This window comes from Nelumbo nucifera, chromosome 8 (genome assembly GCF_055504915.1).
Source record: "Nelumbo nucifera cultivar China Antique chromosome 8, China Antique-T2T, whole genome shotgun sequence".
In the NCBI taxonomy this organism is placed as follows: Eukaryota; Viridiplantae; Streptophyta; class Magnoliopsida; order Proteales; family Nelumbonaceae; genus Nelumbo; species Nelumbo nucifera.
This window is the reverse complement of record NC_142656.1, coordinates 20,872,974-20,945,062: the sequence shown is the minus strand read 5'-3', so window position 1 is coordinate 20,945,062 and position 72,089 is coordinate 20,872,974. Positions and strand designations below refer to the sequence as shown.

The following is a 72,089-nucleotide window of genomic DNA, read 5'->3' as shown; positions in this document are numbered from 1 at the left end:
GAAAACAAGAAGAAAACTACCCACCTCCATAAAGTAGATATACACTGAAACATCAACATCGGAGCACCAACCTGGCGAAGTTCTTGATGTTGAGGACAGAGAAACGAGCTATAACCATACACCTTACAGTTCTTGATATATCCCAGATGTACAGAATCATCTGTTTATTATGAATATATTCATTCATTTTAACTTCAAGGTTCAAAAACTTTTCAGAGTCCGCCCACCCTCTGATCCGGTCAACACCCCGAAATACCTTTATAGGGTCAATATGATACGTATCGATACAACTTGAAAGATCCCCTAACAAGAATTTTACACTACTGAAGATATGCCAGATCAACCTCTCCAATATAGCAATTTGTAAAGAAAGAGAGAGAACATTTTTGAATTAACATCATAGATTCGGAATATATAATTAGTCTGATCAGTTTTGGATGGCTATAATATGTACACGCGCGGCATTAGACACTATTTTATTTAATTTCCACCCGAATTAGAAATATGAATGCTCTTTAAAAGAGTTGGACCCAAATCTGGTTTTGGGTTGGATAAGATCCAGCTAGAACCTCTAGATCCGACTTGCACCATGTGGGAATATTGTGATGTGACCATGAGATATACACGCATACTTGAATTGTGCAAACTGCCAACATTAAGAAGATCTTTTAATAAAATAAAGATCCAGCAGCAGAGAAAAGAAATAGCAATTCATAAGACTGAAAATACTTATTCCACCAAACACCAAAGGTCCAAAGTTCATAGTTAAGCCTGAATGATTTTTAGTTCCCACATTAAGACATCATCTTTCTACATATGATCAACTTCTCAGATGTAAATATTTACTGATCAATATATATACACGCAGAAACATCATCTTCGCCGGCCATGGTTTTACTGTTGTGGCTCTAGAGGAACACCACCATTATTGTATTGGTTGGGTGGTAGCAATGTTGGAGGAGCATCAACCTGCTGGCTTGGCAATGGAGGAACACCCAAATGGTTTTCATTCAGTAGTTGCACCAGAGGATCACCCACAAGGTTGTGATTGAATTGTTGCAGTGGCAACGGGGGAACATCAACAAAGTTGTAATTCAATGGTGACGGAGAAGCATCAATGCGCCTCCGTCTGAGTGGTGGCACTGGTGGAACAACTCTTGAATCGTCACCCTGCTCTGGTGGTACAACTGAAGCTTCAGCAGTACACGGAGACAACGTATCATGCAAGAAATCACTTAACTGCCCAAAGAGATCGTTACAGCTTCCGTGCACTGATTTGCAAGGGTTATCTGCACCATTATTAGTAGTGTGCAGATTCGAGTTGGAGTTCCAGTAGTCAGCAGATCCATGATATAACCCCATATTTGCGAACCTCTGCTCCTTGTTAGGAAAGTTCTACCGGTACTCTAAATTGCTACACTGCAGAGGTTGATCTTCCTTATGCATGTTAATACATTCATCATAAAATGATGATTGTGTGTGTGGGATATCAAGATCACAGTCGTTATAGCTTGTTTCTCTGTCCTCACCATCAACCTTGGCCTTCTCTCGATCTCCCGCCACCCGAGTCGTTGCCGATGATTTTCCTGGCCTCTTATAAATCTTGCAGAGAACAAACTCGTCCAACTGCATCAAAAACGAAAAGAAAAAGATAGGGTTTAAAGGAAGAAGAACGATTAATTTAGTACTTAAAACGAAAGAGTACATGCTCAAAATTAAAGATGAAACTCGATATGAAAGACATAAAAGAAAACGAAAGGTTGCTCAAAATTAACGAAGAATGCAAGAGAGCCGGTGCAAGGAAAGAACAAGAGAGTCGGATCAGATAAGAAAAAGATAAGAAGGCTGAAAATCTTGCTCAAAGCAAATTGGAATAAACAACTTACTCTCATATCATCGCGTTTCTCGTTAGGACGAGGATTAATGTATTCAGCGACCCCGTTCTCGTGCATGATCCAGTTCGTTTTCTCACCATTCCGAGGCTTTCCCCTGTAGAATAGCAATGGCTTCTTATACCCGACAAGCACACCGCCGCTGTAAATCGATTTAACAGCTCCGGTGACCTTCCAATACCCATCTCCGGTAGCCCGGTTCGGCCGAGATCCATTTCGGTACTTCCGATCTCTATGGGTATGGGTAAAGAAATACCACTCCTTCTGACCCACGTACGTTTCATGTTTCTCTGTGTATCAATGGATACATTAGATACACAGCAGAGAGAAAGAACAAGAAATCGAGAAAGAAAAAAAAAAAAAAGATTACATCCACCACCACCCCAGCAGAAAGAAAGAACAAGAAATCAAGGAAGAAAAAAAAGATGACATCCACCACCACCCATGTCGAGAAGAAGCAAACCTGTTAGTGCTTCTGGACTGTAATCGTAAAGAGAAACCACATTAATCTTGTTCGCAGGCAACCGTTCATTTAAAAGCATTTTCTGCAAGTAAAAAACGACGAGTTCTTCGTCGGTTGGAGTGAATCTGAAGCCAGGTGGAATGTCGGAGAAATCAACGTCACCTCTGGAGTCGCTGGTCTTACTCGGACACTTCACCGAAGTTGGACTGCTGCTACTAACGTCCTCCATGGTTTTAGGTGGGTAGAGACTTTTACGAAAACCAACTCTTCTATTTATATCAAAATTTCAAACAATTTAACAATTTCCCCTCTGTCCCATATTAGATCTCAACGGGTGGTGTCTGGTTCTAGACCGATCCGACCCGTCAAACCGTCACAGTTATGAGGTAGGATAAATTCAAAATCATACTGAACCATTCTGATTAAAGGCCCGTTTGGCAAGTCTTTTTGACAACATCTTTTTGGGTTTTCATCCCGACTATCATTCTTTAATTTTATCATCTAACAAAATAAAATTCTATCATTCTTCAAGAATGGTGGTTCAGGGGTTGAATTAATAGTATTGACTGACTATGGATAGAATTTCCACAACTTTTTATTTATGTTTACATAGTTTGATGCAATTTTTGTTTTCTTTTGTTTTATGTTTTTTTGAAAAGAGAAGAATGTACTACACACAACGATTGGTACTACTACGTCCCAAAAATCCGCAAAATAAATAAGAAGGGAATTTGATGGAGTTTTTGGGTGGGCTATGTTGGAGCGGAAAAAAAAAAAGCTTGGGTGGGCCATACCGGGTTTAGAACCAATAGGCCCAGACATAAAGACTAGGCCCCAACTTAAGGTTAGACCAGCCCGATACAAACCCAACACAACATGTTTTATTGGGTGTGACAGATAGGTTCACTTAATCCTAACTTTCTAGAGCTGGGTCAGCCCAAAACAGAAATCGAAGCCCAATAATTGTAAAAGTTGAGTCGGGTTCATAATGGGCCTTACGAAAATATAATGATGCACCTATGGCTAATTTACACCCTTAGGGCCTATTTGGCACCCAAGAGCCGTTTCAGAATGACTTGGGCTGGTTTGGCAAGTCTTTTTGAGAAGATCTTTTTGTAGTTCTGACAGTCAAAAGATACATTGAGCTTTTGACATAAGATTTGGGCAGCCCAAAGACCGTTTGGCAGATGCACGTCTTTCTGTGCAACATTCTGCGTCTTTCCGCGAGAGATTAAAATGCGAAAGATGCGAGAAACTTCATTTGGAGCTTCCCGAAATTAGCTCAAAATGGGCTTTTCGCATCTTTTCAGCGTCCCGTCTATTGGCAGAAAGATCTTCCACGTGCCAAATGGAAATATACATATTTTTAGTCTTCCCGATTTGTAAACAACCGAAAGACCGTGTGGAAAGATGCACCAAACGGGCCCTTAGATAGCAGACTATATTTTGGTGAATAAGCTATTAAGTGGGTTGTGTGATCCTTTATGGTTGAAAAGGTATTCTGGGTTGCTTACTATGTCGTTAAATATTTTCCCTTTGGGCTTTGTTTGATTTGCGGAAAGAGTTGGATGGGCTGGGATGAGAGAGTGTGAAAATTTCATTGGTTATACAAGGGAAAAACGTGGGAAATTTGTTTTTCCCATATTTGTTTTGTGGGAAAATCATGCAAGGAAAAAGCACCGCTACAGCTCCAAATATTAACAAATGATATGTAGCATCATGCTCTGCTAGATGGCAACCATTGCAAAGTGCACCTAATGCTCCCTCTCACTCATTTCTCTTTCTTTACTTCTTTTTTTTAAGCCAATTTCTCTTCTCCTACTGATTCATTTGTTTGAATCTTGTATTTCACATTTGTTTGAAATGTGTTATATGCCCCTGTCCAAATTCAAAAATGTCCAGGTAAAATGAATCTCATGGACAATAAATATAATTTTTATACGCATTAACCACGTAAAACAGAGCACATGATTGGGTATTATGACAATCAAATTATAGGTTTGAGGCTTAACATCTTCAAAAATACATCCCAAAATGAGAAATTTTGATTTCAAGATACCAATGCATAGTCTATGAGTTTGTCATAAATTTCTATAATTTTGCATCCTCCACATGCCAAGTGTTCCTGTAACACAAGAAACATAGCAAACTTATAAAAAAGTGATAATATTTGCCAAAATAATAAAATAAAAATAAAAGAAAGTGGTAAACTGAATTAAATTTTATCTTAAATACAAAGTGGGTTGACACAGAAATCATCCAACTATTTGTTCTTTTGTGCCACAAGGTGAGCAGGCCTAGAACAAAAATTTAATAGATAAGAAGGAAGCTAGAATTTTGAATTTTTCATGAAGCATTACTAGCATGGGCTGGGATTCTGGGTTTTCTGAGCCTATAAACTAGCTAGGTGAGGTGAAGAAAAACAATTAGGCATTCAGTCGTCTACCGTCCACTGATCTAAGTATATTTTACGGCCCAACCTAGCCCAATGCTTGGCCCCAGGGCCATTCCGGCCCGCGGCGTGGCACGGACCTGGGCCTGCACCATGGGCCATGCCAGGCCGACCCCCAAATTTTTCACCAGGGAGGGTGGCATGGCCCGCACTTTGAATGGGCCATGTCGTGCCGGCCCGGCCCGGCCCACTTTACACCTCTATGTGGATATATTGCATATTCTAGTTTCTGAGAGAAAAATTGAAGGATCAAAAACAAAAGAGATGCTGCATCTATATTCTTGGAGAATACAGGTGTCAATGGACCAATCTTGGGTTTGAACCAATCTAAACTAAAACCATTTTGATCAGATTGGGCGGTCCAGACATTCAATTGGACTGGTCCAAAATGGTCAAGTGTATTGTTCATCTGATTGGGTTGGACCTACCTGTAAACTGTAATGGACTAGTACCGGACCTGATAGGATTGAACCAAATCCAGTTCAATTGACACCCCTAACTGTACTGCGATGCCATTGAAAGACCATTTATGTGATGAATTAGACATGTTTCATTAGTAGATGGGATCTTAATTATAAGCTGTTTTTTTTTTTTTTGCAAGAACTTAAAAGTTTTCCTTTATTATAAAAAAATATATGTACAGAGATTCACAAAATGTATGGAAAGACGAATAATTAGGTAGATTGATTTATGGATAAACATTATATTATCAGCATTCAGCCTTCATTATCCTTAATTAGAATCAAATCTTTCATTAGTAAATGAAGCCTCTCTACATATCTATTGGATATCTCAGAACTCAATTGAACTCAATTAAAACTAGCTAATGTAGGGTGATTTGGCCCGACCTTGTAGCATGGGGACCCGTGGACATGACCTGGCATAAGTGACAACTCAGCGTGACAGTCTGGCCACTACTCGGCGCCTCGGTGCAAGGCACTCTGAGCTCTCCCTTCCTAAGAAGGAAGCACCCCAACTTTTGGCTAAGTGTCCTGTGGGAGAAACACCTCGGGTACCTCGGCGCCTCGGTGCAAGGCAAACCTGCCCCAGGTGGTTCGATGCACGGTAGCTCGACAGACTCTAGGGAGATCTGCCTGACATCCGTACCTACCGGATCCGGTGGCAGTACTCAGATCCCTTGCCAGGCGGCGTTCTACCTGTCGTCTCTGAAAGGCATGGCCCGCCTGACGTCCGTGCCCTACAGTAGCAGCTTGTGGCGGCAGCCTGCACCTGCCACCTCTGCCCAGTCAGTAGCGGCTAGGGCAATGACGGTTATGCCTGATGTGACTGAGCTCCGATATAAAAGGACCCCGACCCTCACAAAGCAAATGTATTGAAGCTTAAGCACTTTCAGCACTCTTACTCTCTGTTCTTCCTTTCAGATTTCTCCAGTTCTAAATTAGCCATCGAAGTGTTCCCACCGGGAGAGCTCCCCGGGAATCCTTCACCTTCTTCTTCCTCTCAGGTGCCGCCCGTCCGAGCTAGAAGCCAAGTCACGGCTAGCTAGGAGTGCCCAGATTGTGCAACATCATTTGGCGTCGTCTGTGGGAAACGCTTCAAAAAGCCTCCCTCTAACTTCTGTGAACCTTCCCTCTCTTTAACTCATCAGCATCACCGATACCCATGGCTTCTTCCAGAAACTCCGAACGTCGGAACACCCCAGAGGAGCAACTCCAACTGCCCACCGTCTGCATCGGGCAGTTCACCGTCCCCCTCTCTGTGGACGGGGTTCCTAGCCTGAACGTGCCTACGACGGTGACACCCGTGACTGTTCTGCTGCCCCCTGCAGTCAGGACGACCTTCGCAGAACCCACCATCCTCCCTCTAGTGGCCGGCCAATGTCAACTTGAAGACCTGACACAATGCATGCAGGCCATGCAGGCCCAGATGCAACAGTTTCAACAACTTCAATTCCACCAGCAGCAAGTGTTGCACCAAGTGTCCCAGTATCAGTACCAACAACAATTCCCATCACTTCTTCCCCGGCATCGGGCTGCACAGCCAACTAAGCCTCATCGCCGCAGTGAACTCCCTTCCCGTCGGGGAGAGACTTCGGCATCATCTCATGGAAGGAAGGGAAGACTCCCTACCCCCGCCTCGCGGCTCGCAATCAGGTCGGGGGCTTCCCCGTCGGTTAGGCCGGCGTCACTTTAGCATCCGTAGTTCGAGCCTCTGCTTGCGGAGAACAGGTTCGAAGTGCTAGCCGACGACCTAGAACAAGGTCCTTCTGTCCGCAGCTACCAACAGTCATCCCTGCCTCCCCCTGGGCCCATCGAGCTCAGCAATACTGAGGCCAGCAGCACCAACGCCGAGCTGGCCAAGAAGAAGCGGAGACGCCGCCGGGCTCGCCGAACTTCCACCACCCACAATCTGCCCGAGCTCAAGGGCAAAACAAAAATAAGTTCGGGAGAGGTAAGAGCTGCACCACTTCTCTCAGTCCCCTCTCCTCTGTCTTCGGAGCTCCTCGCTGTCCCCATGCCTAGGGACTTCAAGCTCCCCCCATTGGACAAGTACGACGGGTCCTTCGACCATGTCAACGCCTTCCAGTCCCAGATGCATCTGGCCAGGGCAAGTGAATCTTGCATGTGCGTGGCCTTCTCCACTACATTCAAGGGAGTAGCCCACACTTGGTACCGAAACCTCGCATCGGGGTCAATAGGGAGCTGGGCGCAATTCGTGCAGGTCTTCACCTGCCCCAAAGACAGCTTTCCTTTGCCGAGGATAGACCACCTCGTTGACGCCACTGCAGGGTATGAGCTACTTAGCTTCATGGATGCCTTCTTCGGATATAATCAGATAAAGATGCACATAGAGGATGAAGAAAATACCTCATTCATCACCGAACATGGCACATACTTCTACCGTGTGATGTCTTTCGGCCTCAAGAATGCTGGGGCCACCTACCAATGCCTTGTTAACAAGGTGTTCAAAGAACAGAGGGGGAGGAACGGCGAAGCCTATGTGGTTTACATGGTAGTAAAGAGCCTGAAAGCTAAGACCCATGCCTCGGACCTAGCTGAGACCTTCAACACCTTACGGAGGTACAATATAAAGCTCAACCCCAGCAAGTGTGCATTCAGCATCACGACAGGTAAGTTCCTAGGTTTCGTCATCACTCAAAGAGGCATTGAGGCTAATCCTGAAATGATACAAGTCATACTAAACATGACACCCCGCGGACGGTGAAGGAGACCCAAAAACTCATTGGCTAAATAGCTGCTCTCAATCGCTTCATGTCAAAATCAGTAGACCGCTGCCTACCCTTCTTCTATGCTATCAAGAAGTTGAAAGAGTTCCATTGGATGGAAGAGTGCCAACACGCCTTTGGCGAGCTCAAGTCGTACCTTACCTCGCCTCCTCTCCTCGCCTAGCCAACCAAAGGGGACACTCTATACCTGTACCTCTTGGCCGGGGATGAAGCAGTTAGTTCAGTCCTCATCAAGGATGACAGTGCACAGAAGCCAATTTACTATGCCAACAAGGTCCTCTGCGATGCCGAAACCAAGTACCCAGAGGTGGAAAAGTTATCCTTTACCCTCGTGGTTTCAGCAATGAAACTTCAGCTGTACTTTCAGGCCCACACGATAGTGGTCTTGACGAACTAGCCCCTCAAAGCTATCCTCACGAAGCCCAAGACCTCGGGACACCTGACGAAGTAGGCCATCGAGCTATTTGAATTTGACATCCAGTACCAGTCGAGCCCTTCGCTAGCCCCCATAAAATATTGAGTGGGATAATGCGGACAACGAGGCTCAACCCCAATGAAAGCTTTTTGTTGACGGTTCCTCTAGCGCTAAAGGAAGCAGAGCGGGCCTCATCCTCCTTACCCCAGACAACGTCACCCTGGAGTATGTGCTAAGGTTCGACTTTCCAGCATCAAACAACGAAACTGAGTATGAGGCTCTCCTCGCCGGTTTACAACTGGCCAGGGACCTCGACTTCTCATACGTCAATGCCTTCAACGGCTCCCAATTGGTGGTGAATCAGGTGAATGGAAAGTACGAGGCCAGGGAACAAAGCATGTGCAAGTACCTTGTCAAAGTTCAAGCTCTAGCCCGCCACTTCTAATGCTTCTCCCTGCAATGGGTCTCGCGGGGTGAGAATGCATGAGCCAACGCCCTTCCCAAGCTGGCAAGTACCTCGAGCGGATCCCCCGGCTGGACTGTGCACGTCGAGAAGCTACTTTGGCACTCCATTGAAGAAGTCCAAGTACTCCCCATAGAGGCTGAACCTTCATGAATGGACCCCATCGTCAACTTCCTATCAACTAGACGGATGTCCGTAGACAAAAATGCGGAAAAATGACTCAGACAATAGGCAACCCACTATACCCTACTAGAGGGAAAGCTATACCAAAGATCCTTCACCTTGCCTTACCTCCGATGCCTTCATCCGGAGGAAGGCAATTGTGCTATGGGAAATTCACGAAGGCATCTACGGTAACCACCTCGGTGAGAAAACCCTATCCCAAAAAGCCTTAAGGCAGGGCTACTTCTGGCCTACCCTCCACAAGGATGCAGCTAAATTGGTGCAAAAGTGTGACCCGTGCCAGAGGTACGCCAACCTATGCCACCAACCGGCCACCACTCTCTCGGCCCTTAGCAGCTCATGGCCCTTCACCAAATGGGACATGGACCTCCTCGACCCCTTTCCTCAAGCCATGGGGGGAAGAAAGTATCTCATTGTAGCAGTAGATTACTTCACCAAGTGGGTGGAAGCCGAGGCCTTAGCCATCATCATGGCGCAATCCATCCAAAACTTCTGTTGGAAGAATATCATCTGTCAATTTGGCCTACCCCACATGCTAGTTACTAATAATGGGAAGCAATTCGATGATGCTAGGTTTCGGGAGTGGTGCACCTCCCTTGGCATCAGGCAACATTACACCTTGGTAGGCTATCCCCAAACCAATGGCCTAGCCGAGGTCACCCACCAAACAATATTTGATGGACTGAAGACCAGGTTGGACCGAGCAAAAGGCCTATGGGTCAAAGAACTAAGTAGTGTATTCTAGGATTACTGAACTACACCTTAGACAGCAATAGGAGAAACTCCCTTTGGCTTGACCTACGGCACAGAAGTAGTAATCCCAACAGAAACCGCCCAGTCGAGAGCAAGCATAGATAAGGGTAGCCGCCTACCAACAACGTGTGGCCTACTACTACAACTCCAGGGTAAAAGAAAGACACTACCAAGAGGGAGACCTGGTCCTCAAAAAGGTCATGGTCCCCGAACTCGGAGTAGGGAAGTTGGGCCCCAGTTGGGAAGGCCACTACAAAATCAAGTGAGTCGTTGGCCCAAGTACTTTCCACCTAGAGCACCTAGATGGAAGACCTATACCTAGGACATGGAACTCGGAAAACCTCCGGATGTACTACAAGTGATTGTAATATCTTTTATAACTGGTAGACGAATGAAGCAAAGTTCCTCTTTGCCTCAGTGCTCGGTGCGTGTACCTACTAAGTCCTTACAACTCTTCGGCCTCGCAACCAGCAAGGGCGCATGGCCTCCTCTGAGGACCATACCCCCTCGCTAGACCGACGCCAGGATTTGATGAATAAGTAGCGAACACCCTAGCTAAAAACTTAACACGTCAGAATACACCAGGACAACCGAGGCCTCCCGCGCCTCAACACCCCGTCTCGACAACGGCTAACCTCCTGGACTTTCACACTTGCGCTCGACCTCGTTGAAACAATCGCACGGGGATATGGGAGCCAGGGGAGCTTCAGCTCTACTGGGGCCCCATGGAGCCAGACAAGCCTTAGCTCTGTCTCGGCCATCCCCCAATATGGTAGGCCACCTTGGCCTCGTCAAGGTTAATACGTGGGGATATGGGAGCCAGGTGAGCCCCTGTTCAAACTAGGCTCCATAGAGCAAGACGAGCCCCGGCTCTATCTCAGCAACCTCTTAATACGGCAGGCCAATTCGGCCCGCCAAAGCCAACACTTAGAAGATTAAGAGACAGGTGAGCCCCAGCTAAACCTTGGCCCCACTCTAAATCGACAGGTCATCTTGCTATCTACTTAAGTAAAGGGAAGAGAGCCAAGTGAGCCTCACGCCCCGCTTCAGCCTCTCCCCATCACAGGCCTCTTCGGCCTTGCCTAAGTAAATGCTCAAAAGGGTGTTAGGCCAAGCAAGCCCTGGCTCAACCTCGAAGGCTTCGCCTCGGCCACCCCTTTGCCATGATCCTGACACGCAAAAGTAGAACAAACTAAAGGGAACCACACTTGTCTTATGCTGTGATTTCCCTCTTGGAGGGGCAAGGACCCTTCGGCAACAAAGCAAAAGCATAAGTGCAACGAAAATGCAAAAAACACAAGGAAAAATAACACAACACAGCACAAGTACACAGGAAGCAAACCAGAAGTCAAAAAATGTCCACTGATATTCATTCATTACAAAAGTTTTGGCTTTACAAAAAATTATGGCCCCTCAGGCCGAATACATATACAAAAAAGCAAAAAAAAAGAGAGAGAAAGTAGCCTGGCTTAAGCCTTGCCACTAGTTGGAGGAGGAAGTGCAGAGTCGGTAGCCTCTTCGGGAGTATAAGGAATCACCTTTAGGGATTCAAAGTTGAAGTCCAAAAGCATTGCTAGGACTGCCTTCATTGTGTCCTTGATCTCGTCCAAATAAGCTCTTGAAGCGACGTCGGCCAGCTCATCAACTCGCTTCTCTACTTCCTGGGCCCTCTTCGAGGCACCAGCTGCCTTCTACTCGGCCTCGACAACACTCTTAGCTGCCTCCTCGGCTCTCTGCTCTACCTCGGCTGCCCGCCTGTTTGCCTCATAGATCCCTTCCCTGGCTTGATGGAGACGTCACTCGGCCTCGGAAACAAGGCTCTCGACCCGAGTCCTCTCAGTCTGCTCCTTGGCAAGGAGGTCCTACATCTTCTTTAGGTTCTCTTTGGCCTCCTTGCGAAACTTTTGCTCGTCCGCGAAGAACTGCTGTATCTCGCAGCGCTTCTCCATGGCATTGGCGACAGTTTGCTGAAGCTTGTCTTTCTTAGTCTCCAGCTTGTTCATATTGGCCAGTATCAACTTCAGCTGATCCCCTAGACCAATAAAATGAAGGCAGACCTGCAACAAGAAGACGATCAGTACCCAACAAAAAGAACAAAAGAAAAAAGAAAAGCAAAGGGGAACAGACTGTTACCTCGGCCAGGCTCTACAACCCCTGGTTATACAGCTTCTCAGGGGCCATCCCCAACATCTAGAAGTGGTATTGAGACAGTAGGGACCCGCTTACCAGCGTCAAGCCAACTCCCGCATTGTAGATTGAGTCCCCCTCGCGGACCTCCCACTAAGGGTGAAAATTTTGATCAGACCGCTGGACAAGCTCCTCCAACAGGGTGGGAGCAGAAAATGGCCCCATCTGCTCCGTGTAGGCCCCCCTCGGGGCATCATCGACAGAACTCCTGGTGCGGGCCACCTTCTGTTTGCGGTTGACCCCCCATGGCCCCCTCGGTCGGCCTCTTCTTCCCTGCCTCAATCCCGTCAGTAGGTCCTCTCGGCACCCCGGTTGGATGCTACGATGCTTGCTCCTCGCGCCCCGGCTGGCCCTCCTCGACAGGACCCTTCCCCTTCGTAGGAACTTGTGGAGTGGCTCCCTTCGGGGGAGCTGTTGAAGAAGTCATTTTGGCAGGGACTTGTGCTTTCGTCCCCTTGGCAGGGACCTGGCGGGAAGACCCCCCTTTCGCAGGGGCCAAGGCCTTCTCCTTCTGAACTGGCGTGCCCCTGGTGGGCCTCTAAGGTGTTTATCTGCTAGCCTTCACCCGCTCCTTCTGCATCATGCGGACATGGTCCAGTATGGCCTTCCGAGCATCCATCGGCACTTCTGCAAGCAAGACAACAGTTAGTACCATTACAAAATGACAAAGGTGAGGAAAACGTGGAAAAAAGTTGCGTGGCCTATCCTACCGAGGGGGGCTGCGCTAAGTCCCACAAAAACCAATGGGATTTTCTCCTCCACCAAGGGTTGGGCTCTGACTCCTCCCATGTTGAGCAGCCATGCGAGATTGTCACTTTCCTCAATTGTAAGCAAGGGGACACTTTTCTCCGCAAACAAGCTGGCCTCTCCCCACCCTGACTTGAAGGACCAGCTTTCGGGACAAGACAAAAAGAAATATTTACTCTTCTAGTTGTGCACGGAAGAGGGGTTATCTACGGGCTTAGAATTGCGGGGCTGGAAGTAGAAGACACCATCTTCGGAAGAGTTCTTCCTCAACACGAAAATCGCTCGGAAGAGATTTGGCATTAGCTCTACTCACTGGAGCTGAGCCACCACCAACATCACCACAATGGTTCCTATCGCATTGGGCGCCAATTGGCTAAGGGTAGTGCTGATAAACGCAGATCTCCCTCTCCTTGGGAGTCCACGGCCGATCACCCACCTCGGGCGCCCTCACCCCATAGGACAAAGAGATGATGTATTGCCTCGTTAGGGCCTTGACTTGATCTCACTCCAGAGAACCTTTGAACTCTGGGCGAGAAGGATCAGCCTCAGCCACTACCTCGGCAACACTCTCTATCCTCGCCTCAAGGATGAGGCCCGGGTCTTGCTCCCCCTCGGCCTGGGGGGACCCCGCAGCCTCCCTCGGTGTCACAGATGCGGCACTCTCATAAGAAGGGTCATCACCTCGGCGGATGCACTCGGCTCCCCCGAGGGCTACCCTATCCCAGAGCGCCTCCACTTCTTGCCGAAGGGGTATGAAGAGAGAAGGACTTAGGGGGGAAGGGGAGAAAGGGTTCGAACAAAGCTCCCTCCAATACATTCAGAAGTTCATAGCACTCAGGTCTAGAATTTGAAAAAGATATCGTTGGAAATTACCTATAAAGGGAGTGGAAGGAAAACGAACAAAGGTGGAGTGTCGAGAACTAGAGAATCTAGGAGCTGAGTTCACTCGAAGACGAAAACACTTGGAGGCAAAATGACAAGAATTCTACTGTCGAAGCCACTATTTAAAGAAGAGTGAAACGGCCCAGATTTCTCAAGATCCAATGGCTGAGAAGCCACCACCTCCACGACCCAATCATGGCGCACTGCGTTGCGCTCACCCTCGGAAGACGAAACGACGCGCTGGCAGCGGCTTAGATTATTGCAAATCCAATGGACGAGAAACACTTCCACACCTGCGATCCAACCACACTGCACTCCTGAGCGCTCACCCTTGGGAGACGAAACAACGCTCAAGACGGGCCAGCGAGTCCACCCAAAGCAACCTGTTCTAGCAGATGGGCACATCGGTTCGACCAAAAAGCTGTTTCGGGCATGGACCCTTGGGCCCCGTTTTGGGCCCCTTTGGCTCCACAGGCCCCCGACCTAAGCAGCCCTCGTCTCCACAGGTCATTGGCCTAAACAACCCTCAGCCTCCCCCTGGCCCTCGGCCCGGACGACGACGCCTGAACATCTATGTTGAGCGCGCCTTCCGAATCACCTGAACGAAGGAGCAGTGCCGTAGATCACTTGCAGCCTCAGCCTGACTCATGAAGACAAACCAGTCAGAGACGCAAAAGAGGATGCCACTGCGAGGTACACCTCGACTGCTAGGCCCACTAGCACTCACCATTACTACTCCCATTGGCAGAAGCTGAATTCTTCTCCTCGGCCTCAGGAGTGGGGGGCAAGTGATGTGGGGTGATCCAACCCAGCCCATTCGAGGCTGGGAGGCCCAACCCATGAGCGCCAGAACAGGGAACGATATCCACTACAACAGGGGTTACCCTACCCCCATCGTATAGAGCCAACCGCGATGCGCTCACATGACCCTACCAAACTCGTTGCAGGCCCCCGTATGGCTCCCATCTTAGGTGTTCATCCCCACCTACCTCTAGTATAAATGGGGGTACCCATCTCCAAGTAAAGGGGTTACAAACTCAAGACCTACAACCATTGTCATAATTGCCATTGCAATAACTGCTATTGTGACTTTAGTTTAGAACTAACTAACAGGATCCTATTTTGGTACTCTTTCGTCGTACCCTGTACTAACTTGATCGTTGGAGGCTCTGCCTCGGGTTCTCACCCAAGGTCTCTGATGAGTTTCTGCCTTGCATCACTTCGGCCATCCACCCTCGGCTTCTACCGCACTCAGAGTCTGCCTCACCTCGGCCTCAGCAGCAACCTCTCTGAGTCCTCAAAGCCTTCGGCCAGCCTTCAGAGTCCAGGGGCAAAATTACTTTGTTGTTCTTGACCATTCTAAGCACCAACAATATGTAATGTTTTATATTATATAATGTATAAAATAAGTTTATGTGCATGTTATGTCATTTAATATAAAATGTTATAGATATGTAATGTTTTATATATGAAAGACATTGGCCCAAAATTAGGCTCTGGCTTGTATAAAACTGAGCTAAGGCTTATGTTTAAGGCCTAAACCCTGAGCCAGGCCAAGCCCGGGCCTAAGCTATAACCCTTATCATAAGTGTAAAGCTCAGCCTGGCCCAACCCTACTCACCACTCGTATGTTGGCCTTAGATTGATGGGAGTATCTTTGATCTACATCAAGAAGATGCATGGTATAATTTGCGCCCTACATGATTGAGAGGCAACACGATCACGTGAATCTCGGCCGTCTGATCGTTGCTCGCTTTGAGCTTACTGGTAACTTTGGAGTTTGGAATCAGCAAATCCATTACTCCTCTTGTTCCGCTCCCGACTCGTAAAAGACGGCGCACGAAATCTAGAAAGCTGGGGATTTCCACGTCCACGGTCCAAAACCAAATTTAACAGAATTCAATTCCACCGAGGAAAGGAAATGCTAACCAAACAAGCTACTCAAATCCGTCCACAAATACGGATACGGGGTTTAACGAAAAAACAAACAGAATTCAGAGAATTCTTTTCCCTTTTGTGATCATCTGAGGGTTCCGTGGTGCTAGCATCTGCCTCGAAGACATTCAGCGAACTTGGGGCTTCGGGCTTCCTTCCTACTACCATGTGAATATGTGATGATTTATGAAGTCCGAAGTTTTCTTCCGAGTCCCTTCCGACGAAAACCTTTCACCGTTGAAGCTTCTAAGCGTCAAGACACGTCCAAAGATGACTCGCTGAGTTGAATCGGATTCAAAATTTACAGTTTTCCTTTTTTCTTTGGCTTCTTTCCTGACTCGATCATTTCTGTGTAAGATTTGTTTTGGACTTTTTTCTTTCTTTAACTTATCCAGAAGGAAGAAAAAGCAGCATTTTTGAAGAGTCAGAGATCAATTTTCTTCAATGCGTCGCTAACTCCAATTTGTTTCCCGGAAGAAGGAAAGCCATTGAAGAATCAGAGATCTGTTCTCTTTTGCTAAGTACGTCCTTTCTACAGTGAGGATACTCTGGAGCTAGAAAGGTTGTCCGGGGTCAAATTGTTGAAGACAAGCAAATAGAGAGGAGTGGCGTTTGGTCTTGTTAATGGAGGTCTTCGCAGAACATGGGATTTCACTGTGTTAGGCGAGATCAGTCTTTGATCATATCACAGGTAACATCTAGTGGAAGCTTTCTTTTATCTTTTCTGTTGGATGTTCGTTCTTGTGGATATATTTGAGGATTGGATATGCAACGATTGAGTTCGGATCGAGTTGGATGTCTGGATTTTAACTCCATTCGAAGTATCCGCTCCGATCTGTTTAGAATCTACGTAAAAAATTATTCGTTCCCCTCAAAAAGTCCATCTGTTCTTTTTTTTTTGGTTCTGGATGCTATAACAAATAAAAAATCGTATCCTTCTCCATAATTTAGTACTCCCAGCGGCTAAAGAACACTGAAGCCAAGAAAGGATGCTCTTACAAATGAATATGAACGTATCCACGCAGAAACGTATAAGAACAAATAAGCACCATACTTCAAAAAATCTCATGGTAATGAAAGAACAAACAATCTGTGGATCCTTCATCTTTAGACATTGTTCGTCAATTAGGAATCTGAGGACTTCCATGCTAGAAGGGAAACGCATTAGAGGGAGTGAGATAGACTAAGTTTACGGAGGACTTTCCTTTTGGATCCATTTTCCATGAAACCTCATCCATTTGCTTTGGAAGAAAATGGAGATATCTTCCCATTTTGAAGAAGGGAGCATGTGGCACCTTAATTGCCTTAAAAAAATTTGGAACCCAGTAATCCAAGATATTTTGGGTGATCAGTTTAGTGAGTGATGTTCACAAACCATATTTACGCCTTTAAATGTGAGTGACAAAACTAGAAATGGTATGGTCAGAATGGGGACTTAGGAGCTCCTTGATGGGTGATGAAATTAGGGAAACTTAATTTAGATGGTTGGTACATGTGGATATAGGACCAATTATTTTACCAATAAAAAGTGGTTAATGCAAATTGAGGGGACTTGTTTCTGTCTGATCTAGACATGGAAGATAAAAAATTGGATATGTCTGTGAATTGTGATAACCCTAGGCCTAGGATGTGTAAGGTCTAGTTGGACTTTGAAATACCTTGGTTTCTCAAAGGAACTAATCCTAGAGCTCTGTATCCTTGTTGAGAGAATTCAAAAGCAACTTACTTTGGGAGGAAAAAACTGCACATCCCTTGGTTTCCGAATCACCATCATAAGGTCTGCCTTTACTAATTGCCCATTTTCTTCATCTTCATGTTTAACATCCAGGCCAAGGTAGTGGAGAGAGTGCAAAAGATCACTAATCCTGTAGATCTAGGAAAACCTTAATGGATTCCACTTGGTAAATTAGAAAAAAAAGTGCAACCCAAAGGAGGTGGGAGTTATGGATATTGTTAGGTTCAGAGACAGGAATATCTCTTCCATGGCTGCAAATAGATCAGATTTGAATGGGATATATTCATATCCAATTATTGAGAAGAACCATAAATTCCAGATTTATGGTACAAGTCCTGGGACCAGGCATGCCCCAGTCCAACAAAGTTTTGTTGACTCTATAGTCCCTAGCAAATCTGCTAGACTGTTTTCTTATTTGGGGATCTGTTTGAGCAAGTGGTTCATAGTGGATACTAGAAGCTTGATTTCTCTTGTCAAATGTCTTAGGTTCCATGGACCTTTGATCTTCAGCTGCTACCAAATTAATCACTACTTGGCAGTCCCCTTCTATAGTTGGTTCAGTCCAGCCCATTATACAACTCAACCTGGGACCTTGGAGAAGTACTAACATTTCATCCTTCAAAGAATCCCCTTCTCCAGATGGTCCACAATAACTGAGTTGAAGTTCCCGTTCATGGTTTCTGAGCACTCCTCCGAATCTAGATAGTCCTGGATTGCCTAGGCAGCAACCATTGGAATTGAACTTCAGTTTCTCAATTTCTCTTTGAAAATTACAGATTACACAGTGGATGACATGTTGAGGAAGTGGGGTGAGATTGCAAACTGTACACAGGCCAGATCAGTAATGAGTGTGCCTTGGACCCCACCACCTGCTGGATTCATAAAATTAAACTTTGATGGGAGTAGTAGGGGAATCCCGGACGGTCAGGGATTGGAGGTGTCTTTAGGGATGAGAATGGGGTCATTTCTGCCTTGTTCTCAGGCCCAATTGGAGTGGGTGACTCTCTTAGAGCTGAGATCTCTGCAGTTATGGAAAGGAATTCAGAAAGCTAAGGAGATGAATATCAGAAAGCTTATAATTGAAGGGGATTCGGAGATGGTGATAGGGTGGCTGAATAAAGATAGCAGTGGCTTATGGAATTACAGCAATGAGAGGAGAAAATTTAAGTAGCTGGTGCGGGAGATGGAAGTGAAGATGAATTGGGGTTAAAAGATCAGCTAATTCTTTAGCTGATGGATTAGCTAAACAAGGGGTAGAAAGGGACTTAATGTTTTGGGCTAAACTGTAACTTTATTGTTTCTTCCTTTCCTTTTCTTTTCTTTTGAAGGCTTAAGTTGTATTTGGGAGATAAGAGTGTTTGTCTTCCTCTTTGTAATTATTTTAATGATGAGTTAATGAATTTGTTATTGATCCAAAAAAAAAAATTTCTCTTTGAAAATTCATCGATTTCTCTCTTCCGTATGCCCCAAACAATTGCTGCTTTATTGCATAGCTACATTAGTTTTCCCTTGTGTGTATAGAGGTGGTTGTTGTGATGCAAATAATTCAAGCTTATTATGTGGAGCAACCCAAGTGTAGCAGAATAATTAAAAATAGTGTGTCCAAATTGCTGCTGGAAATGGGCAAGATAAAAAAAATGGTTGACACTCTCCATCTTTGAGGCAAAGGACACAAACATGAGGGTTTCTTTCTTTGAAGAATTTCCCTGGTACTGATGATCTTTAAGGATGTTTCCCAGCAGAAAACTTTGACTTTGGGAGGTTATCTATATCCAAATTTGATATTGTATACAATTAATAAATGAAACTAAAAATGATCAAAATATTGTATAATATGAATGAAATGAACAAGAATTGCCTTTGATCTTGTATATCTATGTCATGAATAAGGTAATTTCTACGATAGTGAAAGAACTTTGACCAATCAGACCCCTTCCCCCCAACATTGATAAATACCAGTTGATTGGGTTGATTGGTGTTTACCACTTCTGTTATACCAGTTGAGTGTTTAACAGTTTTTTAGGCTTCAAGCCTTTTCAGTATCATAGTGTGATTCGATGAATAAAACAACTTCTATGAGACTTGGACTTATGACTGCTTAGTTGGTAAGCATGCAAACATGCAATACTTAAACCAACTTTACTAACAGATGTATCCAATCCAATCATAAACTGATGAAATTGGATAGCCTTATTAGAGCAAGCTTGGGTTCAAATTCAGATGAAGGATACTATTTGCTTATGTTGTAAGACTTGGACCAGACTGGACAGTAGGACTGTGAAAACTGTTTAAAATTGGCTGGCTTTTAACAACCCAGCCAGTTTTGAATGACCCTCCGTGGTCACTGATTTATTAGAAATCATAAAATGGAAATGATGAGAATTGGACCTATGACCTCTCCCTTGCATAAATTAATTCGCTACCATTTGTTTATCATGGTATTTGTGTCTATTTTTTCTCTTTAATATCTATATGCCCAAATATGTATATACATCTTTGAAATTTGAATAAATGTGAGTTAGAAGACTTGAAACCTGGTCACCTATATTAAAAACCAAAACAAAAACCATTCGACCACAACTAATACGTATTTCATTACATGTATAATATTTTTATATTTTATAAATATGACATCGCAAGTCACTTGGTTGACCTAGCGGTCAGCCGATCTGTCTGACCTGTGATCTGGCAGCCTTTTCGGTTTTGTGACTCTGAGTCTTACAACATTGCTATTTGCAGTCCTTGTCTCCTCTAGGAATGCCTTTGGAGATTCTTTTGGGAGCATTAAGTTTATGATAATCATCAGTAGTAGAAAGAGTAGAAAAGCTGATAGTTGTGTTTGATATAAACTTTGTGAAGAGAAAAGAAGAAAGAGCTGAAAGGTTTCAGCAAGAAAGGAAGAGAAGAAGCCAAAAAGAATCAGTTATTGGGCTGATGTTAAGTTATTGGCTGCCCCCTTCCTTTTAATTTATATACTTCATAAAAAGAATGTACAAATACAAGAATACCCTTAGTAGGTCGGCTACTTGTAAGTAGCTGAAAAGACACAACTTAACATAAACTAATGGGCCTAAGGCCCAATAACTTCCTAACTGAAAAAAGTAAATAAAATAAAACAAAGCTGGGCTCAATAACTCAACAGAAAGCTGGCCCTTTTGATAGTGCCACTTTTCAGTGACCCTTGAAGGATTTTAGTTATGTTCTTTACTTTACTTTTTTTAATAGGAAAAGGTAACTTTCAATAGATTAACTTTAAAAACATTACAGAGGTTCAGCCCCATAGCATAGGGTACTAGAACCCCAAAAGACTTCAGAATTACAGTTCATCCCTAAACAATTCAACTCTATTTTACCCCTTGTCTGGCTAACCCATCAGCCAAACTATTTGCTGACCTACTAACCCATATAAGAGAAAGGCTTCTGGTCTCCCTTAGGGTCTACCCGTAATTCCGATTCCCATACTGCCTGATTGTAACCATCCTATTACTATCTTTGAATCACCTGATTGTAACCATCCTATTGCTGCATGGGCCAGCCTCCAAATGACTACCTTTGACGTGGGAAAAGACTTTTGTAACTTGCACCAATATCTGACTCTTCTAATCCTTTACTTGTTTGAGGGCACTGATGTTCTTCTCTTTCAGCATCTTAAAAAATAACAATGATGGTGCTTTTGCTTTAAAATAATATTTGTGAATTAATTCAGAACTGTACTTTTTTACTTAGTTCACATATTTCTCCATATTTTCTCTAAAACATGGGTTTCCAGCATGTCTTTTGTGTTAACAGAGCATATGATGGATCGCTACTCTAAATTTTAGTCAGAAACTATTACCTCACAATGTTTATATTATCTGTCACTTTTGTCTAAAGCTCAGAACATCTGTACTATGTCAAAATTTCCTTTTGTGTTTTTATTATAGCTAAAGATGGAACATTTACAGTAATTGTTCATGCAGGGAAAATAAATCTTAAATATTCTTACCTAGTGGCAAAATGAGATCAATGATCTTGAAGTATTAAGCAGGTTCAATAGTCAAACCATTGAAGAGAATTGGCTGACGGAGTATATATTGAGAAAGAGAGAAAGAGCTGACTTTCAAGTTCTCTGGGGGGAAGTTGTGAGGAATTCATTATGTACGTTGATAAATACTTAGGCCTTTGGGTTTATTGTTTATATAGTAAATAAATTTATATTTCTATTTTTGTATATTTTCATTTTGTTTATTTGTAGTGACATATTGGTCTATGAAGTATTATATATAATTATATGGTACTTGATATTGATTCTTATGCAGGTATATATGTATGTATTTGATTCTGAGCTAACTTTTTTTTTTTTTCTGAAGTTCTACTAAATTATTTTACCTTTAAAAAAAGAGTTCTATCTATATATGCTGATTGAAGTACTTGATATTGATTCTTGTGTCATGACAGGAAAATTGAAGTAGATTCTCAATCAAACATGGAGTCTGATGCAAGGGAGGAGTCATCTCCAACTCATACAGAAGTAAATGGTTCCCTCAGTGAATCCAAATTGGAATTGTTTGGCTTTGACTCTCTTGTCAACATCCTTGGTCTTAAGAGGTAATGGTTTCTTGTATTTATTCCTCAACATATGATTCCAAATTTTTGTTTTTCTTTGTTGGCATGAGAAAGGCCATTGCCCAATGTTGGTCCCAGCTATTTGGGGTCTTGGGAGGGGTAGACCAGTTATGGTCCTAACCTTTGGCATTTTTTATTTTTGCAAAATGTGTCCGCCCTCAGACTTGAACCTGTGTTCCCATGCTTGCCAGTGAGATTTTACCATTACACCAAGTAATGGCTCCTATTGTTTTTCCTTGTTGGTACCATTCCATTTTTTTAACACCCTTGAACAGATTTTTTTGGGGTCTCCTTTATTTGGTCAAGTATGTAGTTATCCATTCTTGATCGTACAGAATCTATTTCTGTTGGGCAATGGATTTCAACTCTTGTGTAATTACTTAACGTCTTAATTGGATCTCTTTTCCAGTATGATAGGAGAACAAATTCCTGCCCCCTCTAGTCCAAGAGACAGGAGAGATGGGGAAGACGTTTCTATCACTCTTGGACGTCCAAAGGTATGGCAATTTTCTTTGGCATGTTAATGTGACCTCCATAAATTTTGCCTCCTAATGTGCTAACACATGGTGGAAAATGATTGCAAGAAACCAATAACCATGGGCATATATATTGTTTTTGTTGTCCATAGAGGCTATTTGTTATTATTTTATAGGAATTCTTCTAAGGCCATTGAATGATAAAATCTTTCTGGAATTCCTTGTCTAATTGATTATCTGCTGATTGGTGCTACTATATGACCTTGTAATTCTTTGATCATCGTCTCATGTTTAAGTAAACTAAAGCAGAAGAAAAACAGAAAAGGAGTTATGGTATTTGTTGAAAGTATGTATCTGTACCTTCCCTAGTTAACCCTAGAAATTTCTTAAAATACTCTCTCTTGCATGCTTTTTTCTGTATGATAGTTATGACCAATTTACATTAAAGACCTTCAACCTGATCAATCACAGTTGTCAAGGTGATGCCTAGGCGGGCAGTTGGGCACCTAGGCGATACCTAGGCAACAAGGTGCCCTTGGAGGTTTGCCTCTCCTAATCTCTAAGCAGTTTTGTATGTTGTGTTATAAATACTTTTATATTCTTTATTTTTTTGAGATTATAATTATAAAATAGACATTAAACTAAAATACTCATTTTGTGTTTATATAATAATTTATTTTTATTATTTTCTTATTTGTTAGGGTTTAATCAACATAAACATTGCTAACTGCTGTATTGAACCCTCAAAGACTTCAAAACCAGAACCAATAAGAACTTAAAATTTTGTCTACTCAACACATTTTCTTCTTCTGCTTTCACCTTTTCTTTTCTACTTTTCCTATAACAAAAATAGGGGTTCAGCCCCCTATTGTTTTTGAATTTTATTTTCTTTCTTCTTTTTCTTATGAATATGTTGATTTTCTATACTTCAACATGAAGTTCATACTTTTCTTATGAAAATTATGGATAATTATTAAGGAAGTATGGTTATGGAACCTGGGGAACTACCCTAGGATGTATGTTTTTACTTAAAAAATCCATCACCTAGGTGACAAAGCGCCCCCCTATCACCTAGCCTTGCCTTGGCGCCTTGAAAACTATGTGATCAATCAGACTCCAGTACAACTCTCTCCAGTTAACCCCTTGCAACCTTGATTAGCTAGTCCATCGGCCATCACTTTTGCAGATCTAGGAGTTCACCTATAGGCTGTCCCCAAATGTGCTGCTAGATTTGATTTGATAGTTTTCCCATGGCATGTTTAAGTTTTCTAACTTCATTCTTCATTAACCAGCCTACAAGGCTACAACCACTCGTGAATCCCTTCTACTAGTATGTTTCTGAAGTTCAACAATATAACCAGCCTGAGTCCTGTCAGACATGCCATAATTTCTGCTCTTGCAGTGTCACCTGTGCCAATTGGGCCTCAGTATAGCAGTATTATATATATTTTTTATCAATAGCAATGAACTTTTATAAATAAAGATTGAGATAATCAGAGTTACAGAGGAGGAAGCTAAAGAATCTTAACTCCCAACTACCCAAGGTACATTCTGACCATGAAGCAATTACAATTACAATTACAAAGCAGCCCAGAACATAGTATTTCTGTTTACCCCTTGTTTAGCTAGACCATCTGCCAATGCATTTGCAATTCTCTTTATCCATGTACAATGTATTTCCATGTCCTTGGTGAGCCACTTGAACTTCCTCTTTTCATTGCTGTATTTCCAGAGCATAGAACTGTCCTCTGTTAGCCAATTCACCACAATTTCAGAATCACCTTCTATAATCAGCTTTTTAATACTCAGTTCTTTGGCCCTTTGTATCCCTTCAATAGCTCCTAGGATCTCAGCCCTCAAAGAGTCTCCTACCCCAATCGGACCAGAGTACATAGCCAACAAATTTCCTGCTTCATCCCTTATTACTCCCCCTATTCCAGAAGGTCCTGGATTGCCTATGCTGCTACCATCGAAATTCAGTTTGGTGAACCCATGAGGTGGAGGTGTCCAGCAAAAATTTAAGTTCTTCCTACTTGAGCCTGATTCTGCAATCTCCTTCCAGCTCCTTGTCAATTCCAATGTTCTCAGCCAATGTATCATCCTGATGTGGATAGTCTCAAGGATTTCATCCATACTTCTCTCCTTATCTGAGAATATCCTTGAGTTTCTCTCCTCCCAAACAGTCCAACATATCGCAGCCCTACCGCATCTCCACATGATCTTGGCCCTTTTGGTTGGCCAGTTGGGCATGGAAGTAAATAAACTTTGCACATTCAAAGGAGGAGTCCACCTGCACCCAAACAAAGAAGCAAACCATTCCCAAATAACCTTAATAAACTGACAAGAAATTAGTAAATGGTATCCAGACTCACCATCAGATTTACAGAGAACACACCTGTGAGGAGACAAACAACTGTTGGGTCTTTTTCTTTGGAGTAGATCCCCTGTATACTCTTTCCAGAAAGGATTCTCAACAGAAACTCCCAACCTTTGGAGGTATAGGTCGACACCATACATCTTTAACAGGAAAAGACAAACCAACAAGAGGAGAGGGTAACAGTGCTCTAAAGAAGGAGGCACAAGTGTAACTTCTAAAGGCTCCCCCACTCCTGAAAGTCCAGGGTTCCCAATAGGCCAATACTGCACTGATCAAAGTTAAGTTTTATTGTATTAGGTTATGGAGGGTGCCAAATGAGTAATGTCAACGATTTTGTCACTGAAGTGGAGGTCATCTGCTGCCAATTCCTAAGTATAGCATCTTTTGTGTATTAGTGAAATGCTTCTTCTGTTTTATCCCAATGAGTCACAAGTAATGGAATATGGAAGCTAATGATATTATTATCAATCTGAAGCTTTGAGATTTAGGCCCTCAGACCCACTGTCCTTTTGTCATCTCTTCAATTAAGTTCTGATTGGCTCTCTTGATGGTCTTCTTCAATTCTCCTATTTTTGGTTTGAGGAATTGAATGCCTTGTCTTTTGGACAAAACCCTTCTAGAGAAAATATGAAGAATCCTTTTGGAGAGGGAAGCATTCTGTGTCCCTCTACTGGTGTCTGGTAGGAAGATTCACATTGGTGTACCCTGTTGAAAAGATTGGCAGGTGGGTCTTGATGGGTTAGAGATATGAATCTCAAATTGTGGTGATCTTGGAGTGTTAGCATACTGTGAGACTGAGTCTGCTTTGGAATCCTGAGGTGTGTTAGTTATTTTGAGCTATCCTGCTATTTGAAGCATTTTGGACACTTTGGGATGTTGTTCATGAAGTGTTGTTTTATTTTCCTTTAAGTATGCTCTCTCTCTCTTTCTCTCTCTCCCCCCCTTTCTCCGTCAATAAATTTCCATTATCAATTGATAAAGTTCAGATCTGTATATGCTTCAGTTTCAGAATAAAAGAGGAGAAGAGAGAAGAGAAGAATAGGTAGAAGGAAAGACTGGTTCGATTTAGAGAACCCTCCTCTCTCTAGTCATTGTGCCCCCACTCACATCACTTAACTTAGAATATAATAGTAATTACATCTAGTACATAACATAAAGTAAAAAGACTAGACTACCCTTCTATAGCCGACTCTAACACCAATAAAACATAGACTTTCACTAGTGCATTGACATTCAAGAAAAGGTGGTTTATAATTTCAATTGTTCCACAAAACACAAGCATGATTGATGCATGTTGCTTCTTTTCTTTTTCTTTTGAGATTTAAATGCCTTATCACTTCGGAATGTGGTCATGTTGCTTCTTTTTCTTTTGACAAACATGGTTTATCTTCGGTTATAGTTGTTGAGCTTCTGCTGCATTTTAGATGCCTTACCATGCTTCTGATGAAAAGTAATTTTGATTTATCCTGCAGCCAACTGGTGTTAAACTGGGGACAATGATGGGTGTGTTTGTCCCATGCTTGCAGAACATACTGGGAATTATTTACTATATCCGATTTTCTTGGTAACACTTTTCCTGCTCTTAATTTGCTTGCGTCTCTCTCTCTCTCTCTCTCTTTTTTTTTATCTTTTCATTGGGACATTGTATTTTTGTTTGTAGATAAATGAGAAAATAAGTTTTACCATAGTTCTACATTTCTGTTCTGGCTCTATTAAAAGGAAATTCTATGCAGTTTATTGCCAAAAATAGTTGAAATTTGAAGATTACAGCTCGGTTTGAGTTCAACACTTATGGTGTTTTCAGCTCCAGTCATGGGCAGAAATTTACTTGCATCTTTTCTCTTTTTAGTTATTCAGATTATGTATGACTCAAATAATAGAACAAACTCAAGGGCCCTTTCCTGACCTAACAGAGGAGGGATGCATTGTGTGGCTAACAGCTTATAGGAATTAGGAACTTAAGGGCCCTTTCCTTGTGTTATGTAGATTGTTCCTGTAACATAATTAGCTAAGGCCTTGGATTGTTTTGTATTAGATTGCGGGGTGAAGATGTTTCGAGATAGATCTCTTCAGAGAGCTCAGGGAGGTGGGAGGAGATGGGAAGCTAGCAACTGGTACAGGGGTGTAGAGAAGGGAGCGAGGAGGAGACCGAATTTTTCTTACAGTAAGGCGGTTGCGGTTGGAGTTTGGCCGGATTTTGGGCAGTCTGAAATCAAGAAGGTGGAGGAAAGATAGGTGATAGTGACAGAGCGATAGAGCTCCAAGGCGTTGAGGCTAGAAGGAGATTCCTGCGAGGTTGCTTGGTGGGGAGATTTCAGCGGAGGGTAGGATTTCAAGAAGTGGAAAACTGGGTAAGCAGATGCTGGAAGGAGTGAGAGTGAAGAAATTTGCTGATGACCTCTTCCTGTTCATATTCCCATCGAGATTAGCAGCGGCATGGATCCTCAATCAGGGCCCATGGCAAATGGGGAGAATCCATCTCTTTCTGGACTGGTTGCGGGGGGGGGGGGGGGAAGTGCAGGCTGCTTCTATCCGGAATCAAGCGGAGACTCTAATTGTTTGAAAACAATCTGGGTTAGGGTTTATGGTCTTCCTCTGTTACTGTGGTGTCTGAGTGTGATCAAGACCATAGGGGATGCGTGTGGTGGTTTTGTGGAAACCGATGACTCCCCTGAGGAGCTATCAACTTGTGAGTGGGTTCGAACGAAGGTGAGAAGGACCGAAAATATTCCTGAAAAAGTGGAGGTTGTTGTGGGGGAGTCGATGTTTGAAATCTGCATCTGGCCTGAATCTCTGCCGACAGTTCGAAGCTGGATGTAGGAGAATCATGTGAACAGTCAGATCTGATTGCAGGGAAGGAGCTCGGAGATTTCAAATACTGTGGTCTTAGAAGACGAGGGAGAGAGTTCGCTGCCGCAAGATGTTCAAAGAAGCTATCTGAGAATCAAACTGCCGTTGAGATGCTCGTTGGAGTTCGACGGAGGGGAAGAAGATGGTCGTGGGATGAATCTGGTCTGTCCACAAGCAGTCTCTTTGGACGGCCAAGATTGTCCTTAGAATGATATTTTTGAGTCTTGTACGCCAGAATTAATGAAGGGAGGATGTGGGGGATTCTCGAGGGTGGAGGAATTAAAAGGTCTCATCAAGCAGTGCATCAAAGAGATGCACGTGGAGCCAGATGTTGAGATCTCGAGGAGTAAGGGGTGGGAGGCTCGACAAGGGGCCGGTTTGGATTCCAAGGGTGATGAGGTGGCTCAGATTCAGACTCAGGATCTGGATCTGGGTCAAGCTAGACTTAATATCCTGTCTGCCTGCTCCAGTCAAGTGGTTAAGAAAAATGAAGTTAAAAAAATTTTTTAGTGAGCCTCGGTGGCCCACTGGAAGACAAACAGCCTATAGCTCAGTTCGATTGGAGCCGACCTGGGTCAGTCTCCCGTCCAAACAGCCGATGAATCCAAGTGTTGGTTCTCCTTTGGTCCAGATTCCCAGTTCTGAAGAAATGGAGCTAGGAGGCCTGAGTCAGGCTGCTACATCTTCCCAAAAAGTTCGGTCTTCTTCAAAAGGTTCATGGGAGATGGATACTAGGCGGCAACAAATTCAAGATCTCCCTCTGGTGCCAGTGGAAGAGACTCCGATGGTGGTGACCCCTATTGCAGTGTTGGGTAAGGAGGTTCAAAGCGGGAATGAGGGAAACAGCCTTGATCAATCCAAAGAGTTGGGGAATAGTGGAGGAAGCCCTGGGCCAATGAGGAGAAGCAATGGAGAAGTCTTGATAGGAAACTAGGGTAAATTAAGTTTATCTACTATGGAGGTAGGTAAGGATAGTGTGTCTGAAAATAATCATTCTTCTTGGGTGCCGTCAGAACTTCTGGGGTTGGGGAATTTCCTGGGAATTTCGATGGAGGGGATGGAAGTTGAAACTATCAAATTTTTGGAAGGGATTGAACAAAGAGTGCTTATGGAGAGGGGAAAATTGGCGGCCAAAAAAGGGGGAATAAAAACAAAGAGAAGTAGAGAAATGATGAGATTAACGTGGGGTCTGAATGATAAGGCGGGGAGCAATGAAGGGGCTGCAAGGGGGTCTAAGAAGTTGTGAAGTGTGGGTCCTTGTCATTAGTTAATTCTTATGGAAGTGAGAATACTTTCCTGGAACGTTAGAGGGCTGGGGTTGGGAAGGAGGATGATGATGGTATGTGATTCCCTGAAGCAATCGAAGTCTAAGATAGTCTTGCTCCAAGAAATTAAGCTGGAGAATCTTGATGCTGCTACGGTTCGAAGTGTTTGGGGGGAGGGTCAGGTCAGATGGAAGGCCTTGGTTGCTTCAGGGAGTGCTGGTGGCATTGCGAGCCTTTGGGACCCTACTTTCTGTTCTCTGGTTTCTAGCAGAATTGGTAATTTCTCAGTCTCTCTAAGGCTGAAATTACAAGATGGGAAACTTATTCAAGTTACAAACATATATGGTCCTGTTGATTCTGATCTTCGGGCGGCTTTTTGGGAGGAATTAAGACCTGAGAGACCCTCAGAATTATCCTTGGGTAACCGGGGGTGATTTTAATGCAATTATTTCGGTGGATGAGAAGAATACAAGGGGTAGAAGAACTGGTTTGATGAACATGTTTGCTAACTTCATTAATAATATGGAATTAATGGATGTTCCGATTCAGAGTAATAGATTCACTTGGATTAATAATCAATCTGTCCCGACCTCGGTAAGGCTGGACAGATTTTTGGTATCTTCAAACTGGGATGAATTTTTTCCGGATTTCAGGCAGTTTTCCCTTCCTAGGCCAGTGTCCAACCACAGCCCTATTCAGCTTGTCTGTGGTCTCCGTGAGACAGTCAAATCCCCGTTTAAATTTGAAAATGCTTGGTTTGGGGAGGAAAATCTTATTCCCTTAATCAGATCTGTATGGAACGAGTTGCAAGTGGAGGGCTCTAGCTCTTTTGTTATGGCATCAAAATTAAAAGCCATCAAGGGTAAACTAAAAACTTGGAGTATGGAGAAGAATATGAAGCTGGTTACTGAAAAGAAGGCTTTGTTGAGCACCACTGTTGAGATTGACAGAGCTGGATAGGCGGGTCCCTTGTCTGAAGATCTGAGACTTAAGAGGTCAATTGCAAAATCAGATATGATAAGATGGCAGTAGAGGAAGAGAGGAAGTGGAGAAAAAGAGATAAAATCTATTTGGCTCAAAGAGGGGGATAAAAGTACAAAGTTCTTTCATAAAATGACAAATGCTTGTGCTAGGATCTCTTCAATCAGCAAGCTGGTGTGGGAGGACAGGAGTGGTGAGTCTAGTTCTGAGGTTAAATCTATAGCTACTTCTTTTTATAAGAACCTTTATAAAGAGAGGTGGGTTCATAGACCTTTTACCTCCGAGCTTCAATTTAATAAATTAAATGAAGAGTAGAAATGCTGGATTGAGAGACCATTTACAGAAGAGGAAAATAAGGGTGCAGTAAAGAAGCTGGAAAGTGATAAGTCACCGGGTCCAGATGGGTTTTCTAATCTATTTTATTTAAAATGTTGGGATATTGTGAAGAGTGATATGATGCAGGTGTTCTAGGCATTTCATACTAATGCCTCATTTCAAAGAAGCCTGAATGCAACTTTCATCACTCTCATTCCAAAAATTGAGGGGGCTGTCATTATAAAGGACTTTAGGCCCATTAGTCTCTTGCACAGTTTTTACAAAATCTTGGCTAAGGTTTTGGCAGAAAGAATGAAGTGTGTGTTAGGCAGTGTTATTTCTTGCAATCAAAGTGCTTTTGTCCTGGGTAGATAGATGATTGACTCAATCCTCGTTGCTAACGAATTGCTGGAATCCAGAAGAAGAGAGGGGACCCTAGGTGTTATGTGTAAACTTGATATTGAAAAAGCTTATGATCATGTTAACTGGCACTGTTTGGACCTGGTGTTGGAGAAAATGAATTTTGGGCAGCTTTGAAGAAACTGGATCAGAGTTTGTGTTCAGACCCCTAAGTTCTCCATCTTAGTTAATGGGCAATCAACGGGGTTTTTTGGAAGCACTAGAGGTTTGAGGCAAGGTGACCCTCTCTCTCCCCTACTTTTCATTTGTGTCATGGAAATTCTAACTCTTTTTAGCAAGAAGGCTGTTGAGAATGGGCTTTGGGATGGCTTTGCAATTGCACCGGGCAAGGAAAAAGTTAATATTCTTCAATTTTCTGACGACACTTTATGTTTTGTTGATGCTTCACCAAGTCAGCTGGAGGTGGTGCTTGGAATTTTGAGTTGGTTTGAGGTGGTGTCTGGCCTCAAGGTAAATTTGAGTAAATCTCAGATCATCCCTGTAGGTCATGCTACAAATCTAGAGGATTGTGCAGAAGTTATGGCTTGTTAGACTGCCCATCTTCTGGTCAAATACTTGGGGCTTCCTCTTGGAGCTAAATGTTCTTCCTCTGAGACTTGGATTCCAGTGGTTGAAAGAATGGAGAAGAAGTTGGCATCTTGGAAAGCTAAATATCTTTCTTTCGGGGGGAGAGCTACATTGATTAAGAGCAATCTTTCTAATCTGCCTACTTATTTCTTCTCCCTCTTTCCTTTTCTTCCAAAGTAACAAATAGATTGGATCAAATACAGAAAAACTTTCTTCGGAGAGGTTGGGAGGAGGAGAAGAAGGTTCATGTTGTAAATTGGGACCAAGTGTGTCTTCCTAAGGAAGTTGGTGGGTTGGGAATAAGAAAATTGAAGAAGTTTAACTCTGCCCTCCTGTGTAAATGGCTTTGGAGATTTACAAATGAAAGTAATTCATGGTGGAGAAAGCTGATTGTGGACAAATATGGAGTGGATTGGGGTGATTGGAGATTCAAATCTCCTATTTCAAGAGGGATAAGTTCCATTTGGACAGGTATTTTGAAGAACTCTATTTTATTTAAGGAAGGAATCGGATATAAATTGGGAAATAGGGAAAGAATTAAATTTTGGAAAGATTCTTGGTGTTCTGAAGTGTGTCTAAAAGATGCCTTTCCTCTCTTGTATCAAATTTTTGTAAATCAGGATTCCTCGGTGGCTGAGAATTTCAATGCCTCTGGTAACTCTTTCAGTTGGAATATATTTTGTAGGAGGTGCCTCTTTGATTGGGAAGTTGAAGATTATGCAAATCTGTTGGGCCTGCTTCATAACCAGAGGATTGACTCGAACAAGGAGGATGCTTGGAGATGGAAAAGGGAGGCTGATGGCAGGTTCACTGTAAAGTCTATGCTCAGTAAGTTGATAAGTTCAGGTCAGGGGAGCTTTCCGGCTAGGCAGGTTTGGAACTCAATTAGTCCTTCTAAAGTGAAGTTTCTGCTCTGGACAATGGCTTTAAATAAGTGTCTAACCAAAGTTAATCTAGTGAAATGTGGCATTCAGATTTTGGACATGTCATGTGGCTTGTGTGGTGGGGCAGCAGAAACTATTGAACATCTTTCTTTACATTGCCCAGTCTCGAGTCATATTTGGAGGCATTTCCTTCAGGCATTGGAAGTCAGTTGGGTAATGCCAAATTCTGTGAAGGATCTGCTTGTTTTGTTGGAAAATTGAGGGTCTCAGCAAGAAAGGAACCTTGGTTTGGAGAACTATTCCGGCTGCAGTGCTTTGGACTATCTGGATTGAAAGAAATAACAGAATTTTTCAGGGCAAAGCTAAATCTCCAGAGGAAATGGTGCAGAAAGCTGTGGGTAAACTACTGTCTTGGGTGTTGGCAACGGAGGACTTTAAAAATCAGAATTTGAGATTGTTGTTTAGTTCTCAGACTTGGATGCATTTGTAGTCTGAGGTGGCTCTAGGCAGCCTTTACTGGCTTAGGCTCCTTTGTACCGTTATTTGATTTAATAAAATACCTTACTTTTTACAATAAAAGAAAATTGTTTTGTATTAGGGGTTATAACCAATCTATAATTGACTGCAATAGCACCGAAGGCTTAGCTCAGAGAAGTTATAACTATAAACAATGATAACTTCTGACAGAGGAACTTGGAGGAATTCCAAGGAATCTATTGTTCATGGGAAATCCCTCTACGTGCATGATTTTTCTGATAAGCGTCCTTTTTATGTAATGATGGTTGACTCTTTTTTCTTTTGATCCTTATATCAGTGTTTTTTTTTTTTTGCTTTTGTGTTTAGTGCCAAAATAGTTTTTTTAATTATTATTTCCATCCTGATAGAGGATAGTTACTTCCTCAAACATTATGTTTAGCTACTGTATCAGATGATATATAACAAGACATTTATTAGTGAAATTGAAAGGAAGAGGAAAGATCCAATGAGTAACATGGGTCACAATATGCCACAAGGGATCAATGAAAAATTGACTGTTTGACAACCTATAAAATTGTATCAGCCAGTAATAAAAATTATATGCCAGTTTGAAAGTTGGTTCACTGTGGGCTGTGGCTTATGTCATGGACGAAGAACTGCATTTGTTTTGGAAGTAGAATTGCTCTAGCTAAATCTGCTTCATAGTGGTGTTAAAGTAGGCTGTGATTCCTAACTAAGGATATGCTCATAGTCACAGATGCAGGAAATGGGATACACTCTCCATTTCCAGGATTTACAGAATTTTTTGTAGGATAATTTGTTAAAACATACCATCGTACAAATTTTTAAAAAGTGTTGATTCAGTAAAGTATACCTAGAAGTATCCATGTGGTGTTTGGTACTGTATAAGACAAATACCATATCCAACGCCAGTACGCTAGGCATATACAGGTACCTGGGTATAATGACTCCTAGGAGGTAAGTTCGAGATTGGTGAAGTTCTAGGATGTTGTGATAAAATGATTCTTTAAGAACAAATCAGTTTCCAACTTCCTTTCTTCTCTTGCTGAGGGTTTCGAGCTTGATTGGGATCTAGGTTTCAGAAGGAGAACCAGGGATTCAGATTTAAACAGCCTTTTGTCACTTCATATCTTGCAAGGTGTCTGCTTGGACCCTGTAAAGGAGGATTCACGGATTTGGATCCTTTCTCCTTTCGATTTTTTCTCCTGTGCTTCCTTCTTTAGAGACTTAACAGTTACTGATTTTGTTGGGAAATTCTTTCCGTTTAAAGAAGTTTGGGGTAAACTGATTCCACCTAGACTTGGGGCTTTTTGTTGGGAAGCCTCCTTGGGAAGGATCAACACTGGTGAAAGTTCTCACTGTCATGGCTAAAGTGATTCTATGGTGCATTTACATGAAGGGGAGTTGGAGAGATTGGGAGCCTTTAAGGAAAAAGAAAAGAAAAGGAGAATGAATGCATGGTTACTAGTGAAAATGACAAACTGACTGCGGCGTTGGAGGGAGAACATGAAGGCTGTCTGGATGTGAAGAGATTTGCAGATAGGGATGTGGAGGTTGGTAAGGCTTTGGGCTCATTTTTCTTGGGTGGAGAGGCTTTCTCTAGAAAAGATTTTGAAGAATTTGAGAAAAGTAGGGAGGAGAGACACAAGAAGACCATTCTGAGGGAAGGGGGGAGAGGTGTAGGTCAAGGGAGAAGGTCAGGAGGAGGATCTTGACGGAGATGAATTATCTTGTCTTTGAGAGGAGTTGTTTTTTGTTTTGATCTGTGAAAGAGATGTCGAGTGATGCAGCGGTGCTGTTTCTTTGAGTCGTTTCTGCATGGTCGGGGTTTTTGTAGGTTGTGAGTGAGTAGATTATGATGTTGGGCTTGTTCTTTCTTCTCTCAGGTGATTTATTATCAACTTCCTCTTGTACTTTCTTTTTGTTTTAAAATTTCAACTTTTTATCAAAAAAAGACTTTGTATTTCAACATATAACCAAAACCCTTACTGCCAAAGATAGACAGCAATGGAAGTACAAAACAGCACTTGGATGACAAAGAAGGGAAACATTATATGAGCAGACTACAGATTACAATTCATCCCTTCGACCCGGCATTCCCCAATGAAAATGCCTGCCTTGCCACACCAGATTTTGCAAGACTGTCAGCCTAAGAGTTGGCAACCTAGGTATCCACATGAACAAGCAATTCAAGCTTCCCAAAGCTTTAGCTTCTCTAACAGAGAACTGAAATGGTCAAGGAGGCACCTCATATGTAATAACCATGAAAAGACAACTTGGCAGTCTCCTTCTACTACACATTTCTCCAGTTCTGACCTGCCACCAGTTTTAGCCCTTCAGTTACAGCTTTCATTTCAACTCTCAACAAATCACTAAACCCTATTGGCCCTTGCTTCCCTCATCAAGTGGTTTAGGAGCAAGGGCCCTTCTGCACTTGCAGATAACCATCCTATAATAATCAAAATTTTCCATTGTGATGAGTAGGCCAGTTTTAAATCCATCAACATTGAGTCTTATTCTTCCCGATTCCAGTGCTGTGATCTTTTTTGATTTGCTTTTGTACCTATCACTAAAAATTCCAGATCTGATAATGATAAAAGAAGCTGTGGCTGCATGAGCTGTGCATTTTTCACTTTGACACATGAGCCTATTGGGCTGTTCCTTGAGGCATTACCTGTGAACCTCACATCAATGCAAGTTGATATTGACTGCTAACACCAATGAATTATAGTGCTTAGGAAAGCTCAAGTAACATGGAGCTAATTATTGACCTAATTTTGGGAAACTGCTGTTATATTGTGTATTTTGTGATAACTGGTTACTCTTTATTAATTAATTAGCTTTAGTTAATTATTACTTATTTGTGGCATGGGGCATTGTAAAATTACTTGGTCTGGACTATGTGCTCTTTTGAGTTGTTTTGACTGTCTCTGATGGGATTTGTGTACTATTTATCTTTGTATTGAAATCTTTTTTGTTCTCTCCAATCATTAATACAACTTCTGTCACTTGTAAAAAATGTTATTATTAACACACCACCTTGCAATTGAGTTGTAGAATCTGGTAGGGAATGGGTGTGGGATTTTATTTTATTTTATTTTTGATTGGAAACGGTAACTTCATTAAAATTAAAACTATGATAAGGTACATCTGTTAACTCCTAAGAAGAAGTTGACCCAAGTTACATACTCATTACAGCACTGCCCAAAACATGTTCTCCCTTACATTCCCTTGTTTTGCTAAGGTATCCGCTAGCCCGTTAGCTGACCTTCTTGTCCACTTAAAGCACACACCAATCTCCCTCGTTATATTCATTGTTTCCCTTATCATCTATCTATATTTCCATGCTCCCAAACACCAATCTCCCTCGTTTTATTAGTTCTCTTTTTCTACTTCTATTGATAAAGCTGGGTACAGGTGATGTTTTTTGTAAGGGATTTGGTGATGTTTGTTTTTTGGGTATGTTGGTGATATCATCTTGCCTGAGATTGTATTCTCTTCCTTTTTTAATAAGTTTTATTTATTACATAAAAACCACCTTGCAATTGATGTGCAGTGCACTAACAGTTAACTGTTGGCTCAGATCCTGTACTTTATTGTCTTAAAATTTTTAAACATGGTAAATGATTGAAATTTCCTCTTGCAGGATTGTTGGTATGGCAGGCATAGGTGAGTCACTGTTGCTGGTTGCTTTTTGTGGGTTGTGCACTTTCCTTACTTCAATTTCATTAAGTGCAATTGCGACTAATGGTGCAATGAAGGTATTGCAGATGCATATTTTACTTTTAATTGTTGCATTGCATTTCTTCTCCTTAACCTTTTGTGTGACTGCTCAAGTAGAAATGGATTGATAATTGACAAAATGCAAGACCCTTTGGGAATATAATCTTAGTGCCTTAGTGGTGGCCTTGTTTTGGATGATGATGGTCAAAAGGATCTTCACCTGGAATTTTTTTCCCCAAAATAATAGCTTTTTGTTTCTTAATATGTGTATCTTAGAAGGCATCTGGTAGGATTCAAAACCATATTTATTGATTTCTTCTTGACATCTGCGGGATGTTTTTCAAATGGATTTGTTAATTATTTCAATTATTTCTGTTTATGCAAGAATTAGTTCTTGTTGGGAATCCTTGCATCCTTCTTTATGACTCTAGGTATTTGATATTTTTGGAAGGAAAGGAATTGTTTCTTAATACACCATTTTGGTAATTAAATACCACAATAACTCTCATTTCTTGACACACCCTTTCTTGTAAGGCTATCCGTTACAGAATTTGCCGAGGACCAAGAGGAATGGGGTATTTACTCTTGGTGCCAAAAATCTTGTAATTTAATAGTATAGCCTTCATGGTGCTCTAAATCCTTTTCTATTACACTGATCCAGATGGTTATGGGTGACTTGCCTGGGTCCTGTATTCCAGTGTTGAGCTAAGCATCAGTCAGTTGAATGGTTTCTGGTTCAATTTGCTTACAATTTTGGGGAAAATGGGTAACTAGCCTGACTGGGTCCTTGTTCCCAGGTCAATGATGACCAGGCTGGTTGGGTACCAAATTGTTAGATTATGAGGGTTAGATATCTATTGTTCCTCTGTTTTGTCTTACTTGTAGGGTGGAGGACCATATTATCTCATTGGTCGAGCCCTTGGTCCAGAGGTTGGAGTTAGCATTGGGTTATGCTTCTTCCTTGGGAATGCTGTTGCTGGAGCTCTGTAAGTGCAGATTCTACCATTTGTTAGTGTGATAATTCTAATGATAACATCATTAAGGATGGTGGATCTAAACTCCATAGTCTCCATTATGTTCTCTTCTTAATATTTCACATGTAGGCATTACAAAAAACGTTGCACTAATATTTTTTGTTCTTGCATGGGCTCAATTTGTTTGTGCCTCCAGATATGTTTTGGGAGCTGTAGAGACCTTCCTAGATGCCGTGCCAAGTGCCGGGATATTTAGAGGTAACTTTTGGTAATTTGCCCCATTTAACATGACAGACTTTTAATTTTGTGTTTATGAATATATCCTTTGTCAGTAGGTGTTCCAAGTTTATATTTTGTCAAGCCATTACTTAACTGACTGAGAAATCGACAGCAGTATTCGTCTTATGTAATTTCTTTCCATACTCTCTAGGTGCTTGTGATAAGTCTTGCTGTTCTTATTTTCACTTCTTCGGTAGGGATAGCTGGATAGGCATAGTGCGTAGGCTTGATTATAATGTACTATAAATACCCTAAGAAAGAGATTTATCAAAAAAAAAAAAAACCCTAAGAAAGAGAGTTCACATATTTAATGTACACGCAAGGATGTAGAACATCCATACTTTTAGAACTAAGTAGTTTGTTTCCTGATAAATGAATGTAGCAGTAGTCATAGTGTGTAATATTTTTTTCGTAGGTAAAACAGAAATTTATTAAAATAAAATAATACAAGAAAGGTGATAAGAAGTCACCTGAGAGAAGAAGAAAAAGCACCCTTCTCCCAGCTACCCCCTTACATCACACCCTCTACATTACAACCAAAAAATACAAACCTGACCTCGAGCTCCCCAACCTAGAAGACAGACTAAAACATCCCATCAGACCCTTACAAACTGCCATCCCGTTGAACTTCCAACCTACTACTCGATGGGCCAACCCCCTAGCCAACCCAAATACTCAAAAATCAAACTCCCAACACATGACGGAAACCCAACAGCTATTAAACGCTAGATTCCCACTCATCACCAAAAACAAAATTCTGCTTGGCTACTCAGCTTCTCCAATAGCTTGAACAGGAGCCTCCTTTCTTTTCTTGGCACCTCTCCTTGTTTTCTTCACCTTTTTGATTGGTCCAAACCCAAACAAACTTCCTTCAATGTGGTGAAAACTTTCAAAACATGCAATGTCGGATGGTTCTTCTCTAACTCCAACACCACATTCTTCTCAAGTGTATTTTGCAATTGCCTCACTATCCTCTTTGTCAACATCCTCAGCAACTCCAAAAGATTTCCCACTAGCTTTAACATCTTTTGACCCTAAATTATCTTCAAAAAAAAAAAAAGAAAAGAAAAGAAAAAGCAGACACAATGTTTTACTCTCCCTGACTTCTATATTCACAACTCCCTCTCTTAGCCTGCCTTTAATACTGTTTGTGTTTTACCAATTATCATTTGCTTATGTGTAGAGTCGGCTGAGTAGGGGTAGTTTTGTCTTTTCATGATATATTAAGTTGTGCTTTTTCAGTTTAGTTTTATTTAAAGTTACATGTCCCATACTTAAGTAAGAACATATTGGACATTGTAATCTGAATTGATAAATATATATACTTGTGGTCGGTTGGGAGAGTTTTCTCTTCTCTCTAGTTCGACAGTTTTCTCTCCTCTTCTTCTTCTCTTCTTTCTTTCTCTCCTTTGAACTGGAGTTGACTGAACCATTAAAACATGGTTTCAGAGCCATAAGCAGGAGGAAACAGAACTGCAATCTCAAGTTTTTGGCGCTGCGATCAATCCTTTTCTTTTTCTTCTTTTTTTCTGGGCTGCTATCTGGGTTACAGGTGATAGAAGGATGCGGCAACCTATTCTGGTGCTCCCAGAACTGCTGCGATTTGGGTTACAGATAAGAGAAAGGTGCAGCAGCCCTACTTTGGTGTTTCCTGGACTGCTGTCACCATGTGTGACAGCCTTAGTGGTCGTGAGGTGATGTATGTGGTGGTTTGAACCCTCTACTGAGCAGTTTCAAGAGGGCTTTCTCTAGTCGGTTGACGGTTTTTGTTGCTAGAAGAAATTGTGACCTTTTTTTTGTGATGGAAAAAGTGGCCAAATGCATCTGAGTGGTATCCCATATGTATTGTCATGGTGGTTGGATGAGAGAGTGCTGTGAGGTGGTGAGTGGACTACTGTAGTGTTCAAATAACAGCAGTGTTTTTTTTTCTTTTTTTTGGGTTGATAATTAGATATTAGGAAGGGCAGTGACAGTTTCTTGAGTTGAGAACATGATGGCAGCAACTGGAGATGTTGGTGGTGAACAGAAATCTAGTGTGATGATTCCCTTGGATTTTCTAAGTTTGCAGATGACATCAATTAAACTCAATGCCGAAAATTATTAGGAAGGGCAGTGACAGTTTCTTGAGTTGAGAACATGATGGCAGCAACTGGAGATGTTGGTGGTGATAAAAAATCCAGTGTGATGATCCTTCCGATTTTCTAAGTGTGCAGATGGCATCAATTAAACTCAATGGTGAAAATTATGTGCCATGGGCCAAGTTGGTGGAGGTTTTTTTAGGGATAAGAAGAAAGTAAAACATGTGAAGGAGGAGAAACCATAGGCTGAACCCCTGGGGTTTAGTGATTGGGAGCAAGAAGATGCTTAAATTATGACATGATTATGGAATAGCATGGGACCCAAGATAAGTCTAAACTTTATGTTCTTAAATACAACCAAGGAAATATGAGATCATGCTAAGAAACTTTATTCTAGACAGGGCAATACTACAAGAGTATATCAGTTCTATTAGGAGTACTTTAGTTTGCAACAGGGAAATCAGGCCCTTGAAGAGTATTATGCCTGTACGAGAAATCTTAGAAATGAACTTAATGTCTATCATCCCTTAACCTTAGATGCCAAAATTTAGCAACAACAGAGGGAGCAACTTGATGTAACCAGGTTCTTGGTAGGGCTGAAGTCGGAGTATGAACCAATCAAAGCACAAATATTGGGTGGATTTGCCTTTCCTACTCTTGAGGAAGTGTTTGCTCATCTCTGTAGAATTTCTTTAGGACCCATAGAGAGTACTAGAACTTCTGATAGATCAGTGTTTGTTGTAGCAAGAGGAGGAGGTCGTGGAAATAAAGGGGGAGGTTGTGCAATTCAAGGAGGTCATGGTACCCCCATGTTTGGTTGTGGTGGTGGAAGTGGTGGAGGTCGTGACAAGACCTGTTCATGGGCCGGGCCGGGCCGGGCCAGTCCAGGCTTGGGCCGAGCTTTCACTCTGTATTAATAGATTTTTCTAAGGCCCGAGCTCGAGCCACTTGGGCCTGAGCCCGACCCTCATAAAAAGCCTGAAGCTCGGGCTTGGGCCCGAACCCGAAATTTAACCCATGCTGTTACTACTACTGAAGCGGTTGAATAGAGAGAGAGAGAGAGAGAAATTATAAAGAAAAAAATAAAAAATGTATATATTAAATTATAAATATATATATATATATATATATTTCAATAAATATTATATTATTTATATATTTTATATAATATATAAAATACACATTATGTATTTTATAAAATATATAGTGCTGAATCAGGCCGGGCTTGGGCCGGGCTTTTTTGGCAAATCCCGAGCCCGGCCCGAAACACAATCGGGCTTACTGTGTTAGGCCCGAGGTCAGGCTCGCGGGTCTAATTACATGACCAAGCCCGACCGGGGTGCGGGCCGGGCCATCAGGCTACCCAGCCCATGAACAGGTCTAGTCGTGACTTAGGGGGAGGCCGTGGCAGAGGAAGAGGTAGCACTACTAGAAAGTGTACACGTTATGGAATGGAAGGACACACAATTAACTTATGTTATGATATACGTGGCCCACCATCCACATGGGCTAATCATGCGGTTGCTAGTGGTGGTGAAGTGGGTGATACTCAGCAGATTGGTCAAACACCTTGGCTTATTTGGCATCAAAACCTTCCCATTGGATTATTGATTATGGAGCCTCTGATCACATGACCAGGACTCCAGGTGTGTTTTCTTCCCTTTCTCAAGCCTCCACATCACAAATTGTTACCTTAGCCAATGGTTCCACTTTCGCCATTTGTGGTGTTCGTAATGTTGATATTGCATCTCTTTCTTTATCCTCTATTTTTTATGTGCCCAAAAGTTCATTCAATCTTATGTCTATTAGTAGATTAACCAAGCCCCTTAATTGTTCTATCACTTTTTACCCTTCCTCTTATGTTTTTTAGGACCTCAAGACAGGGAAGAAGATTGTTGGAGGGCATGAAGTTGGTGGATTGTATTATCTTGACGGTGGTGGATCTACAGTTGCAATTCAAATTTTCTTGACTCCTCTCCAGTGGCATTGCGGGCTTTGTCATCCATCTCTCAAGGCTCTCAAGCTACTTGTTGCTTCATTAAGTCGTCTTTCTTCTTTGCAGTGTGAGTCATGCCAGTATGGGAAACAACATCGGGTTTCCTTTAGTCCTATGGTTGATAGTCGTATGTTGAGTCCTTTTGTCATTTTTGTTGATGACTGTTCCAGAATGACATGGATTTATTTAATGAAAGAAAGGAATGTATTATTGTCTATTTTCCAAATATTTCATGCTGAAACACACACACAATTTGGTGTTCCAATAAAAGTTCTTTGTTTAGGCAATGGCAAAGAATACTTTGTTATTTCATTTCAACAATATTTGGAGCAGCATGACATTATTCATTAGACTTCTTGTGCATCCACCCCCTAACAAAACGGGGTGGCTGAAAGGAAGAACTGACATTTACTTGAAACTACTCAGTCCCTCCATCATATGAATGTTCTTAAATGGTTTTGGAGTGATGCTGTGCTTACAACTTGTTTTCTCATTAATTGGATGCCCTCATTCATCCTTGGTGGTCGTTTTGCTTTTTCTATTTTGGTTCTCACTTTGTCTCCATATCCTTTTGACTTCCAGGATCTTTGGGTGTGTGTGTTTGTTCATAATCTAGGTCCTGGTTTAGACAAGTTAGATGCACGTTCTTCTAAGTGAATCTTCCTTGGCTATTATAGGACTTAGAATGTGTATAAGTGCTATTCCTCTTCGTTTGTTTGTCCTGATGTCACAATTTTTGAGTTAGTGCCATTTTTCTCGTGTCTTGATGTGTCTCCCTCTTCTCCTGTGGTCCCTCTTCTAGTTGATGATCCCATTTTGGCTGCACCTGTTGCGATTGAGCCTTCACTTCCTCCAATGCAGAATCATACTAAACAACCACATATTCGGCAAGTGTATACTCATGGATAGGCACCGACACCTCCAATTTCTACTTTGATAGCGGATCCTATAGTTGCTCCTACCTAGTGCTGTCTTCTTTTGAACTTGATCTTCCCAAGACATCGCAGAAAGGTAAACATGGTTGTACTTTGCATCCCATATCCAATTATATTTCTGTTTCTCATCTTTCCACTTCACATCACTAGTTTGTTTCTCTGTTTTCATCTATATCTATACCTAAGGATGTCCAGGAGGCTCTTACCTCATTGGGGTGGGGTCAAGCTATGGAAGAGGAACTCTCTGCTCTTAAACACAATCACATGTGGGAGCTCACCAGTCTTCCTCTAGGTAAGCATGTTGTTGGTTGTAAATAGGTGTATATTATTTAAATATTTACCAGATGGTAGAGTGGAATGGTTGAAAGCCCAACTAGTTGCTAAGGGTTATTCTCAGTTATATGGGATGGATTATATGGAAACCTTCTCTCCTATTGCTGAGATTGGTTCTGTTCGTGTCTTGATTTCATTAACAGTTATGTATGATTGGCCACTGTTTCAGCTTGGTATTAAAAATGCCTTCCTCCATAGCGATCTTCTGGAGGAAGTTTACACAGAGCAAGTACTAGGGTTTGTTGCTCAGGGGGAGGATGGTAAGTTGTGTAAGCTCAAGAAGGCAATCTATGGGCTGAAACAGTCTTGTCATGCTTGGTTTGGCAAGTTCAGTGAAGTAGTGAAAGATTTCGGAATGAGACAATGTCAGGTTGACCACTTAGTGTTCAACTATGATGCTAAAGCTGGGAAGATTTTACTAGTGGTTTATGTGGATGACGTATTCATAATTGGAAGTGATAGATTGGGGATTGATAGGCTAAGGCCTTTCTACAAGATCACTTTTAGACAAAGGATCTTGGGAAGTTGAAGTATTTCTTGGAAAAGTTACTAGGTCAAAGCAAGGTATAAATTTGTGCAAATGGAAATATGTTCTTGATCTATCGGAAGAAACGGGATAGGTGGTAAACCACCTGAAACACCCATGGAACCAAATGTTAAGTGGAGTAGTGGTGCAAGTGAATTGTTTGATAATCCTGGAAAATATATATGATTAGTGGGAAAGCTGAACTACTTAACTATTACTAGACTATATATCTCCTTTGTTGTTAGTGTGGTATCCAATTTATGCAAAGCCCCTCAGTCCCTCACTTGGATGCAATTCTTAGAATTGTGCAGTATTTGAAGGGAGCTCCAAGTCGCGGGTTATTGTACAAGCTAGGAGGAAGTCTTGAAATAGTTGGCTGTACGGATGCAGATTGTGTAGGCTCGGTGTTTGACATGAGATCCACTAGAGGTTATTGCACCTTTCTTGGAGGAAATTTGGTGACATGGAAGAGTGAAAAGCAAATTGTTGTGGCAAGGTGTAGTGCTGAAGCTGAATATAGGGCCATGGCACACACTACATGAGCAAACCTATTAGTGTACTGTGACAACCAAACTGCAATGCACATCTCTTCTAATCCAACTTTTCATGAGAGGACAAAACACATAGAGGTTGATTGCCATTTTGTAAGGGAGAAAGTCATTACTAGAGTAATAAGCACAGAGCATGTGAATTCAGGTGATTGATGGGGAATGTTAGAGTCAGTTGAGTAGGGGTGGTTTTGTCTTTTCATCTTATATTAAATTGTGCTTTGTCAGTTTATTTTTTATTTTTAGTTACATGCCACATACTTGAGTAGGGGCATATTGGACATTGTAATTTGAATTGATAAATATATATACTTGTGGTCGATTGGGAGAGTTTTCTCCACTCTAGTTCGACAATTTTCTCTCCTCTTCTTCTCTTCTTTCTTTCTCTCTTTCTTTTAACCGGAATCGACTGAACCATTAAACCATTATGTAAACTTTTACCCCTGCCTTTTCAAAACTCTTTTCCTCAATCCCTTCATCATTAACCCCTTCTACCTTATTACCAATGATCTCACCCTCTTTTTTCTGTCACACAACACCTAAACACTGACTCACCACCAACACCCCATCTGATGCCCCAACAGCTGCCTCGCTTACCAATAAAACTTGAACCCCTTTTTCTCTACCCCCTCCACAATCAGTTCCTCTTGAATCTCCTCCTATATATCCCTTCTGCCCTCAACCCCACCCTTTCTTTTAAAAACTCCCATACCTCCTTCCCTTCTGCTCCCTTCTTTCTCGCTCTCACAACCCAACTCAATAGAGTTCTTGCTCCCCTCTTTTGAACCCTCATTGATCACTTCCCTATCATTCTCCTCCCATTCGCCTCTTACCATGGATTGTGCTGTGGTGTTGGGTGGCTTTAAGGACATGGGCAGATCCAAAAAGAGATTAGGATGAGATAATGTAACATTGATTAGGCTTTTTCTCAAGTCCCTGTAGATTGGTCTGATGCTCCATCCCATGATTTAAACATCTCTAAAAGTCCTGACACTAAGAATGAAGAAAATAATGGGAAAAATAATTTCCTACTCTTAAGGGGCATTTGTGGAGGGAAGGCAAATTTTGGATGGTGTTTCTTTTTTTTTTATTGTTTTTGATCAGCAACACAAATGATGATTTCATTCATTAATTTAAAAATGGTACAACAAGTTGTTGCGAGTACAAACAATGAGAAAAAGTTACAACCTTAGCTTTCCCACCCACCAATACAATTTACATCATAGTCCAAAAAAGTTACTGTCTATTAACTCCTTGCTTAGCCAAGTTATTGTCCAAGTCATTAGCTGATCTTTGAACCCATTTAACTTCAATCCACATATACTTCGAGAACCATTTGAACTGCCTAATTTCATTCCTAAAGCACCAAGCAGCATTTGCCTCCTCCAGCAGCCACCTGATAGCCACTTGGGAGTTGCCTTCAACAATCAACCTTTCTGGCAGTGTGGGAGTGTATCCTAAATAAAGCCATATATTGGGTTAAAGCTTCAAACCTTTTCTCAGACTTCTCTGTTGATGACTTGTGGAGAAATTGGGAAGCTGTGGCAAGAAGTTCTACTGCGAGGAATAAACCAGTGATAGCTTGGGAACCTCCAGATGAAGGTTTTATCAAGTTGAACTTTGATGGAAGCAGTCTAGGGAACCCAGGACCGGCTGGTATAGGAGTATTCAGGAATAATGAAGGACACATTGTTGCTGTATTCTCAGGCCCAGTTGGAATAGGGGATTTGGTTTTATGGAGTGCCAACAAGTCTTGCAAGGAGTACTTGCTAGACGGCTAAACTTTGACAGGCTGCTCATTGAAGGTGACTCTAAATTGATAGTAGGGTGGCTGAAGGAACCAGAAACAGTGATTTGGAAGGATAAGGAATCTATGGAAAAGTTCAAATGGCTGGTTAGAGATATGGCAATTTTTGTTCAATGTTGAAAGTGGTCAGCAAATGGGTTGGCAGATTACTTTGCAAAATGGGGGTGCATAAGTTTGAACTTTTTTTTCTTTTTTTTTTGGATCAGTTGTAATTTGTGTTTTTTTGTTTGGGTTCGCACCTTGCATCCCTATTGGGATGTTTTGTCTTGTAAAACAAGTTTTGCACCCCTAAACTTGTTGTCATCATCTTTGCCCTTACAGAGTCCCCTTCCCCTATTGGGCCTGAGTTACATTGCTAGGATACCTTCATTTTCATCCCTTATTACTCCTACGATACTGGATGGCCTAGGGTTGCCCATACTACTACCTTTTGGCAATGAGCTAATTGACTAATTGACTCAAAGCAATTAGCTAATTGATATCTCTACACCATCCTTTTCAATGGTGCTTCATATGGAAGATTTAAAAGCTCAAGAGGGTTGAGAAAAGGAGAATCATTTTCTCCTCGTCTTTTTATGTGTGATGGAGGCACTATGTAGAATGCCACATAGAGAAGTTGAAGGTGGCTTTATTGAGAGCTCAAGTCGGGTTAGAATTTGGAGCAACTTCCTACCCTCTAGTTTGCAGATGATACCCTATTCTTTTGTGTTGCATCTCCAGATCTTTTGTTTTTTGTTTTTTTTTTTTTTTTTTGGAGAAGAGGTGACATGTATTGCTCATTAAAACAAAAGAAAGGGGGATGTAGAAATTGAGCACAAAAGGAACAAAACAAAGCTAAAGAACCACCCGAATTAGAGGATGTACAAAACAAAAGAAAGGGGGGATGTACACATCAGCTCCCTTGGTATCCATCTAAAAACACAAGGAGGAAAATAGCTAGCTGATTTCATTGAAGAGGTGATGAGTGACCCACTATAATCCCAAAAAGATTACCAGTCCTGTTCAGAATAAGATTCTCTGTACCAGCCCATAGAGGATGGTTCAAACAAATTGTGAGTCGTATTGTAAATTGTAAAATTTTGTTGGATTTAAACATAAGATTTGTGGGATTCAAACAAAAATCTTATGATTTTTGTGGGAAAGGATTTAAACATAAGATTCAAATCAAAACCCTTGGGATTCATTATTCAAATTGTGAGTCGTATTGTAAATTGTAAAATTTTGACAACACTGGCTGTAAATGGTAGAAGAAAGGTTTTGGTGGTAGATGCCAGCCCAGATCTGATTGATGCTTGGCATGTTTTTTATGTAGTTTATTCTTTATTTCATAACCAATAAAAGATAACTGTTACCAATAAAAAATGATATACAATATCAAATTCATTTTTAGTTTATTTCATTAATAAGATATAATATTCTAAGCCTTTTAGTTTAACTATCAATTGTATTCAATATCTGAATTGATCTTAATCTAATGGATACAATTCGATTCAAATTTGCATTATTAATGAATCAAATCTGGATCTAGGTATATATGATTCAACCTAATTCGTTTGCAGCCCTAATCTTACACCAGATATCTAGGATATTGTATGGGTGATCCACAGAATGGAACCCACCACAATTCACACATTGTTGCAGATGAATAATATAAGATACATTTTTATCCCTTACAAAATAAACAGGTCGTGTCCTTCATATTACTTGTGCCTTTTTGGAGATTGCCACTTGCATTCAGACTTGTGATACATCTATTATTAATGTTTCTAGTTATGATAATTTGCTGGAGATATTTTTGAAACATGTTATTTTAAGGATATATGAAGTCATTATCTTCTAAAATACTTTTATTCCCTGAATTTTTTTTTCAATGCAGAGAATGTGACGCATGTAAATGCCACTGCATCTGCACAGATAGAGAGCCCAAGCCTACATGACCTGCAAGTTTATGGGATTGTTGTGACTATCCTCCTGTGTTTTATTGTATTTGGTGGTGTAAAAATAATCAATCGGGTGGCACCTGCTTTCCTTATTCCAGTTCTGTTTTCTGTGTTCTGCATCTTTGCTGGGATTCCTTTGTCAAAGAATGGCGATCCTTCACGTGAGTAATGCATGTTTATACCCTTTCACCCCTGTTAGTGCATACATTTGCATTTATTTTTTTTGATTTTTGATGAATTTGGAACTACATTAACTTAATGCTAGTTATTATAGGGTAACCATAAATGAGCTTCTATTTGGGAGGGGAGGTGTCAGGGTAATTTTCATTTTCATGAAATTGCCCATATGATGACACTAGCCTAAGTGTAAATCTGTTCCTTGGTTGGTCTTTTACTTGGTCTCCTTTATTCCATAATCTTTGAAATGAACTGGGCTTCTGCTGTCTTTTTGACAAAATCCCATGATTATTGCTGCTGGGAAAACACACACACACACACACACAAATCCAAGTTAGGTACAGCTAAACCCAAGAATAACCTGGATAAACCTAAGGATCTGGTAAAAGATTTACACATTTTGTGCACGGATTATGTAGCACCTATATTTTCTCCACTATTTGGAACAAATTGTCTTCTAACTACTTCTATAAGGTTCTGAAGTTTGGTCTTGGTAAGTGGTAACATGGTTGTATTCAAGCCACTATGGTTCCAAGTGACACCTCTCTTGGCTGAGATGAGCACAACTTTAGGCATAGAAAGTATGTTCTAGTAGTAGGGTATTCATTTAGGGTCATGTTCTTCATGGTCATTGAAAAGGAACTATTGTAGACCTATAGATGTAAGACTAATATGATTCATAGCTGTTCTGGTAACAAATTTGAAGGAAAGCTAAAAGAGAAATGCTATTTTCAAGGGTTTAAGCCAAGGCTTTGGGTTTGTGGGCCTACGGGCAAGTTTTGGAAGGCGGATGAGTTTATTTATTTATTTTTAAGGCTACAAGGCTGTATGATTCAAGTAGGAAACTTGGAAATTTATCTAGTGTTGAAATTCTTGCAATATGCAGAAATCTATAAAGAGAACAAAAAAAGTAAAATTTTAGTATCTTGAGATTGGAATGGTATTAATTCAAATTGCTTGAAAGAATTAATTTTTTGATTGATATTTTTTTATATTGGTAATTTATAAACATTAAATGCACAAAGTAATATACATTGTTGAATAGAAGATAATTCAAACTGCTTTATAGTAATATGCATTGAGATTGGAATGGTATTAATCCAAACTGCTTTAAAGGAGTGTTTTTTTTTTCTGATAACTTAAATTTGCTTCATTGGTACTTTAAACATTAATGCACAAAATAATACAGCCCAAAATTTGACTCCTACCCATCCCTTGTTTTGCCAATTTATCAGCCAAAGCATTGACTGATCTTTGAACCCATTGCACATGCCCCTGCATTCCTCAAGTTAGCCACTTTAACTTCTTGATTTCATTACTAAAACTCCACATAGATTCTTGTTCTTCATTCAGTCCATGACTACTTTGGAGTCCCCTTCTACAATGATCTTTTTAATCTTCATATCTCTTGCTTTTTTCCCTGAATCCTAGCCATCCTTCTGCTCTTAGTGAGTCCCCTTCCCCTATTGGCCTAGAAATAGAGCCTCAATAATGCCCTTCTCATCTCTAAAACTCCCCTTATGCCTAAGAGATCCAAGTTCCCCATACTACTTCCATGAAAATTTAAATCTAATGAATCTCTCCTTTGATGGTACGCACAGCTTAAATATTTTCTTGTTTTTGTAGCTTGTACCTATCACTTTCTCCATCTTCTAACAATATCATCAGGTGAGTAAGGGGAGAAGAGGTCATGTGATTTTACCCAATGCACCACTTCAATAGTAACTCACTCAACAGCTACCTCCAATTAACAATTATCTTTCTGTCTCTTTGAAAATTCTAGCATTTCTTTCCTCCCATGTAGTCCAAACAATTGTTGCTTTGGTCACTCTTACCATCATTCTTCCTCTTTTCTTTGGCCACCTGAATATTGATGGATTGAAAACATTCCTTTGTTGGCTCATTCCACCTGCACCTAAACAAGGAGAAAAACCTCTCTCAAACACGAGAGACAAATTAACAGGAGATTAGTAGATGGTAGCAAGTCTTAATGCTAGCTTTGTAGAGGATACACTGTTAGAACTTCGGAGACAAACACCGAGAGGGCCTTCTTTTCTGTAATCATCTGAGGTGTTAGTTATCTTATGATAAACCTCCTAGCAGAAAGTGTAACTTTTGGAGGAATAGGTTTGCACCAAATTTCTTTAATGGGGGAAAAAGCGAGGAAGAGGAGGGGATAAAGTTCCTAAGGAAGGATGCATTGGAAAAGGAACCCAAAGGGTTATGAATCCAAAGGTGACCGTTAGGAGAAGAATCAAAAAAGCCCCACCAAAAACATTCAATAAATTAATGACATATGGAAGTTCCAACTCCCTTACCCCTCTTCTAAAATCCAAGTCCCACTCCCAAGTCCCAACCAAGAGATGTAGAGATGGTAGAAAATTTGGATATTCCTTCCCCTTCGAAGGTTGACAACTGAAAGCAACTAGGAAAACTCTCTTACAGAGGAGATTCTCCCAACCAAGTATCTTCCCAAAATAGGATGGAATCATTGGAACAGACATCATTCTTGATACAATCGAGGAAGTGTGGAAGAATCTTGTGAATTGCCTCCAAAGGTGATGCTTGTGTACTCCTTGTAAAAACTCCAGCATCCCATCCGTTTGTCATGAGCCCATGAATGTTGATCACCACCTTGTGCTAGAGCTTGTCTCTCTCCAAGGGGAATCTCCACAGCCATTGCTCCAATAAAGCTCTATTTTTCCTATCAATATTTCCTAGCCCTAAAGGAGTATTTTTCCTATCAATACTCCAATAAAGGAGTATCTAGAGTATTTTTTGTTCATTCTAATACAATAATACTATATCTTCTCTAAAAAAGGAGTATTTAGAGTAATGGACCTAAAATATGAGGCATTCTAAGTAAATCCTGATTTTCACTAAACTAGGAATGATTTAGAGAGAGAAGTCTTCCTCTAGAGATAGTGTGTGCGAGTGTTGGCAAGCGAAGGGAATTGAGAGAAGACTTACATAGATCAATTTCATCCTTTATTTGGCGTCGAATGAAAGTTTTTGATTGCCTTTCTCAGTCTTTAATGGATGTTAGTAGATAAACTCATAAAACTTGGGATGCATAGATAGCTTGAGAGGGAAGGAGGAAATGAAAGTTGGATGCACAATTGAGGAATTTGGATGCGTTGTGGTATGTCCTGATTTCAATGGAGGTTCTTCGTGGTTATTGCTGTATCTTCAATGGCTATTCTTATTATTTGTTTCTATTGTTAATCTTCATACATGAGGTGAGTACATGGAGCTATACAGCCCATGGTTTAAAGTTTCAAAAACACAATGTGTATCGGAGAGGAAATTTTAAGAGATGTATGAAGATACGCTTTGGATACACATGGATACAGAGTGAAATATCGGGATTTGGGGCATAATTGGAAACGACTGAAAAATGATAGAAGAATTGAAATGTGTGTGTGTGTATACATACACCTTAGTTTTTAAACAATCAATATAATTTGTATTAATATTTATTAGCATATATATATTTTAATAATGAATTTTAGCTTTTATTGACAACCATCAACTAAAAAGAGAGTTAAATTGATAATTAAAATACATATTAATATGCTGAACACTTAGGGTGTGGCATAGTGGTAGACTTTTAGTCATTATAAACTAATGACTAGGGTTCAATCCCTTTGTCCCCTATGTGTGATTTTTATGCCCCGTTCGCTTTTTGGTAAGTCACTTACCCGGGTAAGCTGGGCAAGTGTTTCCCAGGAAAGACTTACCTGGATAAGTGCATTTACCCATGTTTTTTTTTTTTCCCATGTAAATAAGGCAATGACAATCTTAGCCATAAAAGTTCTATTATTAAAAGGGGCATTTTTGTCCCATCCAAGTATTGGCAACTTTCCCCAAGATGGGAAAGTTAATTTACCCACCTAGGAGATGGGTACCCAGGAAAATAACAGGAAATTAAGTTTTAAATGTTGCCAAAATTAAATAAGAAAGGGGAGTAAATTAAATTCAAATTGTATCAGCTGATACATACAGTGTCTTGGACTGTATCAGGCTTGTATCAGCTGATATAGAGTCAACTCAAAATGGTCCGATACAGTCCCATATCAGACCGATACCGACGAAAATAAACAAAACATACAGATTCTGTATGTTCCGTGTATCGGCCCCTTGACGAAACACAATGTATTGGCCAAGATGGACTGATAATGTTGTGAAATTGCAAACCTTGATACAGCCATACAAAAGGTGTACTGCTTATATAGAGTGTGATCACTATTCACTTGTTTACAATTTCAATAGAAAGAATTCTCTCCCATTGATTTAAGAAGTGCTCTCTTTTCATGCCTTTGAACTCCTGTACACTTTTCCCATTCAAGACACCTCTCAATCTTTCTGATCAATTTCTCTGGCTCTTCCCCAATTTGATTAGATACTTGTTATTGTACTCCAGCCATATGGCCCAATGCAAAGCCAGGAATCAGCTGTATCTATCAAAGAAAAAAAAAACCAAGGCCAGGAACAAGCTGCCATAATCTCCTTCAACTGTTGCCAAATACCTTGGTCCTTGGATGGCCAAGCCACAATCAAAGAAGCCAGGTCCCTGGCATGACCATGACTACCTTGAAGAGCTGAAAGAAAAGGTACCAAATACAGTAGTAGATGAGATGCATCTTCCACTTCTGATTGGCATGAGGCACATTTGTTATCAATGACCAAACCCCTTGATGTGAAATGATCTGTTGTAGGAATTCTGTTGAGGATTGCAGTCCACCAGAAAAATTTCACCTTCAGTGGGTATTTAGCTTTCTGAATCCATGACCAAGGGACAGGTTCGACCAAGCTAGGAGCTAAAGATTTAAAAACAATGATCTATCTAAGATTCTGTCTGAAGACTCCAGGGTCCATCACAAGCTATTCTGCCTCTTAGGGTCAATTTTAGACTGCTGCAACATGCCTAACGACCTCAAAAAATTCAAGGCTTCCCAAACGTTTAGATTTCTTCTCAAGTGTGGACTCCACAATACCTGCAACCCCATACCTGTGGGCCAGCCTTGATTTCCCTCCCCATATTTTGTCTTGGGGAGAGTTAAGAGTGTTTACCTCTCCCCATTTTCTTTATTGTATCCTTTTTTTTTCTCATTAATGAAGTTTCAGTTATTGATAAAAGATTTCTTTATTACAAATATCCTTTAGAACTAAGAAAACATAAATTACAAAATTGTGGCTAGAATACTTTAACTCCATGAAATTGACTACCAAGGTACTTAACCGATTTTGAAATTTTAGACATGATTGAACCACTGACTGGAAAATCAGACTACTAGGCTGGGCCCCACAGAGGACATATAAAAACCATAGTACCTATTCTGTCTAAATATACGCACACATAAAAAGTTCAAAATAATTCCAATTTAGACTTGTTTGCACTGAATGGCTCTTGTTTTGTGGATATTGCTACCAGAAAAAATTGTTTTCTGGATGGTATACAATCTCAACTGAACTCCTACCGCTTTTCTTTTCTACTTCTCGTAAAATCACTTTTCTATAGTACATTGTGATGATATCAATGTTGCATAGACATGGACACAGGAGTTTGACATGTGTTCGAGAGTCTGACTCAGCCAGTGATTTAAAAGGCACACCTAGGTGCACAGGCGAGGTGCATTTTAGGGCCTGCACCTCGCCCACCTCGCCTAGGCCCAGGTGCACCAGGTGCACTAGGCATGCACCTGGTGCACTTTGTGCCTCAGCTCAGGCATACACCTTTGTTAACTTTTGCACTTTTTGTGTTTTTTGAAGTATGATGGCTGGGCGAGGCTCCACCCCCGGACCCCTGAGTCCCTGATCAAGCCCCTTGAGGCAAGTTCAAACAAAATGTTAGTGTTGTAAATTCTTAATTCCTACAAAAAAATGATTGTATAATTTTAATTGTCTTTTCGATATCCTTTATTAAGAAGAATGAAAGAACAACATTAGCAAATGGGGGGTTCTCAGAAAAAGGGATGAGAGCCATGCACAGATTTTAATTTTTTCAGTTACCTTTCAAAGACAAAGTTAAGTTTCAATTGGAATAGTTGGGTTTGGATGAATTTTTAAATTTTGATTAAAATGATTGCAATCTTTGTTTATCTTGATAACTACTGTCAAGGAATTACCTGAGCAAACTGTTCTGATTATTATCCAGTGAGGCCAATTTCTGACATAGATTGCAGTATTGGATAAACTAAATGATATGTTGCTTTCTTCATGGATTTTTGCTCTAATAGACTGTTCTTACAATTGATTACAACTATGCTAAATTTTGTCATTACTTAGTCACATCTCATTTTTTTTTTGCTATGAGCTGTGGATTGACTCTTTCTTCTCAATCCTTGACACAGCTGGAATCACAGGATTGAGTCTGAAAACATTTAAAGACAACTGGAGTTCCGATTATCAGCGCACTAACAATGCTGGGATACCTGATCCCAATGGGAAAATTTACTGGAATTTCAAGTAAGCTATATTATATTCTCTTAGGGGCAATTTCTAGAAATGAATAAGCAATAAAGAAGAATGTGTGCTTCTTAATTGCTGAAGGGCATGTTAGGATGATTACTTTACCCTTAATGTTTCACCACATGACTATTTATCCACTAAAACACAACCGATAAGCAATTCAATTAGCCAATTCAAGAATTATCAAATGGCACCTTAGTATGATTTTGTTTGTCATGAATAATTATTTGAGTTTCTTATATTGATATGCTGTTCCTTTGTATTCCCTAGTGGTGCCTCTGTCTCGCTCTCTTTGTAACCACTTTAACCCTGGATCTTTTTTATTAACCTTTTTCTTTTACATATTTGGATGGTGATATTCTGATTTTTTTTCTTGTTACAAGGATACTGGTACACATGTCTTAGTTTGGTATGAGTAGCCTGAAAAAAAAGTATGATTTGTGACTTCATAGGTATATTTTTAAAATTTCAACTTTTATTTTTCAGTAATTTTTATCTGATATGCACAAGTAATGGAATGCTTGTTGGAAAATAAATCAATGCAATAAACATTAACCAACAAAAATAATTTATAACTGATCATACTAAATTACCAGAAGTCAAGAAGGGCATACAAATCAAGGCTGTACATTGGGTCAACACAATGAGGCTGTTTGGAGAATTTTCAGTTGATATTGGATGTAACATGGGCAATCCAGGAGCATCCTGAATAGGAGGAACCATTAGAGATCACAATGGATCATTTTTGCACTATTTTTTGGGCCCATAGGGGTGGAGAAATCGATCAGGGCTGTGTTGTTAGAAGTTCTACCAGCCCCAAGATTGGCAAGGTTCTCAACTTGAGGAATACTATAGTGGAGAGGGATTCAAAGGTGGTGATGCAATGAATGCAACAAAACAAACAGGGCCCGTGGTGATATTGGTACCATTTGATGAGCTGAGAACCTACGCTGCTGAAGTAAATGGAAGTTTTACTTGGACTTTTTCATTAGTTAAAGTGCTAGCTGATGCACCGTCTAGACAAGGGAATCACACTTATTTGCGATGCTTGGCATTCTTAAATTTTCTGTACATTTTCATTATCTTTCTTAATATTAATAAATTTCAAAATTACCAATAAAAATCATACTAAATTATCATATATTACAAATTCACAATTCATGCCCAACAGTTACTGACCAAATATATATATATATATATACTTAAGAGTTTTGAGGTTTTTTAGTCATGCATTACAAATTTTTTGATCAGTATCATGTATTATGGATTTGACAAAGAGAAGAGTCCTCTCAAGTATTGTTTCTTGGTTTTAATATATTGTCAAAGGTGTGGTGCCTATTTTGAAGTATAGAGTGAGCTATTTGATCAATAACTGGCTTATGCTCAGAGGCTATCCGATGCATGTTAATAACATAATGAGTTTGCTTAGTGTCTTAAAAGTGGGGCACAACTAAGGAACATTGGCACAAGGGGTTCCTAGAGCATGGGATGTAAAGTTTAAGGCAAATTGTGTGCCTGAATCTAGTGATGTTCAATTATTGGATAAGGAAAAGAAAAAAAATAATATATAACAAAATGTAAATCAAAATTCTGAAATAATGAAGTCATGTTTGTTCAATTGGTTAGAGTGTTGAGGTATCAAAACATATGTTGTAGGTACAGAGCCTTTATAGGCTAAATTAGTTAAATTCTAAATCATAGGTACAATCTATAATGTAGTAAATTCTCTATTCAAACATCAAATTCAAGGTTAATTCATCAAAAGCTTAGCAAGAAGCCTAGTGTGGGGCACCTACCACCTAGGTTCAGTTAAAGCATACCCTACAAAATAAGCCTTGAGTGTGAGAGTAAGTATGCCTTTTGAAACATTGTGTTTGGTAGTTGGGTCATTCAGTGAGCTTCCTAGGTGACCCCAGGATCTTCATCTAGCAATTTAATTGGAGATCACAAGGTAATACAATTTGGCCCTAACATCTTTGCCATGTGTGTAAAAATTAGAACTTTGAATCAGTGATTTAAAAGGCATGCCTAGGTGTACAGATGAGGTACATTTTAAGGTATGTGTTGAGACCTCGGCCCAAGTGATGGTCTAGGACCAGACTATTATCCAGCCAGAGAGATTCCTAGAGATAAATGAAATCTTGGGCACTAGTGCGTGTTGATGGCTTTGATCCATTTGGAGGGAGAGGCCATTTAGTGGCTACAGTGGTACTGGCGTTCTAACCCTCAGATTTAGTGGTTGGACTTTACAGAGGCCATTTGTCACCGCTTTAGACCCTCGGGGTTTGAGAACTTTGATGAAACCCTGTCTAGACTGAAACAAGTGGGAACGGTGAGGGAGTATCAAAACGAGTTTGAGAGACTTGCTTCTTGGGTCTATGGGTGGCCTGAGGCAGCTTTGGTGGGTTGTTTCTTGGAGGGGGGGGGGCCTAAGGGATGAAATCAGATATGAAGTGAAGGCCCTGCAACTGGTTACTGTGAATGTTGCGGCTCATTTGACCTGCCTGCATGAAGAGAGGCTGAGCAAACTTAGGCGAGTCGCCAAGCTGAACCATTGTGGACCCATCCTCAAGACTCCTTCGACCAAGACCGAACCTGTACCTCTCAAACTGGTTGGACCAAATGGTTTACCCTTGAGATGTCTCACATGGGTAAAGATGCAATCCTGTTGCAAGCAGGGCCTCTGCTACAACTATGGTGACAAGTTCAGGCCTGGGCACTATTGTAAAAAACCACAAGTGTTTTTATTGGAGCTGGATGAAATTGAGGAAGAGGATCTCACGGTTAAAGATGGGACCCTAGACATGGTTGAGGAATTTGTGGAGAGGGAACCAAAGTTTTCTCTTCATTCTCTGACTGGTTCTTCCTCACCTTGCATCATGAGACTTTGGATGAATTAAGGGCTGCCACTGTGTTCTCAAAGTTAGACTTGAGACATCAGACCTGAGTACACCTTTAAGATGTGCCTAAAATGGCGATCCAAATTCATGACGATCACTATGAGTTCCTAGTTATGCCCTTTGTGTTAACCAATGACCCATCTACATTTCGAGCCCTAATGAATGACATATTCAGGCCCTACCTTTGGCAGTTTATCCTAGCATTTTTTGATGACATTTTGGTGTGCAGTGATAGTTGGGAATCCCATTTACAACACTTGGATATCACCTGGGGGGTTTTAAGGCAGCACTGGCTCTATGCTAAGGAAACCAAATGCCTGCTTGTCCAAACTGAAGTGCACTACTTGGGTCATATCGTCTCTCAGGCCAGGTTAGGGCTGACCTAGACAAGATTGCAGCAGTTGTGAACTGGCCCTCACCCAATTCCATCAGGGCCCTCAAGGGGTTCCTCGGATTAACCGGCTATTACAGACGGTTTATAAAGAACGACTTGATGGCAGGCCCATTAACACAACTACTTAGAAGGAACGCTTTCCGCTAGAACAAATAGGCCCAAAAGGCCTTCGAAGCCCTCAGACAGGCCCTATCCACACCCCCATCCTCTCCCTACTAGATTTCTCATAGGAGTTTGTAGTGGAGTGTGACGCCTCCAACTCAAGTGTGGGTGTGGTTCTCATGCAGCAGGGAAGGCCTATCGCCCAATTCAGTAAAATGCTATCCCCCCAGGCCCATTCGAAATCCACCTTTGACAAATAACTGATGGTGGTCGTTCTCTTAGTTTTGAAATGGCAATCCTACCTACTGGGTCATCAGAGCCTCAAGCACCTATTAGAGATACCAGTCCACAGTTCAGATCAGCAGAAATTGTTGTACAAGTTGCTGGGGTTTGACTACAGGGTAGAGTACAGGCCCGACCCAATGAACAAGGCAGCGGATGCTTTGTCTCGAACTCACAAAGTGGCAATCTTGAGTGAGTCCAAGCCCAGTTTTCGCTTGCTATATAAGTTGAAGGAAGAAACCTAGCCGAATGAAGCCTTTCAGAAAATTGTCCAGAAAATTAAAGCGGACCCCGCATCAGCACTTGGGTTTTGTTTAGTGAGCCCAGATCTCTTTTTTAAGGGGTTCTTGGTAATTGCAGCCCATTCCCAATTCTTGCTGGAGTTGCTACAACTATTCCATTGGTTGCCCCTAGGAGGCCATTCTGGAATACTCCGAACCTACTGGAAGGTGAGTCAGCATTTATTTTGGAAAGGAATGAAGAAGGCCATACAACAGTATGTGGGCCAGTGCTCCACTTGCCAATGGAACAAGTATGATAACCGGTCACCTGATGGACTGTTACAACCTCTCCCGATTCCAGCTCAGGTATGGGAGGATATAACTAGATTTCATAATGGGTCTGTCGGTGCCCATGGGAAAGTCAGTGATTATGGTGGTGGTGGACAGGCTGACCAAATACAGTCATTTTGTTGGGTTGGCCCACCCATATACAGCAGCCCAGGTGGCGTGCACCTTTGTGCAAGAAGTGACACGTCTTCATGGGACACCCCGTTCTATCTTGACTGATAGGGATCCAGATTTTGTGAGGCACTTCTGGACTGAATATTTCAAGGCCCAAGGAACCCAGCTGAACCACACTACTAGTTACCACCCCCAAGCGGATGGTCAATCTGAAGTTGTAAATAGATGTCTGGAAACCTACTTGAAGTGCTTTACAGGGGAGAGGCCCAAACAATGGGTACGTTGATTACTGTGGGCCTAATTGTGGTATAACACCACCTACCATTCGTCACTAGGGATGAGCCCATTTAAAACACTATGGCAGGGAACCTCCCTTAATTCTACCCTATGAAGTTGGGTCCACATCTGTGGTGGAGGTCTACGAAGTGTTACAGCAAAGGGATGAAATTCTGAAGTCATTGAAAGAGCACCTGGTTCAATCCCAACAACAAATGAAGGCCCAGTATGAAAAGAAGCATAGACTAGTATCCTATCAGGTAGGAGAATTTGTGCATCTGAAGCTCCAGCCCTACCGCCAGGTGTCAGTAGCCCATCGACGGTGGCCCAAGTTTGCACTCAGATTTTTTGGGCCATTTTGTATAGTGGGCTGAGTGGGGGAGGTAGCCTATGGATTGGACCTTCCTTCGCCCTCTTGCATTCACCCTGTTTTCCATGTCTCTTTGCTGAAGGAAAGTGTGGGATCTAAAGTGGTTGCTAGTCCCACTTTGCCCAAGTTTGACGATGATGGACGTCTGCAACCATAACCATTGGAGGTTCGAGATCTGATGTGGGTCAAGACAGGAAAAACATTTAACAAGGAAGCCTTGATGGTTTGCAAGCACCTGCCATAGGAAGATGCCTCATGGGAAGATTGTGACACTCTTAAGAGGCTATTCCCTGATTTCAACCTTGAGGACAAGGTTGTTTTGAAGGGGGCACAAGCTGTTGAGCCTCCTGCCCAAGTGACAGTCTAGGACTAGACTATTATCCAGCCAGAGACCCAACCCAGCCTACAGTTTGAGGCCCATGATCAGCCTGGCCCGATTACTGAAGCCAAGCACCCTCCAATTTGTTTCCTGTACACAGGGATGACACATCAGCCATGAACAATGCCATGCACATGTCTCATGATATCCTTGTAAACACTATAAATATCTGAGAATAAAGGAAATAAGGCAGATCTAGCTTGTCTCATTTTCCTCTTCTATCGCTTAGGAGGTTAGGTCTCCCTTGAAGAGACCTCTGTGGTGGGCAGTATCCCATCAGTATGCACCTTGCCTAGGCCCCAGGCGCAGCACTTTGAAAAGGCACGTGCCTGGTGTGCCTAGGCATGCGCCTGAGCTGGACTTTTAAATCACTGATTCAAAAAAAAGGCAAGGCTTGAGATGAAGTGCAGCCTTGCTGGTCCCCCAGGCATAGCAGATGTGTGCCATGTCTTTTGTGCACGCCTGAGCTGGACCCCCAACCAAGCCCCTTGCTGCACAGTGCAGCTCCGGTGTTTGCCTTTTTTGAAAACTTTGGCTTTTTTTTTTGTATTTTGTGCCTTGCTTCAAAAAGGCGCTCACCTTGCACCTTTGGCGCAAAATACCCCTTACACTTTTTTTTGCACTCTTAAAACACTGCTTTGAATGGCTAATATTATTTGTAAAGGGCACTGAGATAAGGTGGGGTATATGGCTAATTGGACTGTAAGATTGAACACGTTGATAATCCAGTGGGTCTGCTATCTAATGAACAATCTAGATAGATCAGCTGCTAGATTCCTCAATGTAGAAAAAATAGGTGGGCTTTGTGGGTAAGTTCTCTAAGTGACCCAATTAGGAATCCTTTTTCATATATATGGAGGCAAAATCTATGGTGCATCTGCTGCATTGTGCAGAAAAAGACATGATTGATCGAGTGTGATGGTAAGTACACCTTATTAAATGTGAAAATATACTTTGTGAAATGTGAACTGTTGAAAATTAAGCCGACTTTAACATGATTGGTTGAGATCTGGATTGAACATGCAGCCAATATTAGCAAATGCACCATAATTGAACTTATAGATGGAAATATATTACATGGTTTATCTCCTTCAGTTGTGACATTTTGGGATTTAAAAAAGTTGTGACATTATGACTTTATAAGGGTTTGTATACTGCTTATAGCAGTGGCATGATCAACTTAATCAGTACCTGAGTTTTTACTCTTCTCATTTTTCATGCATACTAAAGCACTATTGGAAATTTGGAATGTTGAAAGGAAGAAGCCTATGGAAACTCTCAAATTCTTTTCTTCACTTACAATCACTATCTGATTTCCTTTGTTTTCCTCTTTATTGATTGCTTAATCATCATTTCAATTGGTGTTTAATGGTCATCTGGATAACCTTTTCTATGTTTGTGATCCTGTTAAATTGTAAGACACATACAGTTGCTATTTCATAGATGAGTTTTGGATGGGTTTATCTTCTTGATTACCCCTACTGAAAGTGAGGTGATTTCTCTTGGTCTCAGTGCGCTGGTTGGCCTTTTTTTCCCTGCCGTAACGGGAATTATGGCAGGTTCAAATCGCTCTGCATCACTAAAAGACACTCAGCGTTCAATTCCCATTGGAACACTGGCTGCAACTCTCACAACTTCTGCTCTATATCTAATTTCTGTGTTATTATTTGGAGCTATAGCAACAAGAGAGGAGCTTTTGACGGACAGGTATTTCCATTTAGGTTACTACTACTTTCATATATGAGTGGACTTATTTCTCTTAAGTTTTAACTCCAATTGACTTTTCCTACCATTTTTCTTGTTTTGTTTTTGTGACTTATATATATCTATATATATATATTTTTTTCTGTTAGTGGACTACATTATTATGCTTTGGTATCTACTTCCCCTTTGTTTGTATGGTACCGTCATCTGTCTCTTGTCAGCATGGTCCTGTTGAAGTATTAATAGTATTTATTTGTTTGGCACATGACAAGCAGTTTGTGAATTCATCAAATTGGATCATTTTGGGGCTAGCAACAAGTACTCATTCAAGTATTCTTTCTAGTTTTTCATGGGAGCATGCCTTGTCATGTCACTATTGTTTCCCCTGAATTACACTTTTCTAAATATTTACAACGTCTTTAATCGACTAATGAGTTTTTTTACCAAATGTTTTAAGTCATTCAAATTGATCCTGAGTCATGATATTTGGAACTCTGATGTTGAATGCTTTTGTGCTGAAGCTTATCTATCCTAGTGTCCCTTTTAGATTTGGAAAATGTTTTTTTGCAGTGGCAATGTAAGTCTATGATCCATGATTTTGAAACATCGGGTCTCAAAGGTCCATATTTGTTGACAGCCTATGACCTCGATCATGAAGAATGTAAACCCTTTGTGCCATTAATGCAGTAATTTGAGTTTCTTGTGCAAACTTGAACATCCTATGCAGGCTACTTACAGCTACGGTGGCTTGGCCTTTTCCAGCAATAATTTATGTCGGGATTATCCTATCCACTCTAGGTGCTGCTCTTCAAAGTCTGACGGGGGCTCCACGCTTGCTTGCAGCAATAGCCAATGATGACATCCTTCCTGTTCTTAATTACTTCAAGGTTGCAGATGGGAATGAACCCCACCTTGCTACCCTATTTACAGCATTCATTTGTAGTGGGTGTGTTGTTATTGGGAATCTGGATCTTATCACTCCGACCGTAACCATGTTTTTCCTTCTCTGCTATGCGGGTGTCAACTTATCTTGCTTCCTTCTGGATCTTCTAGATGCTCCCAGCTGGCGTCCTCGGTGGAAGTTTCACCATTGGTGTTTATCTCTTCTTGGAGCATCACTTTGTATTGGTATGCAGCCTTATTTTTGTCATTGTTTTACGTGATCTTAGAGTTTTGTCATCACTTGTATTTGTCTTATTGATGCTTGAGGTAGGTGCATATTTCTGTCTGCTGGGGAGTCAGTCCAACTCTGGTCTTGTGAATTGATTATCCAAATTTTTGGATCACCATAGGGCATAAACTAAAAGCAATTTAAGATTTAGGGCTGCAAATTGATTTGGATTCAATCTGATTTGGATTCAAATATGGTTTATTTAGGTTGGATGGGGATATTTGTTTAACCATAACCAGATCGGGTTGGACTTGAAAAGATGATCCATTTATTAATTAAACTAAATTTTGGTATTGTTTCATCAAACTAAATTTAACTAAGATATAGGTAAACTTATTTTTGTCTATTTACAATATATAATTTCTTGCTTTATATTTGATTTTGTAGATTTATGCTAGATTTGTATAGGTTTATTGAATTTTGAATTGAATAGGATATCTGGATATTTGAGTTGAACTTGAATCAATGTTTAACATATCCGTTGGCTATTGAATTGAATTGGGATATCTTGGGTTCCTATTGGATTGGATTTGGATGTACCCATGGTTCAAAGTATCGATATGCCTCCGTGTATCAGCAGAGGCGTATCGGTACTTAGAAACACATGGAAATACTTTTTTTTTAATTTTTTTTTCAAATTTTGGTTTTTGGGGAGCTAAAAATGGTTTTTATTAAAAAAGGGTGGGGTGACCCAAAAGATACGATACGATATGCTCGATACGGGGCGGATCATATCGATTTTATGAACCTTCGATGTACCCCTATCTGGATTTAATCTGATCCATTTGCAGTCACTTAAGATGAGAGTTGTGAGGCTTGAATTTTCACATCTTATTTATTTGCATGTGAAATAGTGTATTAGATATTATATAATGCAGCTCAGGTCTAGCACAGTTTCTTGATCTAACCTGACCAAAGGTTTGAAATATTAGCATGTTTCTTTGAGTTGGTCATGTTTAGAAGTTCAGCCCCTTTTTACCATACTTGAGTAGGTCAACTAAGTTCATTCTTGACCTGATTGCTTTGTCCTCAATGATCCAAGTTCTTAAATTCTTTTGAATGGTAGATAAAGATATTGGGGTTGATTGGGAGAAAATGAATTTAGAGGATAGTTTGGGATTGTGTGATTAGGTACCATATTTAGATATCCTGGTTTAAAAGAATAGAATGGTGAATGATATCCATGATACGTGTTCCTCTTTATTTCTGTCACTCTGCACCCCAGTATGTAACTGAAGTTCTTGTTGACTGTGATACACATTTAATGCACTTTTTGCGTATGTTTATCTACTTTTAGAACATCAGTGCACAGTGCAGGTAAGCCTATGCCTTTGAATTATTCATTCTTATTACTGTTATGCCAACTTATTGTATACATAAATGTTCAATAAGTACCATATCTTCTTACTTGCTGCTTTTGTTATTGGTGCAGTTATCATGTTCTTGATCTCTTGGACATTCACTGTAGTGTCTCTAGCCCTTGTGAGTCTAATATACTATTATGTGTGCATAAAGGGGAAAGCTGGGGACTGGGGTGATGGCTTCAAAAGTGCATATTTCCAACTGGCCCTCCGCAGTCTTCGATCATTAGGAGGTATGTGTATACATCCTTGAAATGCTGAAAATGATAATTGCTACCCTGAATAATTCTCTTTAAATAGAATGACAATTATTTGAAAATTTTCAGAAAATAGGTTTATCTTTAAATCAGACAACTTTAGATACTTGGATGTGGATGCTCTATGCCTGTGATTTGTTTGGGTTGGCACACTGGCTGAGACTGTTGTACCATGTTAGCCACCCAATTTGAACTCTGTTGTAATCATAATTTGAGGCACTTGACAGGGATGTGGACTGGTTCTCACCTATTAGGTATTGAACAATTGGATAATAATAGTGTAGCTGAGTGCTGGGCCTCATTCGTCTGTAATCTGTGTTGAGAAATGCACTATATTTTCTGGTTTATGCGGAATTTGAGTGTGAGCAGGAGTATATTTGATATATGTCTCTTACATGTCTTTGGGGCTGATGTATTTTATGTTTTCCTTGTTTATTTTAAGACTATTATTTGCTGTTATAGGGGAATACAAGACAAGGGATATAGTGGTCATTTCAGTTGTATAGAGGAAAGGGGCTATACGCTTGATTCTTTTTCCCTCTCAAATCAGTTTCTCTTCATTATTTTCTTCTCTGTTTTTCATCTCTTCTCTTGTACTTCTCACTTCTATCTAAATAAATAATATGAATCTTATGCTTTTGAAAATTTTTATTTTATTTTAATTTTACATGTACAAAATTTTCTACCTAAAGTCAAAGGATAAACGAAACCACCGAATGAGTGCATGCTTGGGTGATTTGGTTTTCATGAGTTCATATGATCACAACAATTTCTTGCGACCATCCAATAAAACACTAACATGCTATTATCAGTCAAATAAAAAACTAACTCAGCGAAGGAATGCCTACTATTGCTACTCCAAATGATACAAGAACAATCCACTATCATACAAAATAGAGACTACCTCTAGGGTATAGTACCTACTACCTAACTATGGCGATCAGATAATGTCAAGGTGGATTAACATGTAGACTGACGTCTATGCAATAAAGCACTTATGGAGGGTTGCCTGCTTAACTGCCAAGTTATTTTTACATGGTGTTCTTGATTATTTTATATAATTAAATTTTTGAGATTATAATAATAAAACAGACATTATTAAACTAAATTATCCAGTTTGAATTAAATACTAGTTTCTTGTTATTCATTTTCTTATTTGTTAGGGTTCAATGAAGATGTATATTGTCTTGAACCCTTGAAGACAACAAAACCTGAAGTAATAAGCATGGAACTCAAAATTTTGTCCAGTCAACACATTGATCTTCTTCTTCTTCTTCTTCTTTTTCTTCTTCTTTAATCCTTTTGTTTCTTTTCTTCTTTTTCTAGGACAAAAATAGAGGCTCAGCTCATCTATTTTCTGAAATTTCTTTTTCTTTCTTCCATTCTTTTTATTAATATATTGGTTTTCTATGTTTTAAATAAAGTTTATCTGTTCTGTTGTGAAGATCATAGACAATTAATAGTGAAAGATGGTTGCTGCTTGCTACAGAACCTAGGGAATTATCCTAGTTTTCATGGTTTTTATTCAAAAAAATCCCTTCACCTAGGTGCCCACCTAGGAGATTGGTATCACCTAGCCTTGCCTCAGTGCCTTGAAAACTATGATTTATATCTATACTACTATTAAAAGTACAAATCAGCTTGTGGAACTTTTCTTCTTTACTAAAATACCCCTATTTATGAATTTGTTCCCTCTCTAATTATTAGGGCATAAAGTGTAATTTGAACTACTACATTTCACCTCATTCAAATCCTTTTTATCAAGTCTTATATCTTATATTTAGGGTATTAACTCCCATTCTCTCTCATAGTCTCATTAAATCCTATATTTGAGGTATTTTTTTCTCACCAATGAATTCTACTGATCAGCTATATCCAATATTTTTAACAATCTAAAACCCATGTTTTCTACAACTGACCCCAAAACAAAACTGTCCTGTCTAGGTGGTGGTAAGCAATTGAACCATCTGGGTCAACCCATGATGTCATAGTTAAATAATAAAAGTTTTAAGACAGAAATAAATACAAAAAGCTACAAAAAATAAAATAACCGTAGAAAAATTTGGGCACATCTCCAATATTTTGTATTCATCATATTAAAGAAAAATAAGTATGATAAGAAAGATGGTTTCTATTGATGATAGGAATAACATACAAAATTAAAAATCAACTTTTCCTGTTTGGTGGTGAGTCAACAGTTCCATCTTTCAGGTCAAATGTATCAACCATTGATGTCATAATTAAATAATAAAAGTTACAAAGATTAAAACCCAAAAGGCACAAAAATTTCATTGGAAACATTTGAGTACATCTCTAATATTATATATTCATCATATTAAACAAAAATAAGTGCAATAAATAAGAAATATTTTTATACATATAGAATATAAAAAAATTGTAGAAAAATTTGGACACATTGTTGCTATCATTATCATCATCTACAATTTCCATGTGCAAAGCATGTGTGCAATTGCTTTTTGGCTAAGAATATTTAATCTTGTTAAGCATTATTATCAATATCAAATATGACCAGAAATACCGAAAAAATAAATATTACCAGAAGACATCTTTTCCTATTCTGCTGCTCTAGACTGGTTGATGTTTTTCCTCAGGAAAAATAATGATCTGAAAGGTTGTTGATACTTAAGGAGACTTATGATCTATGATTTCATTTCAAGCAGTAAACAGAAATTGTGGACAAATTCTTGCAACTAGCTTCAGGCTTGTCCAAGTTGCAACTTGCAAGGACACTTTGGACTGTAATTAAGTAATTTATATTCAATACTTAAAACAAAGAAGAGGCTGATAATTTTCTCATATTTTCAGACTGTATTACTGCAAGTTAGACATGGGTTAACAGATTTAACTCCACCATATCATTTGGCATGCAATGGACATGTGTATTGATTATCGTCCATGTCATATATCTTCACCAACCATCCCCCTAATCCCCAACTAAAGATTTCAGACAATCAGATATTCCTTTCCAGTGTGATTCACCTTGTCACTAATTTATATTTGACTTCGTTGATGACTTGGAGTGGCTATGATATACTGCAGAGGACCATGTAAAATATATTTTTTAGACTATAAAATAGAACTGTTGGCCCATTTATCACATGAGTTGGTTAAATAAACGTGAATGCCAAATCATACGGGTTTTAATGCAATTTGTTGTTGTTTCAGCTACTGTTGATTTCCTCGCTAGTTTTTAAAGACTAATCTATTTGACCATCCCTTGCAGCAAGCCAAGTTCATCCTAAGAACTGGTATCCAATCCCTCTTATTTTCTGTCGGCCATGGGGAAAGCTACCAGAGAATGTTCCCTGTCATCCAAAACTTGCTGACTTTGCCAATTGCATGAAGAAGAAGGGCAGGGGAATGTCTATCTTTGTCTCTATCCTTGATGGAGACTATCATGAATGTGCTGAGGATGCAAAAACTGCCTGCAAGCAACTCAGTACCTACATAGATTACAAGCGCTGTGAAGGTGTTGCTGAGATTGTGGTGGCCCGCAACATGTCCGATGGCTTCCGTGGGATTGTCCAAACCATGGGCCTTGGCAACCTCAAGCCTAATATAGTGGTGATGCGGTACCCAGAGATTTGGCGTCGGGAGAACCTGACTGAGATTCCAGCTACCTTTGTTAGCATCATCAATGACTGCATTGTTGCCAATAAGGCCGTTGTTATCGTGAAAGGTCTTGATGAGTGGCCTAATGAGTACCAGAGACAGTATGGCACCATTGACTTATACTGGATTGTTAGAGATGGTGGTCTCATGCTTCTCCTCTCTCAGCTCCTTCTTACCAAGGATAGCTTTGAGAGCTGTAAAATCCAGGTCTTCTGCATTGCTGAGGAGGATGCAGATGCAGAGGAGCTCAAGGCAGATGTAAAGAAATTCCTCTATGATCTCCGGATGCAAGCCGAAGTAATTGTCATAACTATGAAATCATGGGAGGTCCATGTTGAAGGTGGTGCACAACAGGATGAATCAATGGAGGCTTTTACTGCAGCTCAGCGACGAATATCTACCTACCTAGAGGAGATTAAGGAGACAGCCCGAAGAGAAGGGACCCCACTAATGGCTGATGGAAAGCCTGTGGTTGTGAATGAGCAGCAGGTGGAGAAGTTCCTTTACACGACTCTGAAGTTAAACTCCACAATACTAAGATATTCAAGGATGGCGGCAGTGGTGCTTGTGAGCCTTCCACCCCCACCACTCAGTCACCCGGCATACTTCTACATGGAATACATGGATTTATTAGTGGAGAACGTGCCAAGACTCTTAATGGTTAGGGGATATCGGAGAGATGTTGTGACCCTCTTCACATAGCAGCAATGTTTCATTTCCAAGGAGCTCTGCACTTGTTTTTCTTTTGTCCTTATATTTCATATTCTTTCTTCTTCGTTTTTTTCCCTTAACTTCTCTCTGGAATGTTTATAATTGTAGACGCTTAAATTCATTCTTTTTTTTACGGTTTCTCTTGCCAAAAGCACGAGTCATCTCTTTGTCTGCCTCCATCTATGTAGCCCTTTGGTTGAGGCATTGAGCTTTAAAAGAAACAAGTCCCCCCTCCCCCCCACAAAAAAAAAAAGAAAAACGGAAAAGAGGAATGTTTGGAGATTACTGCCTTGGAAAATATATCTACAAGGGTTTATTTCCAGCTTCGAGGAACTGTTTTGGCAAATCCAGTGCAATGCAAAAAATTTGCACTGATGCAAAATTATAGCAGTGCAAATAATTTGAATGTAAATTCTTACCTATTTTTTGTTTCAAATTTTAGTTTATTTTCTTTGATTAAAGTACAAATAAAGTAAATTAAGACATGAATTAGAATAAAGGAAAACCCAAAACAAAATTGAACGAGTTTGCATCTTTTAATTTGCACTCCCATGCATTTGTACTAGTGCAAATAAATTTGCACTGCAACCAAACACAGCCCTAATGATTAACCTACTCACTCACGTACACTACAAACTATTTTGGGCATTGTTCATTTTAGACCCCTAGACAGTCTAGGGGTGACCGCTCCATGCATCCAGATAGCCTATAAGCAATGTTTGGTGAAAACCAATTGATGGTGGCTCAGTTGGTGGGATCTCTAGCTGTTTATAGCAGAGGTTCGGGAATTTGGGATCTAATTTCACTGCATCATGGTTTGGGGGCCCCTTGTGATTCTAAGAACGCACTGAGTATCCCCCAAAAAACGAAACAATGTTTGGTGAAAGGCTTCAGCTATGATACTGGAAAACCTGTAATCAATCAACATGCATAATAAAAGTCAAGGTTTTTAAAAACGAACCGGAAACAGAACCGGTCAGGGGACCGGTTTCCTGTTAAGCGGTTCAACTGTCAAGGTTGAATGGTTCGACCTGTGACATAACAAATAAATTAAAAATAAAAAATATATTTATAAATAATAAAAAATATTATAAAATTAAATAAAAAACAGAATAAAAGTATAATAAACTACAAAAAATAAAACTATCTAAATAAAAAATAATACAGTACACAATACATAAAAAATATAAAAATAAAATACAAAAAAATTAAAAAAATACAGAAAAAACACAAAAAAAACAGAAAAATAAAACCATAAAATTTCAACAATAAATCTCTCTCTCTCTCTCTCTCTCTCTCACTGGATGGTGGAGTAGCTATGACTAACCACTGTGAATCTTCCATCTACTTCGTCTGAAGCAAGAAATAGAGCAACCTCTGCTATATGGGTGGGATCGAGCCGCATATCTTTCTCTCCACCGTAGCCCAACCTGTGTGCTTAATCATTAATGCCACCCCTCGCACATTGGTGAGCATGGTGTTGTCGACCTCTTCCATATACATCTCTAGAATGCTGCTTAGAGGACCCAAGATCCTTGCTGATTGTTGCAGGTGATTGCCGTTGCAAGTGGCTCCAACTGTTACTGCCGCTAAAAACCTTCACCTGTCGTTGCAAACTTGCCGGCCGTTGCTGCAAACTTGATCGCAGGCAAGCTTGCCATCCGCCGCTACAAATGCTAGCCGCCGCAAGGCCTGCAACTCTTACTACTGCTTGCAAGTGCTGCCCGCTGCCTGCAAGCTTGCCGTTGGATGCCGGAGGTACTGGCCATTGTAGGTGGTCAGTTGGGTGTGAGGAGGGTTGAGAGGAGGGAACTCGGGAAACCCTAAAGCTAAAAGGACTAAACATTCGAACTGGGTTGGGGAAAAGGTATTTTATTTTTTGTTTTTTTATTTAAAACATTGAAAATAAAAAGAGTAACCCGCAAACCGCTGCCCAGGTCGAATGATTCAACGGTCCGACCGCCCGGGTCAACAGTTTTCTGACTTTTTCAATGGCTTTTAGAAATTTCTGGTTTTTAATAAACCAGACCTGGGGGCTGACCGGCTTCCGATTTTCTCGATCCAACTGTCCGGTCCGGTTTTGAAAACCACGATAAAAGTGGTAACCAAGGTTGAGAATAGCACGATATATTGTAGTATCTTATGTATGCATTGTTCAAAGTTCAAAATATCAATGTGCTTGGTGTACAAAAATTGTGCATCAGATGTTTGGAGCTGACATTGTACTCAGTTTAAGAATTTATTAAGTGTTGATTTCAAGACATTTTCAAGGCCACCAATAAGCACAACACTTTTAGGCTGATTCAATACAATTTAATTGTCCGTCTGTATCTATACACATACCTTTTTCCCTTGATGAAACCTCGAAAAACCCATATTAACTGTCTTTGCCAATTGAGGGGTGGCTCGGTCGGTACTTTGGAGAGGGGGTTATTAGTGTGGTGCTGTGCTACTCCTGTTGAGGATTCGGGCGTATCACCAAATACCCAAAAATACTATCTTCAAGCATATTATATAGGAAAAAAATAACTTTTCCATGAAACTTCTTTTAGTGGCTTCTCTAAAGCAATTCAACTAGAACTGGTGTGGAGGCTTAAGATTTTAGTGGGAGACAAGGCACAGTAGAAAATCACTTGTTAGAAGAAATCTTACACACACATGCAAGAAAAAAAAGCTTGAATTAAAAAGTTTTAAGTATATGGAAGAATAAGAGAGAAAAATTCTGAGCTTACTCCATTAGAAGAATCACACGTATTGATATCCTCAATTATGAACTTGCTCAACTTGTAGATTGCAGTTTTGTCTACATCATCAACGTGCGGGCTTCAATTGATGAATCCTGTTGGAGCATAAGAAAACAAAAGAGAGTGGGCTAAGACACTTGCACAATCTCTTAATATGAAACCAGAGAACTCATTTATGACCCAAGAAGGGTGCAGTCCAAAGTGAAGCTATTCCTCATATAATCTAAATGTGTTTTTTAATAGAGGGGCTCTATTTATATTGAGGCCTCTGGTGTGCAGTGCTACAAAATTTTGCTGTTCAAAAGGAAGAACCCTTTTATGCCGAGAATTTATCAACCACCTGGACCTATTCAATCTTTTGGATCAAGGGACAAGTGTCCTATAGGCTAGGATTATTTTCCCAGAATTTATCAACTACCTTGCCTAACTTTGACCATTCCAAGTAATTAATATGTTGACATGGCAATAGTTTGTTTAACTATAATAATAAGAATAACTGATAATGGAAGATAGGAGACAAGACAAACATATTTATCCATTGGTGTAGGATATGCCATCAGCCATAGGATTTATCGATACACCAAGGTTATTCTGAATCGAGGGTATTTAGCCACTCAGATCAACATCAATGTGGGATTTAGTGTTATTGGATTTGGATGATTAGATGATAACGGGGGCTTTTAATTGAATGAGACGTGCATGTAGAGTGCAAGATTCCGATTTTTCATTGATTCTTTCAGTTGGGTCATTTTAATCACGGTTTTCAAAACTGGACCAGACCG

The 72,089-nt window shown here is 40.7% G+C and overlaps 1 protein-coding gene and 1 pseudogene across 4 annotated transcripts in view; one reads left to right on the top strand and one right to left on the bottom strand.

The window, feature by feature from the left end:
- The window catches only part of LOC148789732 (boron transporter 1-like), a 7,534-nt pseudogene extending 7,317 nt beyond the window's left edge, over window positions 1-217 (bottom strand). Inside the window, exon 1 of the transcript XR_016079703.1 lies at window positions 72-217. The product of XR_016079703.1 is annotated as a boron transporter 1-like (transcript). The remainder of the gene's footprint in view (window positions 1-71) is intronic.
- Window positions 218-15,631: 15,414 nt separating this feature from the next.
- LOC104610715 (cation-chloride cotransporter 1-like) lies at window positions 15,632-68,714 on the top strand. Of its 3 annotated transcripts, none has more exons than XM_010277466.3 (14): window positions 15,632-16,271; window positions 21,275-21,452; window positions 21,753-21,902; window positions 22,330-22,417; window positions 26,246-26,337; window positions 36,200-36,314; window positions 37,162-37,262; window positions 37,447-37,508; window positions 47,629-47,853; window positions 54,223-54,337; window positions 61,239-61,433; window positions 62,158-62,558; window positions 64,034-64,195; window positions 67,464-68,714. In XM_010277466.3, coding segments are annotated over exons 2-14 (2,799 nt in total). In that variant the 5' UTR covers window positions 15,632-16,271; window positions 21,275-21,450; the 3' UTR covers window positions 68,555-68,714. The 3 variants fall into 3 exon arrangements, with proteins under 3 accessions (XP_010275768.1, XP_010275770.1, XP_010275769.1); XM_010277467.3 differs by having other exon boundaries at window positions 15,676-16,271; window positions 21,343-21,452; XM_010277468.3 differs by lacking the exon at window positions 21,275-21,452 and having other exon boundaries at window positions 15,636-16,271.
- Window positions 68,715-72,089: the final 3,375 nt, after the last annotated feature.

Bases quoted from the DNA above. Each gene is read 5' to 3' on its own strand.
- LOC104610715 (XM_010277466.3), top strand. The intron at 61,434-62,157 runs GTATTTCCATTT...CATCCTATGCAG, and splicing joins GAGGAGCTTTTGACGGACAG to GCTACTTACAGCTACGGTGG. The intron at 62,559-64,033 runs GTATGCAGCCTT...TTATTGGTGCAG, and splicing joins TGGAGCATCACTTTGTATTG to TTATCATGTTCTTGATCTCT.